This window comes from Genypterus blacodes, unplaced genomic scaffold (assembly GCF_046128005.1).
Source record: "Genypterus blacodes isolate CSIRO-AG114 ecotype Tasmania unplaced genomic scaffold, CSIRO-AGI_Gbla_v1 ptg000015l_1, whole genome shotgun sequence".
Taxonomy (NCBI): domain Eukaryota; kingdom Metazoa; phylum Chordata; class Actinopteri; order Ophidiiformes; family Ophidiidae; genus Genypterus; species Genypterus blacodes.
The window spans coordinates 5,434,371-5,502,689 of record NW_027466829.1 but is presented as its reverse complement, the minus strand read 5'-3'; the positions used below and the strand labels follow the sequence as shown (position 1 = coordinate 5,502,689).

The 68,319-nt window shown below is 45.4% G+C and overlaps 5 protein-coding genes, 2 long non-coding RNA genes and 8 other non-coding genes across 16 annotated transcripts; 12 read left to right on the top strand and 3 right to left on the bottom strand.

The window, feature by feature from the left end:
* Window positions 1-13,960: 13,960 nt before the first annotated feature.
* LOC142990818 (uncharacterized) lies at window positions 13,961-32,541 on the bottom strand. The gene is made up of 4 exons (XR_012960831.1): window positions 32,147-32,541; window positions 30,722-30,786; window positions 16,357-16,514; window positions 13,961-16,107 (listed from the first exon to the last, which is right to left on the bottom strand). It is a non-coding gene; the product is annotated as an uncharacterized LOC142990818 (long non-coding RNA).
* Window positions 32,542-32,615: 74 nt separating this feature from the next.
* On the top strand, window positions 32,616-34,491 carry snapc5 (small nuclear RNA activating complex, polypeptide 5). Its single transcript, XM_076140697.1, has 4 exons — window positions 32,616-32,754; window positions 33,373-33,500; window positions 33,584-33,664; window positions 33,859-34,491. Exons 2-4 carry the CDS (start codon window positions 33,411-33,413, stop codon window positions 34,045-34,047), a joined length of 360 nt encoding a protein of 119 aa, XP_075996812.1. The 5' UTR covers window positions 32,616-32,754; window positions 33,373-33,410; the 3' UTR covers window positions 34,048-34,491.
* A 1,417-nt stretch (window positions 34,492-35,908) lies between these two features.
* On the top strand, window positions 35,909-39,562 carry lctlb (lactase-like b). Of its 2 annotated transcripts, XM_076140693.1 has the most exons (14): window positions 35,909-36,053; window positions 36,206-36,366; window positions 36,460-36,547; window positions 36,638-36,747; window positions 36,843-36,971; window positions 37,098-37,193; window positions 37,278-37,332; window positions 37,423-37,584; window positions 37,667-37,947; window positions 38,038-38,164; window positions 38,255-38,454; window positions 38,622-38,685; window positions 39,178-39,222; window positions 39,361-39,562. In XM_076140693.1, the coding sequence occupies exons 1-14, from the start codon at window positions 35,927-35,929 to the stop codon at window positions 39,474-39,476; spliced, it is 1,761 nt and encodes a 586-aa protein (XP_075996808.1). In that variant the 5' UTR covers window positions 35,909-35,926; the 3' UTR covers window positions 39,477-39,562. The 2 variants fall into 2 exon arrangements, with proteins under 2 accessions (XP_075996808.1, XP_075996809.1); XM_076140694.1 differs by lacking the exon at window positions 39,178-39,222.
* A 146-nt stretch (window positions 39,563-39,708) lies between these two features.
* Window positions 39,709-43,634, bottom strand: zwilch (zwilch kinetochore protein). Its single transcript, XM_076138562.1, has 18 exons — window positions 43,460-43,634; window positions 43,339-43,381; window positions 43,140-43,232; window positions 42,777-42,919; window positions 42,419-42,609; window positions 42,203-42,282; window positions 41,942-42,097; window positions 41,766-41,837; window positions 41,586-41,679; window positions 41,451-41,503; window positions 41,257-41,350; window positions 41,090-41,169; window positions 40,831-40,987; window positions 40,667-40,695; window positions 40,442-40,578; window positions 40,227-40,322; window positions 40,034-40,149; window positions 39,709-39,942 (listed from the first exon to the last, which is right to left on the bottom strand). Exons 1-18 carry the CDS (start codon window positions 43,507-43,509, stop codon window positions 39,854-39,856), a joined length of 1,773 nt encoding a protein of 590 aa, XP_075994677.1. The 5' UTR covers window positions 43,510-43,634; the 3' UTR covers window positions 39,709-39,853.
* Window positions 43,635-44,052: 418 nt separating this feature from the next.
* Window positions 44,053-47,270, top strand: rpl4 (ribosomal protein L4). Its single transcript, XM_076140455.1, has 10 exons — window positions 44,053-44,144; window positions 44,760-44,931; window positions 45,039-45,145; window positions 45,390-45,528; window positions 45,811-45,935; window positions 46,045-46,174; window positions 46,303-46,459; window positions 46,656-46,739; window positions 46,923-47,043; window positions 47,128-47,270. Exons 1-10 carry the CDS (start codon window positions 44,142-44,144, stop codon window positions 47,206-47,208), a joined length of 1,119 nt encoding a protein of 372 aa, XP_075996570.1. The 5' UTR covers window positions 44,053-44,141; the 3' UTR covers window positions 47,209-47,270.
* LOC142990890 (small nucleolar RNA SNORD16) lies at window positions 45,215-45,312 on the top strand. The gene has a single exon (XR_012960850.1). It is a non-coding gene; the product is annotated as a small nucleolar RNA SNORD16 (small nucleolar RNA).
* On the top strand, window positions 45,632-45,731 carry LOC142990888 (small nucleolar RNA SNORD16). The gene has a single exon (XR_012960848.1). It is a non-coding gene; the product is annotated as a small nucleolar RNA SNORD16 (small nucleolar RNA).
* Window positions 46,514-46,584, top strand: LOC142990885 (small nucleolar RNA SNORD18). Its single transcript, XR_012960845.1, has one exon. It is a non-coding gene; the product is annotated as a small nucleolar RNA SNORD18 (small nucleolar RNA).
* On the top strand, window positions 46,782-46,849 carry LOC142990883 (small nucleolar RNA SNORD18). The gene has a single exon (XR_012960843.1). It is a non-coding gene; the product is annotated as a small nucleolar RNA SNORD18 (small nucleolar RNA).
* A 1,067-nt stretch (window positions 47,271-48,337) lies between the features above and the next one.
* On the top strand, window positions 48,338-48,408 carry LOC142990884 (small nucleolar RNA SNORD18). Its single transcript, XR_012960844.1, has one exon. It is a non-coding gene; the product is annotated as a small nucleolar RNA SNORD18 (small nucleolar RNA).
* A 199-nt stretch (window positions 48,409-48,607) lies between these two features.
* LOC142990882 (small nucleolar RNA SNORD18) lies at window positions 48,608-48,675 on the top strand. The gene has a single exon (XR_012960842.1). It is a non-coding gene; the product is annotated as a small nucleolar RNA SNORD18 (small nucleolar RNA).
* Window positions 48,676-48,766: 91 nt separating this feature from the next.
* On the top strand, window positions 48,767-49,421 carry LOC142990625 (uncharacterized). The gene is made up of 3 exons (XR_012960816.1): window positions 48,767-48,896; window positions 49,078-49,163; window positions 49,343-49,421. It is a non-coding gene; the product is annotated as an uncharacterized LOC142990625 (long non-coding RNA).
* Window positions 48,933-49,001, top strand: LOC142990886 (small nucleolar RNA SNORD18). Its single transcript, XR_012960846.1, has one exon. It is a non-coding gene; the product is annotated as a small nucleolar RNA SNORD18 (small nucleolar RNA).
* LOC142990887 (small nucleolar RNA SNORD18) lies at window positions 49,203-49,271 on the top strand. The gene has a single exon (XR_012960847.1). It is a non-coding gene; the product is annotated as a small nucleolar RNA SNORD18 (small nucleolar RNA).
* A 109-nt stretch (window positions 49,422-49,530) lies between the features above and the next one.
* On the bottom strand, window positions 49,531-55,485 carry map2k1 (mitogen-activated protein kinase kinase 1). The gene is made up of 11 exons (XM_076140447.1): window positions 55,198-55,485; window positions 52,120-52,330; window positions 51,855-52,001; window positions 51,663-51,740; window positions 51,442-51,493; window positions 51,053-51,177; window positions 50,545-50,752; window positions 50,349-50,413; window positions 50,179-50,237; window positions 50,031-50,076; window positions 49,531-49,943 (listed from the first exon to the last, which is right to left on the bottom strand). Exons 1-11 carry the CDS (start codon window positions 55,278-55,280, stop codon window positions 49,830-49,832), a joined length of 1,188 nt encoding a protein of 395 aa, XP_075996562.1. The 5' UTR covers window positions 55,281-55,485; the 3' UTR covers window positions 49,531-49,829.
* Between the last annotated feature and the right edge of the window lie 12,834 nt (window positions 55,486-68,319).

The following is a 68,319-nucleotide window of genomic DNA, read 5'->3' as shown; positions in this document are numbered from 1 at the left end:
CAGTCTGGCGCTCTCAGGCTCCCCATGTGACCTCAGCATTTAAGCTTGTTCAATGCTCACAATAGGTGGCCCAGAGTGGCCCGTGTCCCTGGTGCTTCAGAGGCTGCGGGGCTGAGAGAGAAGGGAAGGAAATCCTGGTAGAGATGGCGGCAGGAAAAGTGCGGACGTTTCTGTGTGCAGGTCTGTCCTTACAGGTCAGAGCAGAGAGCACGCACACACACACCCGCACACACACACACACACACACACACACACACACACACCGCCCCCCCAACCTACAGCGGCGTCCACTCTCTCCTCCATAAAGACATTCCTTTCTCCAGATCTAGCCTCCAAAACAATTGGACATAATCCGATAAATCTCAATGCTTCGCCATCAATGGTCATTTCTGTAGCTCCTGCTAAGACGTTTCATGCATCTACAGTGGATTTCCCCCAATAATCCCCCCCCATTACATTTGCTGTGGTGCATGCGTGTGCTGTACATAATCCCCGTCATGTCACCAGACATCAGGACATTTATTTCTTCACAGTTCATTAAAAACAATGAGCATTTGAGAATACATTTGGTCCCGTGGTACCAAGATGCCACAGTTTGTGTTTGCAGCTCAACCAAGCTGCCACACTGTGCCTGGTTGTAACAGGAGCAGGACCTCTGGGGGGACATTCAGACAGCCAGGGTAAAGTTTGGGCACAGGAAAGTGATTGATCAGCACGATACATGAGAGGGGCACACGGTCTAACACACAGTTTCCCTCTACAGTATAACACACACACTTTTCCTTCCATTCCTTTTAACTATACCTCTTACAACAGTCTGCTTGAGGCCAAAGTCCAGCCAGGATCTACCAAGTCCAGGCTGCAGGTATAAAGTCACCCAGGTCTGGTTTTTACAGATATGGGACATGGATCTGAACAGTGTGAACAACAAAAGCACATATCTTCTCATATCAGGTTAGGGCCACTTTCATGTGTGGTATGAGAATGCGATGAATATCTGATTATGACAAAGCCGCCCCAGTCTGCACCGTCAGATTGGACTTCATGATACCTTTAAGTCATTCCTACGCATTTGTCATCATTCCACGCTGTCGGGTCTTCTGAAAACAAGAGAGATGGAGGACAGCGATGATGCAGCGTTTCAGTGGAAGGACTGAGAGTGTTTGGGCCGACGCCCCCATTCAAGCAAAAGCTGAAGAGACGTATCGCAACTAGCTTGTATTTGAAGACATAGCAAACAAAATGAATGAAATGTCAATGAAAAAGTTAAAACACGCAAAGCAATATATAAAGAGAAACCAAAGACAGTAAGGGCAGGAGTGGCTGTGGCCGTATAACATGTCCTGTTTACGACCAGCTAGCTGTTTCCCTCGGTGACAAACCCAGCTGTCAGTCTCTGGAGCTGCCTGAGCGCTCCCGTGATGTCTGGGCGGGCGTGTAATGAGTGACGTAAAGTCATTCTTTGACGCAGGCGGGCCACTTTAGGAGTGTGACAGTATCACACACAGGTCACACTCAAATATCAACGTCAACAGCCTCACAAAAAAAAAAATCAGATATGAGCAATAAACAGAGTTGTGAATTGAGCACTAAAGGTTTATAGTCTGAACTTAAAGGCCCAAGGGTTTTCCCAATGTGTCACACATTTGAGGGTTATTAGTGTTTGCGTTACACTGTCTCTCTGTCCTATAAACAATGTGTCTCTTGTGACAGTGAATCAGACACGGCCTGTCAGCTAGCCACTCCAGTGTCGGGCCTGTGTGCCAGAGATTGGTTGAGGGACCGCTGCAGAGCCGTGCCATTTGTCATGCTGTATATTTACAGGCTGTGTCAGCACAGGGCGGGTGGAGCGAGACGTCTCCGCTTTGCGCCTGACTCCACGGACGCCAGACCCAGAACCTCCCCTCATTCATCTGTTTACTTTCTAAATAGGCCTCTGTTTGGACTTACATCAGTGGAGAGAGAATATCTAAGAAAAAGAGGAAGGAAATCTGTGGAAAACAAAGGAAGGGGAAAGAAACCCTCTGTGATAGAGACTGCCCCTCGCTGTTCCTGATTACGGCAGGGTTGCGGAGTGCTTGGCGCCATCAAAATCGGCCATCCAGGCAGCCGGGCAGGCCAGACAGGCGAGAGGAAGACTGGTGGTGACGCTTAAAAATACCAAGCAGAGGACTGTCAGGCAGCACTTTCAGTGTTTATGTATTTTAGATGGCTGCTTTTGATTTTGTAGAGAAGGAGAAGAAAGACGAATGCCTCCCACTCTTTCTCAACATGGTTTGAATGCAAATTTTGCCATATGATCTGTTCCCGCTGTGCTACATGCATTACATTACATTACATTACATCTTTCTCTGCACAAACGTTTCCTCATTAATCGAGCAAACAATGTGCTCATAATGAGATGAAGCATTGTTCCTCCAAACGTTCGTACAGAGTGCTCCAGATAAAAACATGATACAGCACAGACAAATGTTTATGCACTGGAAGCTACTAACAGTCACCTCAGGACTTAGAGGTGATTGTAATGCTGTTGTGCTATGTTTCCCAGGCCTAAAGTCTATAGCAGGCCTCCGATGATCATCTAACTTTGGCTTAATCATTTATCTTAATCACTATAGGATAAAAGTAACACTTAACCCTTGATCACAGTTGGGTTTGTCCCTGAGTCCCTTTCTATTCATGCGACAAGGATTTTTACATTAAATAAGAGTGTGTATGTGTGTAAGCAGGGATCCATCCGGTCTCCTTCAGTGGCCTTGCCTGTCTGGGAACCTCTAAGCAGTCAATTATGCAAATGTCCCGGCGTCAACTACAAGATGTTTATTCGTTAAGTGTAACTAAGTACAACACTTAAAAGATAAAAATGTTATAATTGTGGATCAATGCCATCTGGCTGCTCATCCTGCCAGCTTCACTCCTGCACTTTTGGATTTCACAGCGGCTCTACAGGGAGAACAGAGAGAGAGAATAGCTTGAGGTCTAAAGCAGCGCCACAGTACAGCTTTGTTTGTGATACATGCAAGATTACTTAGGAATATACACTTATGCGTCTACATGCAGATATGTAGATACTAAGATACAATGTCTTTGTATTGGCAGCGTAGGATGCTAAGGTTTGTTTGGACTCCCTCCCTGGTGTTATATGTCACGGCCATGCATTCTTCTTCTTCTTAACACAGGAAGTCACCTCTCCTCCTCTGTGCTAAAGCAAAAAGCGGACATCCAAGAAATCAGAGGTGTGGCAAAATATAGGAGAAGGAGCCGACGTGTGATAGAGGAGGAACAATTCGAAGCTATCATCTCAAATACGTAAGTTCAGGGCTAAGAGATAAAAGTGGATAAATGTTGTGCGTAGAGCTTCAGAGGAGAGTCGCAGCTCTGGTGACTCAACATTCCAATATTCATTCATAAAAAGAACAGAGAGTACCTGAAACTGAGTAACTGAGTAGTTAGGGTGATTTGAGGCTATTTCCCAATGTCATTGTGTAAATGTAATAAACATTTAGGCTGCCTCACACTGCTTCACACACAAGTTCATGGGTCAACAAAACAAGGAACAATCAGGAGGCGTCTCACTGAGTCAACACAATATTTAATACAATTAATCAGACCACTTATTCAGAAGTGACACTGAACGTAAATATTTGTATTATTCATGAAAATATGTACTTTGTTTGCCTTTCCTTTCTTAACCCTTTCCTCTCCATATTTTTTGCATCTCTGAGTATGAAGTCCATTCTTTAAGTTCTTCTTGTGTGACAGTATCAGAGACAGTGTGAGTTAAAGTGGAACATTGCTGCACATTTAATCAAGACAAATTACTACGAATCACAGAAACGATGAAGAAATGATCCGATGGCCTAAAAATAGATAAATGCTTTACCTCTCCACATTTAACGACATTCAATACCAGCTATTCTCTCTGTGTCGTTTGTTGCCACGCAACTCTATCTAATCTCCATTGAAAAGAACAAGAACACCAAAAAACAACAACAGGGCCGGCTGGGGGCCGAGGCAAGAGTGAAGAGAAAATCAGCAGTAAAGATTTGAAACAGGAAGAGTGTGGCGTCAGTACAGGCGGGAGATAAGAGCAGCGTATTCCATACACAAACACAGGGTTTCTGCGGCTCAGTGACTCCCAGCTCTCTGGGCGCCCTCACAGGGGCTGCCCCCCCCCCCCCCCCGGCTCAGGACGACAGCCCGGCCCTGCACGCTGCAGATCCGGGGTCTGATACACGCTCAAAGACTCCGGGGGTATAAAGGGATTGGTGCGAGTCCAGAGCAGAGGAGTGCCGGGGTAGAGCCTGGCCTCCTTCAACCGGCAAACTCTGGGAAAAAGCAGGATACTTTAATCCCATGCTGCATTTCAAACGGCTCCATGGGTTGTCTCGCCTAAATGTCATTACAGCTTAAACCCAAAGTAACTAATTAAGAATAAAGCCTCGGTGTTCTTTTATTATGTTTCCTCCCGTGTCCAGCTGAGAGAGGTATTTTATGAAACCAGTCACAGATGAAAAACCTCACAGACTGCTGACAGAGTGACACTGACTCAGAGCGCGCACACACACACACCTCCTCCAAGGCAGAGAAAGAGAGCCTTCAAGGCCCGTTCGCCAAGCTTCACTTAAATCTGTCAATAATTCCTTGAGATATCCTGCTAACAGATAAACTCAGAGACAAACAAAAGCGGAACTCTAACCTCCTTGGTGGAGGTACGAGGTGATTCCACACATGGTATACAGCTCCAGTCATAAAGCAAAGATCAGAGGCATCTTGGTTACAGCGGCAGGACGACAGATTTACACTGCTGTCACAAACTGCTGCTGTATTTACATACAGAAGCAGGATCACATCAAGCTTCCCCCTCCACCACAAAACCACTATCCATTGCAAGCATGCTTCAAATCCTATTATCGGAAAATCCTGAGTCAAATATCCTCCCCAGTGAATCTCACAGGGCCATCATTCAGCGAGCCTGTGTGTGTTATGACGCATTTCTAAGAGAGACATCCATCGTTAGACAGGCCTCAGTCACGGCGGCCAAGAGAAGGTAGAGAGGCAGGAAGAGAGAGAGAAAGACAAACATCAGAGGAGCTTCTGCACCGGACAGTGAGTCGACAGTGTAGCAGCACTATCTCGCAACAAACCGTCCCATTCTCTGTGAAAAGAGCTTGGCTATTTTTCTCACAGCCCTCGAGCCGCGACAGAGAGTCCCTCCGCCGCCGTGCTCCCCCCAGACGCCAACACGCCGCTAAGTTCCAAGCTCAACATGACATAGTGTTCACAAGATAGGCGGCGTGCGGATGAGAAGTGAGGAAGCATTTTTGGCCCGGGGTTTGGAGGGGCTGGGAATCCTAGCCGGGTTCATAAAAGTGGCCCGTGGGGCACTTGTTTTTCCAGGCGCTCTCTGTGATGTTTGAATGTGGATTCAAACAAGCCTTCATTATGCGGCCGCAGCTCTGGAGCCCCCGGTGCTGGGAGAGAGGCCCTGCCACCGGCGGCCGTGGCTCTCTGACGGGGCCCAGACGCCTTCCCCTCCGCCGTCTCTCTCTTTCTCTCACTTTTTCCTCACCGCAGCCGCCCCCTCCCCTGACATTTTTTTTTCCTCCACACTCTCCTTAGCCTTCATTCCCGATAATTTGCCTTCACCGCCGCCCCCTCTTTGCAATCATCCCCCTACAAAATGGATCCTCTAGGACCAGGAAGCTTTCAAATCCACCAATCTCCTTCTGTTTTACATCGATGCATTTAGTTTGACCGCATAATGAATGCTGGCGGCCATACGTTTGTTTACCTTGGAGGTATTTCGTGATTGGTGGTCCGCACAATGCTGACCGTGCATAAAATAACAGCGACTGTATTTTCACACACACACACTCATCCGTCATTGTTAGGATTACAGCAGTACATCATAATCTTAAATTGACACTTGTGAAAACAGCCATTATCGCTTAAACACACATTATCATTGGCCTGGTGTGCTGCTGCAGATGGTGTGTGTCGGGACGAGGGTTCGATCTGAAACAGCATCCTCGTCTTTTCCGACATTTTACTTATCGCGCTGCATCACAAAGCTCTTAAAGTGTTGTGTACTGTGCCTGCCTTCACTCAAAAGAGGCCAGAAAGAAAGAAATAGAGGGAAAGGTGAAAGAAAAAGGAGGACAGAGAGATGTAGAGAGCTGTAATTAGAACCATCTTTCCTCCAAGTGATTGCAGCCGAGTTGTTTCCCAAACCGGTGGTAAAAATAAGCTCTCCTCCTCTCTCTCGCCCGATGCAGAGACGCCCGCTGTGTCACTCTGGCCACATCCAGACAGAAACGATTAGGAGCAGCAGAGATATTAAACTTCTCCAAACAGGCCATAAATTAAAGTGGAACGTGGAAGAAATATCATGAGACAAAGGCCGAATTCACGTTGGATTGAAAGTCATGAGTTCTTCGCAATGTATTCTTAATCTTGACGCGGCTAATCATTCATTATGGGTTCTTAACGGTGAAACAAGTAGCTGGTATGATGACGGCCAGGATCTGACGAAAGTGCGTCACAAAAACATGTATTCTCCTTTCATACGGACGTATTTGAGCGCTACCCCAACAAGTCTCAACAATCTATTTGATAAGTATCAAAGTTAGACGTTGTGCTATGTAAAACGCATAACTGCAAGAGCGCCGGACACCGTGGCTCCTTCCCCACCGTATATCACTCTGGGCCCACAGGAGTGATATACAGCCAGACTAGTGAGAGGTCCGGTCAAATGGTAGCCGGCAGCTGGAGCCTCGAGTGCTGTGACACCTCCTGCAGCGATGAGGTTGACTGACATGGAAACACCAAACACTCTACAGGAATCCCAAACATGTGTTTCATCAAGTGGTGTTGATAAGTCAGCATATTCTGCCCCTGAAGATCCTGGGAGTATCGGTGTCTAAGAACTCCCCACCGGTGTTAGGTCCCGCATCAGGACATGGAGACGGGTCCTACCGAGTCCCCCCTTCGCTGGAGACGAGGGGCAGCTAAAATGGAGGGTGAGAACCAGACCGTCTGGGCAATGTTAAGTCAACACCGCGGGACAGTTTGTCCTGTTGAGAGGTCAGCCATCCTCACTTCCCTGTGACCTCTGACCCTGGACTTCTTCCCTCCTGCACCGTCTGGTCTCCTCATGTCTGTCAATCTGTCTGTCTACATCTAAATGTATATATATATATCATATTCTATTTCTTCATCTAGCTCACTCAGCTCATCCAGTGAAAGGTTTTAATTGTTCTGCTTTGATAACCGGGGACAGAAGCCAAGACGAGCCACAACAAACCCACTGTCCCTGACATGCTCGGAGGAGGAGGAGGTGTGTGTACTGATACTTTGCAAAAAAACAACAGCCCGCTTGTTGTTTTTTAACGAGGGCTTCAAATTGCTTTTCAGAACGTGTTTTTTTTTTCTCCAATCCCAGGGCCAGCAGGATGTCTGAAGCAACCATCAGTTCTTCATAAGGAGTGGGTGATTTCCTGGTGTGTACAGAGACGTGGCCCTGTTAGATAGCGCTGTCTGCACAGGCTGGAGTCAGGTCTCCTCAGCCCACAGATAAGACACAGACAGGGGAGAGCGAGGGAGGGCGTTAGAGATCCAGCATATCTGAGCCAGCCCTCTAAACAGGCCTCGGACGCTGGGAGTTTGTATGACTAACAGTTCCTGAGGACACGATCGGGGAACTTTGCGTTTTCCACTGAACTGGTTTGCAGTGGAGCCGAGTCTCTGTACGTGCCTGTCCACCACACACACACCACGTTTCCGTGCACTCGGTTCTCAGAGTACTTGTGGTTACTGCGAGTTCTATGGTAGAGGTTGTGAAATCAAAGGATGACGCAAGTCGGCCCATTGCAGAAACACACGTGGTGTCATCCTCTGATTAAGAGATGAATACATGCCTGAATGATTCCACTCTCAATCAAAATCACATCATGTAGGTCTAGTCCCTGGAATAAGCACACATTGAGTTGTGCTCATTTAAAGGCCAAGTAAACGCTGAATGAGCCTCCCATCAATTTGGTGGCAACTAAACATTTCTTCCAACCGACACATAAAAAGAACTGTTTGTCTAACTTTCTGCATTAACAATGGCTTGGGGGAGATTAGGGCAGAGAGCCGCCACTGTTGGGTCTGCAGCGGTGGACAGAGCTTGGACAGACACTGTCGCCTATTGATCTGTGTCCCCGCCACCTCTGTGTAGACTGTTGTTGAGAGCAGAGTCTGCCTATCCTTTCATTGCAGAGCCGGGGCAGATTTGAGTGGTGCCGCAGCCCGGCGGCTGGGATGTGCAGTGAATACAGTCTGCACGGATAAACAGTGCCTTGTTTAGCCATGTCTTTGCTGCTGCTGCTGCTGCTGCTGCTGAGCCTGCTGATAACAGCGTCGGGAGGGCAGGCGGCCCTTGGCGGCAGTGGACAAGGCCCGGGGAGGCAGACACTCTGGCAGCAAGCTCACTTCCCATAGCCCCCCCTCCCCGCTCCACCACCCCCCACCCATTTTCCCCCCACTCACACAACCTGGCTAATCTCTGCTGTTTTCTTTTCTTTCTCTGTTCACAGAGATGGGCAGTGGCAGTTAATTGCCAAGTGAGAGTGAAAACCATCACTCAGTATGATAAGCAGAGAGCGCAGGCAGGCATAGACATCCGGGTGACATTGGAACCCTTAATACCGACTAATACTTACATGGAAAGCCACACACATCTGCACGCAAACACAGACGTGCACTGTGGAGACCTTCGCCGTCTCATTTTCTACATTCTGCAAAGATTGCCGGGTAATGTCAGATTCTATTGGGTTATGATGTTCTGAAGCCAACTGATCGGAATACCAGATGGAATTACATTTGTTTTGGACACAGCAGGCCTTAATGGAGAGTTTTGGAAAAGCAAAATGAGTGTATAGATAAGCCCCGCAGACCCGCAGTTAGCTGTGAATTACACAGACGAGATGAGCGTCGAACCGATCTCCCCCTCAACACCACAAGCTGTCGTCTCATTGTCTTGGCCCGGCACCAGGCGCTGGAGTAATTGCAACAGTGTGGCATTGTGGGGAATACTTCACATTCCTACTTTCACAAGGAAGTTTTTCTTCTTTCCCTCCCTCCCTCACACTGAAACCTGCCACAGATAAAACATGTCTCAGTGTTGTTGAGACAATGTGTGTGTGTGTGTGTTAGAGTGTGTATGCCTGATGAATTCCAGCATACAATGAATGAAAGGTGGAGAAGGTGGTCTGTGTGTGTGTGGGTGGCAGCAGTGGTGCTCATGGTGGTGGGATCAAAAGAGTTAATAGTAATCAATGGAGGGAAACCATAAAGTGATGAGGTGCGGTGTGTAAAATCTGAGCCTGTAAACAGCTTTGTAACACACAAACACGCACGTACACACTCAGGCACACACCTGAGCCTTCTGACGGGACATGTGGCGGGTGGACGCACAATCACTTCATCTTCTCTACTTCGTAACTAACACCAAACAAAAAGGCGTTTTTTTTTTCTTTGCCGTTCTGGAAGCACCGCTAACAAAATGCTAGAGGACTCCAAAACGTACGCAGTGCTGGTTTAATATAAGGTTATATAAAGATTAACACATGCAATACCTTTGTGTTGTTGTGCATCCAGCTCCCCCCCTCTCTCTCTCCCCTCCCCCCCTTTTCAATTTATCATCTTAGTCACAGAACCCTGCTGATAGCCCAAACATGCCAGAGGATCAGCAATCAATAATGGGGGAATGTTTCTGCCCAGAACTCCCTTTCCCCCCCCCCCCCCACAACTTTAAGAGGCCACATCTGTTTTCAATAGTCTTGCCTCCGTGCTGCACAGTTACACAATCACGATCAAGCGTGCCTTCAGAGAGGCAGAAACAATCACAAATACAGACGAGGACTCATGCCAGTACCAACACAAACATACACCCTTTTATGGCACGCCAAAGGAATGAAGAACAAGATGTCACTGTGATCACACGACTCAGAAGACAGGATTAAAGACACGCAGTTAGGAGATCAGGATGTACCTTATGTGTACGTCAGTAATCCCGCTGAATGAGACTGCCGTGTGCTGAATCATGTTTTGGGAATGACGGCATGCAAATTTGTCATCATCATTATTGCCCTCAATCTTACAATTGAGCAATGGGTGATGCTGAAGCTTCCTGTTGCATTAGATGGGATGGAGGCAGTGGCTCAGTGGGTGGTGCTTCCGCTTGGAAACCGGAGGGTCGCCAGTTCGAGCCCCTGCCGAGGTGCCCCTGAGCAAGGCACCGAACCTTCAATTGCTCCCCCCTCTGCGAAGCTGGTAATGTAATGTAATGTAAGTCCCTTTGGATAAAAGCGTCTGCCAAATGATTGTACTGTAATGGGTTGAGAAAGTGCATCTCAGCCCAAATATGGGCTGTCAGAACATGTCATTTCTCTATTCCATCATTTTCAAAATTGCTCACTGGCCAAACATTAGAGATTAGAATCCCTGATGTTCTTTGCTATAGGAAGGGTTCTTCCACTGAGACTTCCCTGAGTTACATGGTGCAGTTAATCAGCTCCTCGTGGCATATGACAGCTGTAATGACTCCAGATAACCATAAACTCTACTTCCTGAGTGGCTGGGGGGATTCCTACACTTCTATGTGTGTGTGTGGAGAGCTTCTGTAGCTCTGCGGAGGTTCTGTAGGCTTTAAATGACCGCAACTGTAGAAGAGTTGCTGATGTCAGACTCCACAGATGCCAGCGTGTCTGTGCACCGTCTGTACGCTGCATTTCTAATTCTGAAATTGTTTGTATTGCTGACAAAATGTAATAAAACAGGCCTGGTTATTTGTTTTCTCCTTTTTGTTTCAATAACACCACAAATTAGATTTAAAAGCGAGCACAGTATGAAAGCAGCCAGATCGCCTATACATGTAACCTATAGCTACTAGCCAAGATGTAAAGAAATGGCTAAAATCACTAGTTTGCAGTTCTCGCTCTCTTCCCCGTTGAAGGACTGTGGTGACTGCGGAGAGTTTTCCTTTTCTTCCACTGGCGCCCCATCAACTCCGGTCTGCAACCACACCAGCTCAGACTCGCCTCAGCTCTGCCAATCAGCAGCACATCATTGCCGGTTTATAGCGTGCCTCCATTCAGTACCAGAATTCCACTGTAATTATCAGCCTAATTAGCTGATTCACAGTATTTTAACACAGTGCGTGAACACACTCAGACATCGCATCAGACACTTCCCCCGCAGATTATGGTTCCAGCTCTTTCTCTCCACCTCTGCATCCGTGGGAAGCGACTCCACCTAAACCTGCTCGTCCACCGCTAACATGTAGAGGCACCGGCCGTGATTCAGCCCAGAAAAAGAAAACAATGACCTGACCACGATGCTGGAGATAGAGACAGCATGTCACCAGGGGCTGGATGATAACATTGGTGACCTCTGCCCCGGGGTTAGCTTTGTGGCTGGCTGGCGCTCTGCTGGTGCCATTCTGTCGTCTGCACAGCAGCTGACTGGTTGAATGTTTCTTGTCTGTTTCTCACGGCAGATTGCAAACTGTCTAGCCATCCTTGAATATCGCTCCACCCCCCCCACCTCCATCAGTTCCACCCGTAACACCACACACGACTGCACACTGCAAATCAGAGAGCGCCCGGCGGCTATCGGCAGAGCAGACGCCAGTCTCCACACTATCATCAGGGTCTGATGAAGGCGATAGTGCTGTGAAGGCTCTCTGCACAATGCTATTGTTCACACACAGAGAGGTGCAAGAAAGGAAAAATATCACAAAGCCTGATATCTTTATTCTTCTGCATCTTTAATGTAGCTTGTGCTTCATCACCACTTGTGTGGCACCTTGGATCAAGTTTAGCTCCACAGCTAGAGAATCATTTTGCTTTTATGAGAGAGAAACAGTGGACGTGCTGAACCTTTCCTCTCCGTTTGTTCTCTATAAAATCATATGTACAGGAGGACGTGTCTCACTCCATGTGTCCCTCTTCCTGCTTTTTCTTTTCAGTTGAAAGGTGGGGGGTGATTGCAGTTCAATAGTTGAGAGCTAGTCCGCTGTGCATGTGTGCTGCCGCTTCCTGTCGACTATAAGTCTGCTGGTGGTGTGACTGGGGTCACCACACAGGCTGCTCTATTCCAAGAGGTGAACAAACAACAGAAACCTTGACCCTCCAGACCCTCCAGACCCTCCAGACCCTCCTCCTTTCCCCAGTCTCCTTACAAACCTCTGTATGTGGGTCTCACAATGACAAAGCCCACGGCTCACATTATAGCCATGGGTGTGGGTGTAGAGACTGCGGTGGGAGATAGACACTCCATTTCCACGTTAGGCTTAAATACTTGAAGGCATTTAGCCCTCATTTCCATCTTTTCATCACTCAATGTGAGGAGAAAGCAAAATAGGTTTGTGTGAAAATAAATCCTCCGCAGCCTCTCCAGTTCCCAGAGCGTTGTGTGAGTGCGGCCGTGCTGAGCGGGGTCAGTGGAGACTCCCGGTAAATGGCCGTGTCGCCAGTGCTCTCTGCTGCTGAGTCGACGGACGGAATAATGAACCGCACAAGCTTGTTTGATTTCCTCTGGAGACAGCTGAGTGGGAGTCTGATCCACACACAGCCCTGGCTCCCACTAACCCAATCTGCTTCACCCCTCTCTTTCTCTCTGTCTCTGACGGAGAGACGGCGTCTCTACGCGTGCCTTTTTCAGGGTTCGTCTATTCACTGTGATTTATCGTAAATGAAAAAGCCGGGAGCTGGGTTGCACGGCTAAAATGCCCCGTCTGACTGCCTGCTCATGCTCCACGCAGTCTGAGCAGGATTCCATTTCCTCTCATGTCCATTTTGTTGCTATTGCAGCAGACCAATAATTCACATGAAATTGTGTCTTGCCAAAGGAAAGGTTCATTTAGCTGTGCAGTCTGTGGTGTGTGTGTGTGTGTGTGTGTGTGTGTACTGATCAGGGGGAAATTAAACTGTTGGCATGTATGAATATTTCATACGCTGTAATATCATGCAGCTGCACATGTAGGCTCTGCTGTCAGGTACGGTCCTCTGGTGAAATGAGGGATGCTGGACCGACTGCACTGCATTATGGTGGAAACATAATTACAGTTCTATAATATTACATTGCAAAGAGTCAGAAGAAGTCCTAGTGGCACGGTTCAGACTGAGCTCTCCCAAACCAGGATTCTTTCTGGGAAACAAGGAGGTTGGCTAACATGCAGGCAGCCAGTGGTGATGTGTCTTGGCAGGCACAGATAGGGGCAACATAGTCATGGACCCAGTCATCATCATCTGGCCGCACATTCCTACACTATCTGTGCAGTAAACTGGATCTCCTTTTCCCTCTTATCAGCTGTCAGGAATTTTCTATCAGAGGCCCTCTTTCTCTCTCTCTATCTCTCTCTCTCTCTCCCACTCTATCTCCTTTGCTCTCTTATTCCGTCTCTCTTGTTCTTTTTTTTACTCTTCCTGTCCTTTTCCTTGAAGCCGCAGAGCTGACACAGAGCAGAAACGGTTAATGGTCATTAAGATAAGGAAGCGAAGGAGACGTCAGGCGGCTCCTAGGACAGGCTGGAACCCAAACAGCCGCGGTGCCTACTGCGTCACCGTGGTAGGAGGCTCTCCGCCCCGGGGGAACACCATTCATATACCGCAATGACACGGCCCAAAGTGACAGAGCCGCTCAATAATAGGGTTAGCATAACAAGCTACTTCTCTCTTAATGTCATTAAACAACACATTTAGCTTGTTTTTGTTAGTGTTGCCTCTTCTGAATGAAATTGAGTCTAATACCACAACATAACAGTCGGTTAGCCTGTTGCTGTGCTTTAGCAGATTAAGGAAAACACTATTAAAACACGTCTTACTCATATGTTTGATGTTTTATATTGTAAAAACATGTACTGACTTTGTTGATCATCATTACAGAGTTCAAGTTCAACCTTTTTCCGACACGTATGTCAGAATCTCATCAATCAACTCAGAGCTAAATGCTGGAGTTTATTTTGTGTCTGAGTAATTTAGTGCCGGGCCGGTTCTCTACACTCTGCTTGTCAGCGTGTGTGTTGCTTGGTAATGGCCGCGTCCATATACTGGGGGATAGTGAGACGTGATGAGAGGCAACTATTCAGCGTGTTTGAGAGCCGAAATCCAAACCAATAAGTTGAAACCAGCTAAGATCTCAGCTCTGCGGCTCTCTGACTGCCAGAATGAATTCGGTCGGACGAGAAATTTGCGCGTGCGAGTGAAAAAGTAGCATTTCTCCTTCCAGGCTCTAAGTGGTTAAGTAACTGCAAATCTTCCCTTTATATAATGATTCATCAAAAGTCCCTTACACGTTCACCACAATCTGATATCAACGTCTCATTTTACAACCTGGATCTCGTCCACACATGATTGGATTTCAGTACAAACAGCTGTAGAGACGACACACAGCAAATACAGAAGAGGCATAAATACACACACACAGAAGGATCACCTGGCACTAGTTTGCTTTTATTTATTTATGAAGATCACGACTGAATAAAAGCTTAGAGTAGAATTTCATCCTCAGGTCTCAAAATGTTCTGCAGCACTGTAAAGCTAAACGTCTGTGGCAGTGAAACGGAGTCCCTGTGAGAAGTTTACGGCTCAGTTTGAGCTCTTCGGAGCACCTCGTCACGACTGTCCGGTCCCGCAATCCAGGTTCACATCTGGCCTCCGCACACTGCAGGGTCGAAATGCGGCTACAATTCAGGCCACTGTGCTCGTAATCCTGTAGTATCAAAGTACAGGCAGAGGGGTCTCTCTTTCCTCTCTCTCCCTCCCGTTCACCCCCTCCGTGATGACAGACCCCTGAGAGGAGCCCTTTGTTGGTAATTGAGCTTACCTCATTTTCAAAATACCAGGAGCCCTGCTGGATAATAAAAATGTGCCTATATTGGGGTACATATTTCTGGCAGAAGCCAAACAGCTCCACGCACAGCAAACAGAGCTGGACTTGTTGAATTAGACCAGAACTTTGAATGAAGGAAAAGGTTTTTTTTTTCCCTCCTCTGACTTTTCTTTGCACAAACTTGACTTCCCTGCTGCCTTAACTACAGTGGGAGAGTGGCCTTGTGTGGAGTCTGCATCGCTAGGACCTTAGTAATATCCACCAGGGAGCCTGTAATTACTCAGACGGCAGCGCTGCCATCAGGCCACACCTCCAGCTCTGTGCAGGCCTGGAGGCCTGTAAACGTGTCAGTGGCAGGATGTCTCCTACACTTTCTTACACACAAGTGAAGGCTGAAGAAACTCAAAGAATACAAGACGAGACGCTGAATGTTTTCTGACTGGACCTCCATTAAAGAAGGGTAAATCAGTCAAGTTCTCACTAATCAATGAATCAAATGCATCTTCTCTCCATGTGTTGGAACCATTCTGGGTTGGTAGGTTGTTGTTGTTCCTCCATAAGCGCGTAGAGAACTGCTCCCACATGTGGTGAGTAATGGAGCTTCTCTGGCCATCTCTAATCATCACTGTGCTCTCGTTAATGTGCCCCCTATTATAGCCAAAGAAGTAAGGCAGGAATGTTTGAGATGAACTTTAGATAACGGTGCAGCGTGCACAATGGCTTCCATACTATTAGGAGAGTAAGCGACACAGAATCGCACGCGATCATACACAGGCACACAGGAATGCTTCTCTCCTCCTCCTCACTCACGCATGATCTTGAGCACTATTGGCTATCTTATCATCACAGTGGAGGCTGGCAGACACAAGTCTTTGAAATGTGATCGTTGTCCCGGCCGAGCCCTGCCTCCCTCTGCCTAATTGGATGATTATAACCAGAACAACATTATTTTAACTCCGAGTGAGATGGGGACTCCTCCAGCGCTAAGCAAATTCCTCTTGACTTGTAAAGTATTTTGCACTGATGGTTAAGAGTTACCAACTTCATGCTGTCAAATGAGTGCCAGGCTGTTTGACCGAGTTAGACAGGGACTAAACGTTTCTCCAGATTCATGTGCAATGATTGAGTCAACACTGCAGTATAAATATCAGAAGAGATGGTTGATCTGCTTGAGAAAAGTGTAGTCTGTACATGGATTGCTGTCAGATGATGTGGGAGGTTCTTAAGGTCCTGTTGAATAGGAGACAGAGTACAAGAGACACTGTTGACCTATGACCCTTTAAGTTAGAGTATGGAAAGAAGTCCAGCCTGCATTTGTGAGCATATTCACTACCACGAACAAAACAGCGACACAAAGTCTACTTTAACGGCCATAATGACACTGGGAGAATGCAGAGATATGTTTTCTATGCATTTAATCGTGGTTTAATCCAAAAGACTGAAACGTTATCCATGCAGAGTGAGAGTGCGCTCCCTTACCTCAACACCAGAAGGCTCTTTAGTGGTCTCGGGGATGTCAGATTGCAGGCTGCGTTGCTTACTTTAACGACAGCGCCGGGAACAAAGCCGGCCTTGGCTCGGCTCGGCCCTCGTCAGCTCTTCAGTTATTTCAGTCAACATCCATGTATCAAAAACTCCTAAAAACAGACAGAGTGTATGCTTAAACTTTCTTTACCCCATAATCATACAAGTAATGATATTGTGTTTACTTTGTCCAAACACAAAGGGCTCTGTTATAAACATAAAGCTACAGACGCACACATGTGCACAGGCAGGGGTGTCGGAGAAATTACAAGCTGTGTGCACAGAAAGTCATTTATAAACAGAACTAAAGGATAAATCACATAAATATAATATTCTGTTTATGCTGAAACAAACGATCAAAACATCACACACACCCTGCCTCCACTCTTATTATTGCTGGATAGCTTGAATGTTGCTACAACCCATCAAGGTGCTTCATGCAAGTCAAGTAGTAACGACACACCCCCCTGTTAATAAGGCCCGGGGATGCAAATGCATGAGTGAGTGATGATGCAGCCCTGACTGAGCTCTTTGGGAAACATTCAACGGCTTGAATAAAAAATTATGCTAAAGTTAAATCATCAAAAGCTTTGGTTATAAAAACAGCCTCTCCTCAGAAAGGAAAAGTGCAGTTACCTTGACGGTGCCAGGCGGAACGCCAGCTGCACACCAGCTCATGGAAACTGAACACATCCAACTCTAAACTGCTATTGCATTATTCCTCATTCAATATAATTTTGTTATTTACAATGATGAGAAATTCCACGGGCGTACAGTGTGTGTGTGTGTGTGTGTGTGTGTGTGTGTGTGTGTGTGTGTGAGTGTGTGTTTATGTATTTACGTGCGCACACAAACATGAGTCACCGCCTCTCTCTGGACTGAAGTGAATAAATTAGAGTGACATAAACACAGACACTAATCAAATCCTGGTGTGAGCTTCAGCGCCGTCACCTCTGGCCTTTACGCGGCATGAATAGTGTCGGGCGTGCCAGGGCATGACTGCAACAGCAATGTCAAATATGGCTATTACATGATTTTCTAAATGGAGAGCATCCTGTCATTACATTCAGTGAGCGTCAACAAGAAAACTCAAACTTGTTTCCCTGAACGCCTCGTCCAGCAGCGAGTTTAGCCTGAGCCGTGTCACATGGTCAAGGGTTCATGACAGGGGTAGGGAATGATGGCAGGAGAGTCACATGACCCGCCTCGCCGGCAACTGATGTGTGAGGTCATCGGCTGCCAGGCGCTCAGCAGGTGAACAAACACACGGCTCTTTTTTTTCTGAGCGACTCGCAGCTTCTGGGGAGTTTGTTGCTGTCATCGCCCGGCGCAGAGTTTCATGTAATGTTGCTGCTTTCTCTCATATAAAAACCTTCACAGCAGGACTGACCCTCGGCTCCGACCCGTGTTAAGATGTTGAGATCACATTTAGGTGCTACTCTGCTGCGGCATTTAGGAGTTAAACATACTGTGTGTGTTATGACATCATGACCTTCGCCTTCACCTCGACGCTCAAACGGCTTCTTCCACAGGTGAAGCACATGCATGTAAACATTCACACACTGTTTTCATCTGTTTGCTGACCGGATTAGAACATGCGCCGTGATGAGAAATGACTTTGGACAGCTCTGGGTTGGCATTTCCTGTGGATGCAGCGAACAAAAGCTAATCCAAGAAACACATGAAGGAGATGAGACATGAGGGCGTGTGTGTCTAATGAAGAAAGTGTCCGTCTCCCTGGGCCCTGGGTTTGTTTGTCTTCCGTCCCAAACTGCCTGCATTCATTAACACTCGAGGCTTTGGCATCCACCTTTGGCACGGAGGTAAGTTGGAGGATGACCACGGTGGATGGCACAGCCCGAGCCTCCACACACACACAGAGAGAGATGAGGACATGTTCTCTCCACCCTTCTGGAAGCGACCTAACCCCACCCTGCATACCTCAGACCTCCTCTGGCACGTAATCGCTCCGCTCCACCCTTTGCTCCAACGTTTTCCTGGAGCGGGCAGCAGATGTACTAAATATTTGTGTGTTTTGTTTTGACGGAGGTTAATCGTAATTGAGCAAAGCTTTGGCAAAGATTGGCCAGATGTTAGGGAGAGCAAACTGCGGCGGAGGGAATCGGTGGGAGTAGATAGCTGAGAGAAAGACCAAAGGAGGCAGCGCTAGAATGTTGTGTTTCTAGTTATTACTGCCTCGCTTTGGCCAGGTACTCCTCCCCTCCCAACACTCGCTCTCACCCACAATGCACCTGGAGCAGGGCCAGGACTGCTGTTAATTTGGCCTCATTATTAAGTTAAATGCAGCGAGGGCGGCGGTGCTGGAGCTAATTAGCGCCGCGGAGCTGGCTGCGCTGCTCCCTGCCTCCTGTCGCAGCCATTAGAAAAATTAGAGAGTGGAAAATGAGTCAAGGGCTGTGGAGGCTTTAATTGAAGTCTTGAATGAAACCGTCTCTGATGTGAGTAATAATCCCTGCTTTGACTCTAAAGGCCCCGACTCTCACCAAGAGACGGAACACTTCTTACCGGGGACAGAGTGTGTGTGATTTGCTATTAGGGTTCAGTGCATTACAGCTGATCCGATGTGAATTAAGGACAGCTTTGTCATTAATCTTCAAGCTATTGTACGTGCGTGTGTGTTTGTTTGTACTGTGTGTGTATACATGTGCGAGTAAGACCCCTTTGTTCCTGTTTATGCTAAAGATGGTATCTGAGCTGTGTGGGTGGCATGGTCTCTGCTTAGAGTGTGTGTGTGTGTGTGTGTGTGTGTGTGTGTGTGTGTGTGTGTGTGTGTGTGTGTGTGTGTGTGTGTATGTTGGGGGGGGGGGACGACTGTGGCTCAGGAGGAGGAGCTCGGGAAGCGAAAAACGCACATTGAGACAAAAACGGCACGAGCGTTCAAAAGACAAAGTTTCATTTTCGGGCTTTCTATGAGTGGAAACAATTACTGATTGGTGCAACGCAGATTGTTCAAAGCTGTCCGCCGCTCCGGAATAGTATCCTGCCCGAGTCATCTCAGAGTCTATCATTTACCCGCTCAATCATGACCGTGAGAGACTGGGAGGTTTAGCAGTCCTTGTGTTTAGATGACTTTGAGGGTTTTTCCTGTGCAGCCTCGCTAAATTGTCCAAACACGACCACACTGGCATTCACTTGCACGTCATCAGGACACAGCTTAGCCTGACCACACAGTGACAATGTTTTTTCTGAGAGATACTAAGGAGATAGCCGGCCAAAAGCTTTGAAAGCAAGTCAGCAGCTTACAGAGATCAGCGACGGGCTCTATCTCCATATTAAAAAAGAGAGAGGAAGATCCGTCCGCTGTTTGGGTTTGGCTGAACTCTGCTCAGAGAGAACAGCCCAGGCTTGCTGGAACATGGGAGGCAGATGGCCGTAATGATGGTGTGCGTGTGTGTCAGAGTGTGTGTCAGCGTGAGTTGCGTGCGTGTCTTGACTTTGACAGATCTCTCTTTGCCTGTATGTCTCACGTGTCAAAGGTCCTGCTAAATGAGCTTTATTCTAGGGCCTCATCCAGATCCACATCTCCTCTGCTTCTTTGCTCCAGCTTTGGCCGTGTGTGTGAGTGTGTGTGAGTGTGTGTGTGTGGCTGGGGACAGTGTGGAGCACATTCCTGTCACAGTATTGTCCTCCTGCAAGCCTGCCACTGATGGAGAGCACTTAGCGATGTTTATAGCTACACAGGTTCAAAGAGAGGCCAGCAGCACAATGGAGCAGGGCAAGTTGGCTGCAGCACCACTGTGTGGGAAACATCGTCACACACCAAGGAATCAAAACAAAGACACAGAAAGGAAGAAAAACTCTGCGAGAATGAAGGAAACTGTCACTTTTTCCATTTTTCTTTTTGCCACATTGACTTCTGGGTGAAAGAAAACATTTCCTCAGCCCTGATAGCCACATGTTCCCCACACACACTAATGGAGCCTAAAAATGAATACATAATATTTTGACTCACCGGTAGAGCAAAGAACCTAATGTCTGCTGTCAATCAACGGCTTCCACAAAGGCTAGAACCTCTTCCTCAGTAAGCTACAGGTGGGGTCAGAGGGCAGCGCTGTCACATGTATTATGTCATTGTGCAAGACGCTGCCGCCGCCGCCGGCTGCTTGTAACAGCTCCTCTTTTAGGTTGATTTCCTGTCAAAAGAACAGAAACCTATGCACACTGGGCGTCAGCGTAGGCGCAGCGCAGACACCAGGGCCACATGAAAAGGTTAAAACTGGAGTTTGGGGGTTTGAGTAAATGTTTGGCCACCTCAGCTTCATCACATGTCCGGCATTTAACCAAATAGCGCACTGACACTGACCGTCACATACAATAAAGGCAGCCAGTCTTCTCCAGGTGGCCTTCTCACCCCGGCCGGCCCCTGTGACCCGTCCTTCAGCCCCCGCCTTCAACGCTTTAATCCAGCTAACCTTGTCAAAACCACCGAGCCTCATTCAGAACAAGCAGATGACTCTCTGCACGCCAGTGGCCTCTATAAATAGAAATTTCATTGAGGAGCAGCAGGCTGAATGGGCGGTATTGTAAACAGCAGGTCAGTCTGAAGCCTTACATAGGGCTGAGCTGGGAAAGTGATGGAAAGTGACGCGCTGAGGCAGTGAGGCACGCGGTTCAATAAAAGACACACATCCCCGTATAGCTGCACATTATCCTTCACTTCATAATGTGACAATACAGTATATATAAGAGAATCTGAAGCTTTGGTCTCAGATAGTGAGCGGCCGTCACAAACAGGAAAGGAGAAGGATTTCCTTGTGCTACAAAAACAAAACTACACACTTCCCTGTGCTAGCATCTAGGAGTATAACATTTTAACAACACTTTGCAATTCAACAACATCTTCACCAAGTCTGTCAGTTCATCTATCAGTGTGGCGTGACGGCTGTGTTTGTCGTTGTGTCAGAGGTGAGACGGTTGGACACATCTCCTCTGTCAGTGTGGACCTCCAGAGCAGCAAGGGTCTGACTGTGACTTTGACTGATGTCTGAGGAAGAAACGCCGCTCATGAAAAGTGAGACGGCACTTCAGAGGCCAGCTTCTCCCATCTCGGCTCACTTTGTGTTCTGAAAATATTCTATACACGGACCTTCATCCTAGAAAGCCATCTACCAAGTCAAATAAAGAGAAACAGACAGAGAGAGAGGGGGAGAGAGAGAGAGAGAGAGAGAGAGAGAGAGAGAGAGAGAGAGAGAGAGAGAGAGAGAGAGAGAGAGAGAGAGAGAGAGAGAGAGAGAGAGAGAGAGAGACTGAACCATGTTTAAGCCGCCCATTTGATTCACAATTCACACGCAGATCCCAGCCAGGGGGCAGGGATTTTGCAGAGGAGAGATCAGGAGCCAGGCTTAACTTGAAAATGTCAAATGCTTTACTTTGACTTCATGGAAAACAGACAGTTCAGACGACCCGACAGACCCCATGCTACCACGAACACTTCTGCCCCGTTCTCAAGGAAGAGAAAGAAAAGAAAAAGAAGAAAAAGTTAAGAAGCAACAGGTACAGACCGGCTCTTTCACCGCCGCGGCAAAACAATGAAGCGCTTCAGCCCCGAAGGCCGCGCTGATACCTGATCATCAAACTGCCACCAATTAGAGCATTAGGAGAAGTCATTTATTTTGCCTATGTTAAAGAAGGTGCTAAACTCCATGAACCATTCCCTCATAGCCCTGCTGAAATTTCATCCAGAGCAACCCTGGCCCCACAGAGAGAAAGAGGGATATTGAGGGGCTAAGTGAGACGAGGACCCTGGAGACCAGACTCACTGGAGTTAGAGACCCTGCCAGTCGAGGAGCAGCCTGAGAAACACCAGGCATTCCCCCTCCCTCACCCAATCCTCCCCTCTTTCCCTTACTCACTTCACAGCATGGCTGGGGCAGGGGGGTGGGAGGGGGGAGGACTGGGCAGTACAAGTTTGAATGTTCACTACAGAAAATATTATCTGCATGCTGCTCCAAACCATCAGTCAGGGAGGGGCCGCCAGCGCTCACAGGGGGTTGGAGGAGGTGACTGACGCCCTCCCCCTCTTTGAGCCTATGACCTAATGCAGGTAAAGAGTGAGGGCTCGGTGTGAGACTGCTCCCCCCCCCCCGACCTCTCCTCAGCCCCGCACACACGCAAATCTCCACATTTAGATATTTGTTAAACCTCCTGCACTGAAACCGCGGCCTGCAGAGGAACAGATTGGGTGTTGGGCAGCACACAAGTTTCCATGCATGGTAGGCAATGAAAGGAGAGCTCCATAAGCCAGCTCAGCCCGCCCAATTGCACAACTATGATTACAAGAAAAGAGCGTCTCGTTTGAGCAAAACAGCAACACTGTAATACAGCGGCTTGTTGGTAAATGGAACTATATTTAGCGACAGATTGTTCCGTTAGTGGAAGAGAAATGAAATACTCTTAATGCAGAGAATGGCTGTGAGGTTTGGGTCTTGGGTCTCGTCTGTGAAGTGTTTAAGATGGCGTCCAACCGTTCAGGGTCGTCGCACAAAACTCATATGTGGCTATCCAACATGAAGAATACATCTGGACTCTACCTCAATAGATTCATTATATAACAGAGCAATATTAGGGCAGATTTTACTGGTTTTACTGGCTGCGCTTGAACAAAACAACATTGCCTTCCTTTCTGCTGATGTTTCTGAAAATAAACATTTGGTAAAGATACACAACTTCAGGTTTGTTACTTCAGTGCTGTATTATATTCTAGCCAATCCATTACAAAAGTACAGTATAGTCAATAGTTCAATCTCTTCTGATAAATAGCGCCCTCTGTTGCCCGGCCTCTGAAATAGCTTTGGGGTTCAGTCAGCCTACAGAAAAGGGAGCAGAAAGTGTTTCCTGTGGCACGGTGTTAAAATACAGCCACGTTTGGACTGAAAACGTCTTGGAAAGTGCAACACAGTTTGATTTTCAGTTAATCGCAGTTGAAAAGCAGAAAGCTCTGGAAAAGTGACCAACAGAAACACTCAGGGGGGCCCAAGTGTTCCCACAGACTCCTCACACACATCATGTACATGTTTACAGCCACAGTAGAAGCATTCACTAACAACACAGATGAACTCTTCAATTCCATTGGTCATTTCATTTAAAAGCATTGTTTACATTTGTCTGACTGGCTTTGAAGAAAACACACTTGGGCCCGAGCTGCACAATCAACAGAGGTGACCTTTTATCAATTCCACCGTAGGAGGAGAGGATATAGTGTATATGCAGCAGCAGCAGCTATGTACACGGCTCCAACAATAACACCTCCCCACTGAAAGGACATTCCTCCACCTCCTTAGCTCTAAGCTAGAACACACAGCTCTTTTAATCCTGCTCTGGTAATGAGGTCATTTCATTTCGCAATTTCATTTTCTACTCTAAAAAAAAAAAAAAAATTTGTCATAATGTCTTTCCTCTACAAAACCAGGAATGTTTAAATGATGAAAGCATTTGAGAAACTTCAGATTTGGGCTGCTCAGGTCAGAGGCCCTTGGTGAAGTGGGAGCGGAAGGAGAGGAGGTGGCAAGGCAATAATGGAGCAGAGATATTACTGAGAGCCGTGCCCTGCCAAGAGCCCCTCTGATGACGGCTCTGGATCCGTCTGAACACAGGGGCGGCCGGTCCGCTCTTAAGTGGAGGTGACAGTGTGTCTGAGAGACACATTACAAGTGAGAGGAAATTGGAGATAAACTGATAAAAGAATGCAATCTCTGCTGGAAGCAACAGGGCACAGGGGGCAGGAAATAAACCTGTATTTAAGCTGATTACCCCAGCAGAGTCCCGGCCCCTTTCAGCAGCTCCGCACAGCCCGCTCTCACCACTACCAACATTGTTAATTAGAGATTTGCTAAGGGGAAAAAGGCAGCCTTGTCAGACTTGCAGGAGTGTTAGTGATGGCTGGCTGGAGGGGGACATGCAGAGCTCTTAATTGGATCTGTATGCTGTATCTGTGGCTGGCTGGAGTGCTGGTGATGATTGCTGTGAGCAGGTGGCCGCGGTGGCAGCTCCACGCAGGCCGTCCCAGGCCAGCCTGTCTGTTCTTGTCAGGACCCGGAACACTGAGCAGACAGCTCCTGAGCCCTGCGCTCATTATGCCAAGTTGGCTACCCCGTTGCCTAGTTACACCCTCACAGCCCCTCCAAAACACTTCCTCTCCGGTCCCACAGAGTAACCCCCGTGTCCACACAGTCCCGACAACAGTGAAAGAGAGGAACACACTGTTATCTCTCAATGTTCTCTGTTAGATACAATGCAGAGTACAGTCACTACTTCAGCTGGAGCAGACCTGGGACCAGAGTCTGACAGATATCAAAGAGGGCCTGAAACAAAGACCAGAGCCCGGTGACACTGGGTCAAACAAAGGGACAGGAGGGGCGAGTTACTGTCATAGCCCAGAGTCGAGTGTGAAGTTATGTTACAGTGTGTTCTCACTCATTTGTTTTCATGCTCCGTTTGTATTTGTTATATCAAGATGAACTGAATGAGTTCATTTGATTAAGAAATCAGCTGGCAGTGTAAAAGCAGCATTTTTCCTCCTGGGCGTTATTGGTTTAAAAGAGCAATAACTGATCTGATTCTGTTGATATCAAAACATGCATCTGTTCATCGTGTGTCACAGTTGGACGATGAAGCAGCAACAACTTTTTGCCATTTATTACTCCTGCGGTGTTTTCAGCCTGCGTGTCAGCAACAGGAAAATGACATTGAAGACTTCATCAAAGACTTTCAATATCCACCGTCTTCTCCTCCCAGAGGTGAACGTCTCGCTCTTAATCAGGTAATGTCGCTGACATGCCACAGCTAGTTAGACTTGACATTTGCAATTGAGATCTGAGATCCTCCTGATAATAGAATGTCAAACACATTAACGCATGAACGCACGCGTGAAGAAGTGCAAACTTACACGTCCATACACACGTAGGAGGAGCTGGAGATCTTGTTAGCATTCTTGCTTGATCTGATGCCGTCTTTTTCTGGCACCAATCATCATCTGCACTAGACTGTAGCTGGGGGGGGGGGGGGGAGGTTGAGCACTTAATGCTGCCTGTGAGAGAACGCCAACTTAACTTAGCCTCAATGTTTATAATTTAACATTTTATCCAAATCCATGTCCAATTTCCAAAACATTCTCCAATGACAGAACTGTGGACAATTGCAGATGAGGCAAGAACACCGTCTGTTTGTGGCCAAACATCATTGTTGAAAAGTGATTTGGTTCAGGCAGAATGTCTCCAAGAATCTGCATACTGAGACTGGGGAGGAAACCAGAGACAGAGAGATGGAGAACACACACGAGAGAGAGAGAGAGAGAGAGAGAGAGAGAGAGAGAGAGAGAGAGGGAGAGAGAGAGAGAGAGAGAGAGAGAGAGAGAGAGAAGAGAGAGAGAGAGAGAGAGAGAGAGAGAGAGAGAGAGAGAGAGAGAGAGAGAGAGAGAGAGAGAGCATGCAAGAAAATAAAATGAAACAATGAAATACAAACTTAATTTAAATTTAGTCCTTATTTCATTGTGGGAACCTACTAAGTGTAAAATAACAGAACAACAGCAAATCAAACCCAGTAACACTCAGATAGCAGATAACTAGAACAGAATAAAAGCCTTCAACCTTCTCCAGAACCATCATTGAGCCGTTGTGGATCTTTATTACTAATTTGCAAACATTTGGACGGTTCAAAGGAGTAAGAACATGTCTCAAATGTTTGCTTATGTTTTCCCCCCAAAATCTCAGCAGTGAATAGGAGAACTCCACAGTTCAGCCGCTGTGGTTAGGCTCCTTCAACCAAGGTTTAATGATTCAGTGGAATTCCGCATGAATTCTGCAAAATAAATTGAAAGAGAATCAATCATGTCAGGGCTGTGACTGGACGGACTCTGGAGGAGGAGGAGGGGGGGGCATGGACCTGTGCCTAAGCCCCAAAATGACAGGAAGCAGCAGAATGACATCACTTATGGCACAGAGCGGAGCCTGTTTAATGAAATGGAGAAATCAATGGGCTTCTATAGCGCCGTTTTAAAAACACGGAGCACACCTTAAGACTCCACTCCTGAATTAAAAAAAGGACATATTTCATCCAACCGCAGAGAGAAATCGGAGTCCAGTTGGAATCAAATCAAAAGCAACATCACCCACTAATATGTAGTGACTAATCTGGCAGTAATAGATGTTATTTTCACTTCTCCCCTCTCAGAGGTTCACGGCTTGAACCTTCACTGAGACCAGCTTCATTTTCTGCTCTGCCGAGGAACTTTATTATTCAGGCTGATTTAATCCAGTCACCGGTCGGCTGAATGACACACAGTCCCCACGGCCTTGGCACCGCTATGAGCGCGGGCCGTCCCGTGTTGAAAAAGGTCAATATTAAATCATAGCCCCACCCTGGAGGCTGTCACTAATGTAATAATCTACACCGGGACTCGTCCGCATTCTGCGCTTGCCGCTCCAGTTACCGAAGCTGGACGAGGGAGAAAGCTTCAACCCTTGCCAAGAAGCCCACGGCGTGCGAGAGCTGGAGAAACCCAAAGGGCGCTCATTTGTCACGGGCGGTTCACACATCTGGAATGTCTCAGTTTGTGCTCTCGGAATATCAGACAAGATAGGTGGTGTTCCTGGAGATCAGGGCCGCTCTCGTGTCGGGCGATCAAAGCGGGCGGGACGGGCGCTACGCCGTTCACACACAGCTGCGTCTTCCCCCGGGGTTGCACTTGGGCTGCGGGTGCGAGGCCTCGCTGTGGAAATGACTGTAAATAAATGGTTTTGTCACTGTGTTCACAAATTCCTCTGACCAATGGGCTCGCTTAGGTTTATTACTGACATCATCTCAACAAACACTCCAACGGGACCTCACAAATTAATAGAGAACTCACAACAGAAAACCATTTTAGGTCTCTGCTGAAAGAAAACAGGCTCCTAAAACTAATTGCATTTTCAAACATAACTACAGAGAATAGTATGTGTGTGTGTGTGTCGGCCAATGGTCGTCTGTGGAGGCTTGAATCGGGAGAGAAGTGAGGTTGAGGTGAGCACGGTACCTGCCCTCCTGTCCTCCTGTCCTCCTGTCCTCCTGTCCTCCTGTCCTCTGGTCATTCCTTCAAGAATGCCAGGAATGCCCAAAAGCCTCCACAGTCAATATTAGCTTTAGATGAAATGATAAGAGCAGCTCAGCCTCTCTCTCGCCAACTCTAACTGGGACGGCAGCCAGGAGATTAAGCCCAGAGAAACACTTTCTGAAGTGCCACATTACCAGCCAAGCCTCTGACTCATGTTACCTTCAGAATATGACTTTACACGCCCATACCGTGTCAAATATTGATTATAGTGATCCCCGAGCTGAAACTATGTCGTGATCACAAGCCGGGGTGAGTCCTGTGGGAGTCGCTTGACCTTCTGTTGTCGTTTAACCTTTGTCCCTGGCCTCACACCTCCGTCTCCCCTCTGCTCTGTGCTGTTCTCACACATTTTAAAGCCTCTGCTGTCATTTAGAGCTGAATGATGAATCCAGTAAAGAAAGAAAGAAAACTCTCTAAATGCATCAAAACATGTCTTGCTGTATTTTTTAGTGAAGCAGATGAATATGTGAGATTAAAAACGGCAAAAGGAAAAATAGAAAAAAAGTCGGAGCCTCCAGCCTTACTAATAATGAATTATTATGAAAAGAAAAAGCAGCTATAGAAAAGGAAAACAGTGGATTTCCTCCCTGCCTGCTCCGACATTACAATGATGTTTAACTTGGGGTGCCGAGGGAGGTGAACTATGACACGAGGGGCGAGAGGGAGAGAGCGAGAGAGAGAGAGAGAGAGAGAGAGAGAGAGAGAGAGAGAGAGAGAGAGAGAGAGAGAGAGAGCGGAGTGTAATTAATCACACTGGAGTCAGTGAGCCTGGTCTGGTGGAGGTGAGCCTGAGTTCTGGCTCTGTTTGTGGGTCTCCAGAGAAAGGCCCAGTGGAACAGGAATGCTGTGTATGGGTGGTCAATTAGTTTACAAATTTCAGCTGTGACAGAGGCATTTTCCTCAGGCCCAGAGTCCCTCTCGTCTTCTCTCACCAAACCACATCATATCAGGGCCCAGACCGCGGGCTGTGATCTGAGGCATTCCCCAGGCTGGAACAGAGAGACGCTCACTCCGTTTAGCCCCACCTAAATCAACGGCTTGTTTTACTGCGGTCACGTCGGGTTCCCTTACATCCAGGGTCTGCCTCAGCTCTGAGCCCATTTTTAGTTTTCCATGCATCCATGACAGAACCAAGGACCTCTACCAGGGTGCCTATGGATCACAACCTCATGCATCTCTCCTTCAACTAGATTGGTGTCCCCCTCTTCATCACACACACACACAAAAGGCCATGTAAGCACAATCAAAATTGAACCAAAAGTGAAGTCAATACACTTTGCTGAGCTTGAGTCACGAATGAATAATCAAATGTAATCAGGTTTCCCAGTCACACAAGAGTTAATGTTTGGTTGAACTAAAGCCTCTTGGATGAAAAATGCACCACAGCTACAATGGGCACCTCACTTTCCACTTACACACACATATAACACACGCAACAACGCAAAGTGTTGATAGACAAAAGCCACACGGTGGATCATAGCACTGGGCTGTGATTAATCTGGTGATTAAGTCTAGATCAATCTTCTTCTATGATCCGGGGAAAGCGTGTCCACTGGGATTAAGCAGTTTGATTGAGTGTGAAAAGTTTGAACGTGTAATATCTAAAGCAGAAAGGTAAACTGAGCCACAGCTTCACCTTCATGCTGCTCATTTACACTCAATACATGAATTATGAACACACATTCTTTTCTTTGGGCATTGTAAACACTGTGCAAGTGTGTGAGCGGGGGAGGGTTCTATAGCATCACACTTTAACTTCCCCCCACATTAAACAATGCACTTCCAAAATATCCATCATATCATTCCAGCTCTGTGTGTGTGTGTGTACGTGCAGCCGATTACTGTGCTGATTACATTGAATGCATTCTAATATAATTGTCCAAATAAGTCTGCGTGCCAATTTGCATGAATACATGTACGTAGGGGGTCAGGGAGGAAATGTCAAGGTTGAGCTAGTTCACTGGAAACAAAGACTCCAACATCTCCACAGGAGCCCTTTCCTTTCACAGGAGCCCAGGAGCCTCTGTCCTCGTCTCTATACGGCTCAAGAGGGAACATCCTGGAGCCGCTGCCCCAACCTTCCCCTTCACTTTCTATAGATAGGCTGACCTATGGTGCATTACAGTCACGTAAAACGTTAGCTTCATGTACTGTATGTGCTGCTTAGTTACACTAAACAAGAGGGGGTGCTTTACTGCCCTGTTCCTGAACCACAGATACTCTACACCACACGCAATGCTGGTCACTATCTGCTCTTTCTCAGCTGTGACTGAAGGAAAACCTATGATTCCCCCAGTGACTCACCCACCCCCATCTACTTCAAAAACCCTTCACCGCTCTCTTACAATCTTATCTCCCTGGGCCTCCAGTTACAATCTGTATCATCATCTTTCCTCCTTCTCTCCTGCATCTTTCATCCCTGCTCTGTTTCCATACTTTACTCTCTTTACGCTCCCAATCGAAAATTGAGTCATAACTTCCTGGCTGCACTGTTCCAATGTCAATCCCCCTCCTCTCTCTGTCTTCCCACCTCCTTTCATCCTCTCCCTGTTGGGAGGCCCCTCTTCCTACACACCCAGAGCTGCATTCCACAGACGGTGGGAGCACCTTCAAACGCTGCACAAGCAGAGCAGACCCTCGCTCGCCGTGGCACACAGGGCAACTGAACCCTGGCCTCAGCTGCCACCAGGCCTCAGCTCTGGGCCCCAGCCCTGCCCCTAGGATTGGGGAGAGAACACAATGTAGAAGCGACAAAGGCTATGTGATGACAAGGAGAAAGCAACTGTGGCTTTAAAAGGAGCAGAGTAATACTGTAGCACATTAGCCCACTTCATGCAGCTGAAGCCAGCTCCAACTTAAGCCTTCCTGCAGAGGTGGGGCCACTTGTCTGTGCTGGGATGCTGGCAGCTGCAGCAGGGGGGCACAGACCTCAGAGAAGCTCTCCTCTGACCCCCACAATCCTGCAGGTCCCTCCCACACACACACACACACACACACACCATTCCACTTCCCAGGCTCCCCTGTGCTTGGCACTCAACACTCTAATGATCTTGTACACTGTCAGTCACAGACTGGCAAAGGTGCATTGGTGAAATGCTCATTCAACTGATCAGTCAACTGAGATTATTAATGAATTGTTTCTGCCACATATTAGACAGAAATTGTCACAGATACTGTATGTGAGATCAAATCTGAGACATCAACTCCCCTCACCTGTCTCTCTGTTAGCTGGGGTTGAACAGTGGCACTGTGGAACAGCGGATGGGTGTTGCTGTCACCTTAGGCACAGAAACAAAACAGAAATAGATCACACATGACCTAAAACAGGGACATTGTCCCGATAATGTCATATATAATATGCTGTCATATGTGTACATATTGTATATACAAAGAAGCAATCAGATTCAGAAGCAGGATGTTGGTTAAGGCCAACACACAAGGAAGGTGGACTTACATCCCATCCTGATTAAACAATAGTTTAAGACTATAGGTACAGTATGCATGAAATGTTTATGTTAAAATAACAAAAGAACATACTTTGGTTACAGTTTAATTACAATGAATCTATTCAGTGTTGGATGAATGGAGCATTAAAAATATCTTCAAACGTAAACAGCCCTCAATTCCATCGGCTGTTGAAATCAATGTCTTGCAAAGCAACAGAAGTCATCTGGTAATAAATGTGAGAAACCTTAATCTGAGAGCAGGTTGTGGTATGTTTCTCTCTTTGGTTGGTCGCCCTTATCCACTCATGCCTACGTGCTGCCATTATCAATGCACACATCTGGATGGACTTAGTCAAGGAATCCTATAAAGAACCTAATGGGTTCTTCTAACATTTTTGAAGACTGATTAAGGGCTGTTTGAGATCTGGTTCACATCAATGAGTTCCATCTGTGATTTATTTAACTTTTCACTGAATTTGTTATCTACTTTACTCGCTGCCTCTCAGTGTAATAGGGGTTTGGGGATTTAAGAGGATCATGCATGCTTTGCAGGTAACACATAAGGCCGCTGTTTATTTGCCTAAGGGGTCCAGTCCAGATGTGAAGACAGAAACTGCTGCAAAAGTCTCCACAAAGCAGAGGACATGTTGAACCAACCTGCTCTGTAAACTGCAAGTGATAATTTGGTCAAACCTGCCAAAAAAGTGCTTAACAACCAACAAGACCTGCTTTTCCAACAAAATTGCTCTCAAAACATATCTCACAACCCTTTGGTGTTTAGGTTTCCCTCACCTTTACTCTTGTTTACCCTAAAATCCCGCCTTAATTTGAGGTTACACCAACACCACAGTCAGGTTGACAACTTCCGTGTTAGCCTGCTGTAGAAAGCAGGGCTTATTTCGAGGTATTTCAGCCTCATGGTGCTGTGACCCGCATGTTTTACGAGGGAGACCAACACCATGAAGTACATTTGTTACAAATTAGGCTCCCCAGCGCCGTAAAGTTGACACCTGCCACTTCAAACCTTTCCTCGAATGGAAATAAGAAACAAATAGTAACATAGCTAGCAGGCTTATAAATGCAGTGACTAACTAATGGAATGTCCGCCCAGCCTTTTTTCAGCGAGGTATAAAGGCAGAGAACGTGGTGACTCAACTGACTCAAACAGCGTTTTCTTAAAAAACAAACTCACCAGAGGATAAACCGGCATGGCTCATCATTAACCACAAGATGTCGCCATCTTCATCGAGTGTGTCCTCTTAATGCTGATTCATGTGCTTCTCGCAATGTTGTACTTCTTCCTATTGTAAAAAGACTTTGGTGTGCTAACCGTAAATAAACTCAAAAGAAGATTCTTTATTTTGAACACTTTAAAATAGAAATAACAAACCTATTTAAGCAACACATAATAAAACCAAGCAATACAATTACACACTAAACAACTACAAAGTATCGCAACAAGCAATAAGACGTACGATATTTACTAGTGAGTAAATTCGTGAAATTAAGTTGAATTGTACAATTGTCATGCAATGTTACTGCTACATTACAGGTTTCGCCAACTCTGTCCCTGTAGCTCAGACATCTCGTTTGATATATACGACAACAAGAGTTACTATTTCCGACAGCATATGAATGCAGCATTAACCCGGATATGACAATTCAGCACGTGGTGAATGACGTCTACTGAACATACAACAGCTAAGCTAACAGGGCTAAAAACAAAAACTCGCAGAAGCACATCCCGCCTATCACCTAAATCAACCTTTACATGGAGCTGTAAGAAACAACAAAACTGAGGTAATGCGTCACGGTGTGTTTGCGCTCCGCATGCGTGAAAATAGTCGTTTTAGCTAACCGACACCCCTATATTAAAAAAACTATTTTCCTTAGTAGCTAATTAGTTAATGCATTGTCGTCTTTGGAAATGGTGAGTCCTTAGAAATCACATGCTATGCATTGCGGAAGCTGCACAGTGATGGTGGCAGCTACATGTTTTACAAAATAATAATAATCGTGTTCGCTGTGTTGCAGCTGGCTAACGTGGGTGTCGATAAAATATAGATAAGTTGTCAGTAGTTGATGTGTTATGGATATTTGTTATGGTTTTGTGTGAAATAAACACAATCATTGGCTAATATATGTCAATCGGATTTTTAAATCTATAGTGGTGTTGACCTAAAAAAAATCCAGTATTGTTTTGTCTGTTGTCCTTATTGCAGACAAGTTTGTTTTGGGGGTTGTGTATATATAGGAGTGGAGTTATTGTATAAACTATCTTTAATTTTAGTATAGATAATGGCCTATCATGTCCATGGTATTAGGGAAAGCACAACTATTTGGGGGAAACAGATTCTCACAGGGATATAAAGAGTGCCTTGGCATCAGAGCTGTGAGTACTGATCTCTTTATATTCAGTGTCAGGGAATGATCTGATCGCAGCAGCATCAGGAAACATGCACAGCCGTCTGCAGGAGCTGAAGAAGGAAGAGGAGACTCTCCTTAAAATAAAAGTAATGCTACAGGACCAGCTGAACAGGTTAAAGGTCAGTGGAGATTCTCTGAGTGTGTGTGGGGTTTGTGTTTGTGGCGTGTGTGGTTTATGTGTTGTGTTTATTCTCTGTTTCAGTTTGAAGAAGGGGCCCTGAAATCAATCATAAATGCTCAAACAGATGAAGGAGCATCTCAGCGCTCGTACCCAGAAACGGAGGTCAGTCACTGTGGTATTATCAAGTAACATTATGTTTTCCTGATTTAATCTCCTCTGCTCTGTACTCGTTTGGGGAATAAATTAGAAAAAACAACAACTTGTCATGGTTCAGTTTGTTTACTTCAAGAAAGAAAAAAACATTATCACGTACTGTACCGTGAAATGCTTTAATGGTTTATTTTTCATTGTTTCAGTGTCAAGTTGACCTTGATGATGAGAGTGGGATCAATCAAACCAAACTGCTGTTGAGTGCCCCTGTAGATTATGACATGGAAGAGGAGGAGGATGAGGAGGATGAGGAGGACGAAGATGAGGATGACAATGACAATGAGAATGCGCTCGACTATGGGCTTGAGGACGACGAGGAAGAAGACGATTACTAAGAATCTCAGCTGCCTTATTACCGCAGCAGGCTTTTTGCATCACAAGTGAAAAACCACATGTAAATGGACAGCAGTTTATTTCTTCATCTATTTTGTATGGTTTAGGAAATGTAATTTATTTGGATGGAGTAACATTTGTAGTGTGACTGTGTGTGGTGCTTACAGTGGTCTCTCCTTAGCCTGATTTAAGGCATCTCATAGCAATTTCGTAACACATTAGAATTGGTGTATATTTTCATGAGGAACATCTCACTTAAATGAAACAGTGTTATTAGATTGGTATAGGTTAATAGAGATATTTCACATTTGGGAGAGAGGCAAAGAAGAAGAATTCAGATGTTGAAATATTAGCATGAAACTGTATGGCTGGGCCATATAAGAAATCAGTGTCTACATTATGTACGAAGGGATACTTAAAAGCACAAAATAAAATGTTTAATAAAGGGCTGGTCTCAATGGTTTTTCCTATTTACACCTCCTGTTTGAGAAATATGGGTTCCAGTCACATTTTTAGCACATATCATTAGAGTTGATCAATGTTGACCTCATGGCGTTTGGACAGTAAAAAGGACAAATATGTTGCCCTGTCTGATACTGATTCAAGGTCGTACCTACAGTCTGTCCCATCCGTGCCCTGCCCTGTCCTGACCTGAGCAAATGAGTAATGCAGTGCAAACACTTTTCACCAGCAAACCATTCAGCATTTTCTAAACAGCTAAAACAATACAGTGAGCTTGACAATAAGGCCAGCTTTGACACTGAGAGGAGGGACAGCTGGGTGGTGCTTCAATACGCCATGTACATAGGGATTCCACCTATAGGTATATACAGCTGTTATATCATCCACTGGTCTAGTCAAGCGGCCAGGAACTCGGGCTCAGTAGACACCTTTTCTGCTAATGAATACTTCATAAGATACACAGGTAAATAGACATTTACTACTCAATGAATGAGTGATAAGGAAGGATGTGAATAGATAACTTTTGCTGTTCTAGTACTATGCGGCTGCCAATGGGGTGGTAAGATTAAATAATCAAATAACGTACTTTAATTGAGAATTGTGATAAAGTGATAAAAGTGATTAAAAAACAAAGGGAACAAATGCTTAGTAAGACTGAGTGTGTTTTGCAATATCTCCATTTGCATGCATTTAAGTTTTCCTGTTAGAAATCTGCGCCTTTAACATATTCCTGGTTAACCCAAACATTCCTCATACAATTTTCTCCAGCTTTGCTTTATTAATTCCTAAACTATGTGAAATGCTTCAGACAGACAGGACAGTATCATGCAGAAAAGTATCAGTATTATTATTAGTTGTAGTATTATTAGTAGAATTATTTAAAAAGGAAAAGCAACTTATTTACAAAGTGAATCCTAGGATGTGACTTGTGAGCAATCAAAACTTGAACATTTACCTGGACAATCCCACAGATTAGGATGTACTTGCATTAAGTCTAGCTGCATTTGGACAACATTTGTACCTATTTCTGTGTGATTGTGAAATGTGATTGTGCTCTGTAAATGTATCGTTTCTAGCTTTGCTTACAGAGGTGAAACCATTGTTTGTTTGGGATCTGTCTGCCTCAGCAAAATTATCTTGCACTCCATTGACTTTGAAAAGAGGCAGTTGGCCCCGCATTAGGGACACAGGTCCTCTCTGTATTGCACTGAATTGGGTACTTTGTAATGATTGATACTTTATTCTGACAAAAATGACAATCGGGGAAAAAAGCTATTTTCATGACCAGCACCATATCAACCTCTTTGTTCCACTGATTACACAATAACACGTGCTGTACCAGGTGATGACAAATGGTTACTGTCTTTGTGTAGAAGTCGGTCAGAGACTGGAGAAGACTGCTTGAGGCTCAGGAGTATCATGCTGCCCCGCTGTGCAGTCAGTGTGTGCCATGTGTTTGTGTTGGTGCTGTGTCTGTCTGCGGCTGAGGACTTCGACTGGACAAAGAACGACCACGGCTCCTTCTATTATGGCACTTTTCCAGCTGGTATGAGTACCGAAGATGTTTTTACACATGACTTTGACAATTCTTGACATTGATTATGATAAACACATTGTAATGAATTAGTAGCGGTTGTATTAAACTAGTGTTTTGTATCCGGGTCATCTCAATGAATTGGTTGGTTGATTGCACGTTAGGATTTTCGTGGGGTGCCGGCAGTTCAGCCTATCAGACAGAAGGAGCTTGGGACAAGGACGGAAAAGGACTGAGCATCTGGGATGTGTTCACTCACAAGAGAGGCAAAATCCAACTAAACGACACCGGTGATTCCTCTTGTGAGGGCTACTACAAAATCAAGGTATGTGGTAGGTTTTGGCAAATTCAAAAGAGAGACCATATGAAGAAGACTGGGACAAGTACAGGGCATACAATGATTTTGTTCCCTGTACAGGATGATGTGTCTTTAATAAAGGAGCTGAAGCTTAACCACTATCGCTTCTCCATCTCCTGGCCTAGACTCATTCCTACTGGAATTAAGTGTGAGTAAATGATTTTGGTTCAAGTCTTGGTTTCAATCAGACATTTGCTAAAGCTGAGGAGATTCATTTATGTCAAATCTCCTCCTGCAGCTGACCATATAAATGAAAAGGGAATCCAGTACTACAATGAGCTGATTGACCAACTCCTGGCAAACAAGATCACTCCTATTGCCACACTTTATCACTGGGATCTTCCACAGGTTGGTTTATAAAATAATGGCCACCACCAACTCCTAACTCATAATGTTTTCTAATGTTCTTCTTCGGTGCAACATATTCCTCTTTGTTCTTCCAGGTCTTACAAGACAAATATGGTGGATGGCAGAACATAAGCATTGTCAATCATTTCAATGAGTTTGCCAGCCTGTGCTTTGAGAGATTTGGCAACCGAGTGAAGAACTGGATTACCTTCAACAATCCTTGGGTACGTTCAAAATAAATGGTGTAATAGAAGGATTGAAACTTTTGGAGTTGTACAGCTGGGATAAACACAACAATACCAGTTATCGAAATGACTGTTTGCTCTTCTACTTCTGTTGAACTTAACCAGTCTGTAGCAGTTGAAGGCTATGAGACAGGCGAGCACGCTCCTGGACTGAGGCTCAGAGGAACTGGAGCCTACAGAGCAGCCCATAATATCATCAAGGTAATCAAATTGCAAATGTATTCAATAACTTGATGATGTTGTCAAACTGAAATGGAAATAATAATAATGTTTTTTCCCTCATAGGCCCATGCTAAAGTGTGGCATACATACGACACACAGTGGAGGGGGAAGCAGCAAGGTAAGCAAGACCAAAGCCATGCAAGTTAACACAAGCATCTCCTCAACAGTACAGCTTTGGTTGATCACTACTTACTGTCCAAACGTGCAGGTCTGCTCGGCATCTCTCTGTCTGGTGATTGGGGAGAGCCGGTGGATATCAGCAACCAGAAAGACATTGAAGCAGCTGAGAGATACGTCCAGTTCTATCTTGGCTGGTTTGCCACACCAATTTTCCATGGAGACTACCCACAAGTGATGAAAGATTACATTGGCGAGTTCACCTAACGACCTTGTTAAACGAATAGTGGCACTATGTACACTTGAAAAATAACAAATTGTACTTGTGTGTGCAGGAAGGAAAAGTTCCCAGCAGGGTCTGGGGACGTCCCGCCTGCCAACCTTCTCCCCCCAGGAAAAGAGCTACATCAAGGGCACCTGTGACTTCCTTGGCGTTGGTCATTTCACCACTCGCTACATCACCCAAAAGAGCCACCCATCAGAGCGTAGCAGCAGCAGCAGCTACTTCACTGACCGCGACCTGGCTGAACTGGTTGACCCACGCTGGCCTGACCCCGGTTCTGAGTGGCTCTACTCTGTTCCGTGGGGTTTCAGACGCCTGCTCAATTTCGTTAAGGTGAGTCAAGCCCTGTGGTGAGTGAGAGAATTGCAACAGACTGTCAACACAGCAACTTACTGTACCTCGTGTGTTTTGTTCCCCATTTAGTCCCAGTATGCGAACCCAATGATTTACGTGACAGAGAATGGAGTCTCTGAGAAGATGAGGTGCACCGAGCTGTGTGATGAGTGGAGAATACACTACTTTAAGGACTACATCAATGAGATGTTGAAAGGTATCTGGAGCATCATGCATACAAAGCACAAGAATATACTACACATAATATATGAGGAGTAATGAATCTGTTCTCTGTGCTGTTCCTAAGCTATCAGGGACGGTGTTAATGTGAAGGGCTACACCGCCTGGTCTCTACTGGACAAATTTGAGTGGGACGAAGGCTACTCTGAGAGGTTTGGCTTGTACTATGTGGACTTCAGGAACAAAAACAAGCCACGCTATCCTAAGGCCTCTGTGCAGTTCTACAAACGTGTCATCAGCTCCAATGGCTTTCCCAATCAGAGAGAGGTGAGAGATGGGCAGTCAGAGCAAACACCTTAGGAGTTATTATAACCCTACAGATACAGGCAGAAAGGCTTAATCTCTCATGAATAAATGCTGCTTGGATTAGCTGTTCTGCCCAGTTCATAACATTCATCAGTGCTGATGAGCGTTTGCATTGTGTATTCTCACAGGTAGAGAACTGGAGGATCAAGGCCATTGAAACCTGCTCTTCTAGCAACCAACTTCTAGCTGCAGGTCAGTCCACCCACAACATCCCCGACTTTGTTTATCAGTGGTGAACTAGCTGGGGTAAACAAATAAAGATTCTGATCCAAAAATGTCCTAATATAAGTAAAGCAAAAAAGAGATTACAGATATAATTTGACTTAGATAGATGTTGCTGTTCATTACGCCCCTCGTAAACAAATGATGGTAGAAACACAGAGTTTCTAGTATCTAAAATCTGAGACATCTTCTTTGTTTGCCCCAACAGCTAGAAGAAAATCCAAGGAACATGCAGAAATGCCAAAGGTTTGGCCAGTGCATGATGAAGTTTAGGAGCTAAGGGTACATGTTTCTTTGTTATTGTGTGGCTTTAAAACTGACTGACAGACTGGACTTCCTGCATTTTAACACTCGGCCTCTGAAACAGGCTCAGACTAACTGTAGACAGCAACAGTGCCTCCATGCAGTCCTCAAAGGGTTAAAGTGTCTTCATTCAATTACGTAATTTCTCTTTTTTATCAGAGGAACAGCGGAGCACTGCTGCCAATATTCTAAGACTTATACATGGTAAGGAATCACTCATGCTCAGTGTGTCTGACAGAAGATCCCTTAGGAAAATCATTAACCCTTTGAGTGCTGTGTTTTTTAAGCAGCGTCTCAACTACCAATCACGCTGACGAGTTTATATCCCTGTTTGCTTTGCAGACCCTCTGACCAGCCACATGGAGATGGTGACAGAGATCGTCGTCCCAACTGTGTGCACATTATCCATTTTACTCTGTGCCATCTTGCTCATGTTCCTGCTGCGGAGCCGGGACTAGAATCGGCTTCTGACTGTGTGCATGTTTACAATCACAGACATGAATTCATGTACTTAGATATTTTGTTGCGCAGGTGCACACATATACTGTAGGTGCATAACATGCATTTAATGATTCTATTTAGACTGAATTGAACTTTAAGAGTTACTAACTTCAACAATTTGATGTTGACATTTTTCCAAATAAAATAATGCTGTGGAACATTACCATCACAGATGAGCCCAGTTATTTATTTTGTGTTTATTGATTACATATGGAACATTTAAGACTTAAAAAAAACATGCTATAGAACATTGACATCTGACATTGACGTGTGTATGAAAGGACACTCCTCTTCCTGTCTTTACCAAGCAAGCTTAGTGTCTCTCTCCGTGGCTTCATGCAAAGACGACGAGGCTGCTGCAGGCCATGGTGGTGAAGAATGAAGGCTCCTCACTGTCCCCATTCACTGTTTCATTTGGATCATCTACAAAGTAAAAGTGAAGGACAGACAGAAGTTATTTGTACTTGCAGAGGTAATGGCCATCTAGAATATTTAAATGCGGTGCAGAGATTACCAGTTTCAAAGATGACGTGATCAATCAGCGGTCTGTCACTGAGCTGTAACGATGTTCTGACCTCACGAGGACCGTGACCGCTGGATACCTCAACCCCCCACATCAGTGGATGCTCTCTGTACAAGAAGGATCAATCTCAGTCACAAACAATATTCATCCTATAGGAGAAGCTGGGGAGCAAAGAATTCCTTACTTCTGGTAAAAATGGCTGATGACTGCAGGTTTGATCTGCAATTTGAATTCATGGTCCTCATCATACGGGGATGTCTTGTAGTGCTGTAAACAGGATCTACCAGAATGAGGAAGGAAATTAAATGATGTTAAATAAAAATAAGTTTTTTTAAATACTTTGTAGCAAAATGCAGTTTGCACACACAACTTTGGAAAAAAAACAAACACAAGTATTACTGTGCAAGAAGGAAGAGCCGGTCGTAAGGCAGACCCAGGAAAGTGCTGCAGGTTACGATGATTTCCAGCAGATGGTGCAGTTTCATGAGTCGGTCCACTTGTTCCTGCAGATCGGCCTCTGTGCTCAGATAGTAGCTCTGTGGAGAAACAGCTCACACTCAGAACAGGGACTTCTCTTGAGTGTCATTGAACAGTAATCGATGTGTGAAACGGTCTTGAGCTTACCAAGTGATTTAGAGTTGTCAATTCTTCACCTGAGAAAAAGCATGAATGTTGTATTATCAATATTCAGAGTTACAAGTACATCTAATATCAAGGAGAAGGTGCTCTGTGTCTGCCAAGGTTAAACATTAAAGTGAAGTTGTACACAGAGGTACTGAGGAGGTTACCAATGAGGTAGTTGATGTAATCCTTTCTCATCTTGTCCACACCCATCTCCAGCAGCATGTTGACAGGGGTGAGACCTGTGAGAGACACGGCGTCAATCTGCTGGTGGTAAGACTTCAGAATGAGCTTGCTGAGGGAGCTGCTGCTGTCTCTGTGAATCTGGGGGGTTGAAGTGACACAAAACAAAAGAAATGTATCACTCTCTTCACAAATAGATCCAGGTCTGTATTGGTACGGAGTTAGGACGCTGCGTCATCATACCCAAGGTTTGATGTCATCGTATCTTAGAGCTTCGATCACCAATTTCAGGCAGTCTCCAATGTCTTGATATGAAGTCACACCTGTAAGGAAAATGTGTGAAAAGTCATTCTCAGTGCAGGTGTGTGCAAGAAACCACAAAGGAAACAGAGACCTACACATGTACTCACTCTTTCTCATCCGAACCCACAGCTGCTCCACAAAATCCAAATCGCCTCGTTCCAAGAAGGAGTTGAAGATGGGAGTGTCTGACTCCGTCCTCAGCTTGGTCGGTAAGAAAAGATGGAGAAACCAGCAAGACGATCACATAATCTGAAGTAAACCGCACTTGTAGGGTGGCTATTTGTTTGTATTGTTATCTTACCTCGTTTGCTTTTGCTGCCTGATCCTGCACAGTCTTTGAGGTGTTCTGAAGGTCTGAAATTTAATTTTTGAAAAATTGATTCCTCTTAAATGCTTGTCAGCGTTATATAAAGCACCAATTGCATCAAACTGATACCTTTGAGGTAAGCCTTGGTCAGATTTACAGCCGAGGTGGTTTCCAGTGGTTCCATCCATTCCGTCTCACCAGTTCTCAAACCATCAGCAAGAGTCTGGCAACAACAGTGATCTGCAACATTTAGAGGCTGCTCTTTGTGTCTTAGATCAATTCTTACAGTCATTCACCTGTGGGACAGACCTTAAGAAAACTGAGCTCCCTGTACATCTCAAACATCGGGCTTCTCATGTCTCCACTGGGAACTTTGATATTCTGTGTGAGGACAAAAGACGAATGAAGGGAAGAATCACAGTTATGAGCAAAATAAATCTTCTTCTTTTGACTAAATCATTTTACTCTAGTAACCAATTGCTTACCAGGGTGGCTGTAGAAGACAGAGGTGGAGTCTCAAGGATGTTCTCCACGTGACTCCATTTGAAATCCACTGTCACGCTGCTCTGTGACTCAATCATGGTGTTTTCAACCACCGTCGAGCCAAACAAGTTGTATCTGGCACTGCCTTTTATCCCCATCTGGAATCAAAGGTAGATGTATGAGAGTTACAAACGTCACATTGAGAGTAAAGAGTGGTAGGCATGAGGAAGGAGGAGAGGAGGGGAGGGGGGACGCTGACGTACCGAGGATGGGTGATGTCTTTTCTTGTGTTCTTGTTTCAGATCATCTAAAGTCATGAGAGATGCTCTGTACACCGCTGAGCCTTCATTCAAGTTGGAATATAACAAAACCAAGCAACATCAAAATCACACAGAGTCTCAGGGTGAACAAATATTCACTGTGCTGAGAATGATAAAAGGAGATGTTGCTCAATGACGATTGAAACACTTGATCTATACCTTTGCAGGTGATGGAGTATAACTTGACACCAGATACTTTAGCGTCATTGCAGAGTGTTTCTACCCCAAACCAGGAGGTGCCAGCAGGATCAGACATGTCACATCGCACCCACAGAGGGAGGAAGACAGGCTCCGTGTCCACAGTGGAGACATTAGTATTTTGTGATATTGTGTACCAAGAGAGCAATTGCCTATAAAGTCACAGAAAAAAAACACTCACTGGTGATGGTCAAGTATAGATCTTTTCATGGCTACACAAGTAATATGATCTTAGAAATAAAATACAATGAATTGCTGGCTTTGTATAGAAGGTGGAGTATGGGTTGATGAAGTGATAAGTTAGTGTTGTGTTGGTTACCTTGCTTTTGTGATGGTAAGTGGTTGGGGTCCTAAGTCTACTGGAAGTACATCAGCTTTACCTTCATCATCATCATCATCATCATTAGTGCAGGATGATGTCTCATCTTTCTGCAGATGCTCAGGTTCATTTATTTTTGGGACCTTTTGAAATCAAGAAGTAACATGGCGGTCCAATAGTGAGGAGTAGTCAAAGAATTAAAAGTTAAGATAGCACAGACATCGAAAAGTAAGGCATAATGTAAGTAAGACATAGCATGTTTACATGGACATAAAATCATTACTTTATAGATTTTTTAAACTTTTCTCAGGCTTGCAAACACCCATAACATTGCTTTCAGGAGTCGAAATTTGAAGAACTCACATGTTTTTCGCAGATGAATACTGTCTGGTTGCCGCAGTAGTTATTAAGCACAGCACAGCTACTTCCCTTCATCTTTAGGATTTGTATGTCTTCCTGAAATCCAAGACATGGACATCATTACTGCAATATTATATACTGTTGCTCAACACGAAGATGATGAAATTACATCAACTTTTAACAACTGTGAATGTTGCGTTACCTCAAAAGTAATTGAATCTTTGCGTCCATCGTCTTGAAGAGACCTGAAACGAAGTTACAACAGCGTCCGTTTAGCTTCATAGCACTTTTAGTTAGTCACATTCGGTTAACAGAAAACTCACCGTAAAATGTTTAAAAACTCCTTAGCGCCTGCCATTACTCTTGAGCCCATTGCGGCAATAATAGGTCTGGTAGATCTTCAGACAATAAACACAGAACAGGAGAAAAAAGACAATTGTTGTGTTACACGGTCCGACATTAGCTATGTTGCTGCTTCTGTTGATGTTAATTTTGACAGTCGCGCGCTCTGCTCTGGTAGCAACGTCATGAGGTCATAGGTTATTGATTCAATTTTTAATTTTTAAATATATATAAATGTAAAAACGAAATGAGATGATTGTATTAACTATTTCACAAGAACAGACGGATACATGGCCATGTATTGGATAAGATAAAAATGAATAAGATGTTTGAGAACAAAACTACAGTAGTTAGTTTTTGGTCATGCGCCGCCATAAAAAATAGTACCGGTTAAAGCTTAGGGGATTTGGATGAGTTACTTCCATGAGTATCGTTACAATACTGTTTTTGTTTTGTTTTTAATATTACTTTGTTACAAACTCTGTCATCTATCCGCTTCGATGATAAACGAAGCCATTCTGTAAAAATATACTTGGGCGGAAGTAGTCCTTCGTCTGGGCGGATGCATATAGCTTTTGAGGTAGTCCGACAACTTCCTTTCTACTGTGGCCGCCATAGCGTGTGGAGCGTGGTTCCCGGCGAGCCGAAAACTAATCATTAAAGATGGTGAGAAAATACTTAAATTCAGATGTTGTGTCCAATACAATGCTTTAGTTGTGACTAGTACTCCACAATTGACCCGATTAAGCCGTGTTTTCTGTCTTGCGAAGTCTTAAATTCAGACTTAACGTAGCAGTGAGGCGGACGGCCCTGCTGAAGCTAACACGAGGAGCCATTTTGGTCGCGCAGTCTTAGCTGTTACACGTGTAGCTTCCACGTAATGGGACAAACGCAGTTAGCAATGTGCAAGGAGTGGACCGGCGACAATATGTCATCTCGCTGTCAATTGTTATCGGTACGCTAGAGTCCGTTGTCATTTCGGCCGATAACATCATTCAACGTAACTGATACTTGTGAGTTAGCTTAGCCACGTTAGTTCGAATAGGGCCAAGCTAAAGCCGGCCCATGGAGTTCCCCACACATACACGTGTGAAGAATATACTTCATGGTGCACAGTTGATCTAATACCAGCTCAAGTGGTCTACATTGCAGTGAAGATTTTGCGCTGTGTAATAATATCCCACACGTGATGAGATGATTCAGCACAATGTTACAACATTATGGGAACTCAAAAGAATTGGTTTGAATGTGTCACTCAAACTTGTCTTTTTGCTTTCTCAGGCTTGTGCCCGACCCCTGATCTCGGTGTATTCCGAGAAAGGCGAAACCGCAGGCAAAAATGTGGTCATGCCTGCTGTGTTCAAGGCTCCCATTCGCCCTGATGTTGTGAACTTTGTGCACACCAACATGCGCAAGAACAGCCGTCAGCCTTATGCAGTCAGTGAACTGGCAGGTGAGTGGATCGGCCGGCCTTAGACTAACTTTTACTACTGAGGATGCATCTGACGTTGCATTGTCTTGCCAAATCTGAACCGAATGAATGAATCCTCTTTGTTCCAGGCCACCAGACCAGCGCCGAGTCCTGGGGAACTGGAAGAGCTGTGGCCCGTATTCCCCGTGTGCGAGGTGGTGGTACTCACCGCTCTGGCCAGGGAGCTTTCGGGAATGTATCCCTTTGACCGAGATTGTTTTATCCCATACTGTGGTATATTGTGTTGAGGCTAATAATGCAGACCTGCTGTGATGGTGTAATTTGCGTCCGAGTCTGTGATCAGTGACAGATGCCTACTGTCATAAGCTGATGCGGATCGCTGACGAATATTGAGTCTGAGCGGATGCAGGAGTAGTAGCAGCAGCTTGTCAAGCAGCAGCAGCAGCAGCAGTAGTCTCATTTCCTTGACTGTGGTCTAGATGTGTCGTGGAGGCCGCATGTTTGCCCCCACTAAGACCTGGCGTCGCTGGCACCGCAGGATCAACACCACCCAGAAGCGTTATGCCATCTGCTCCGCCCTGGCTGCTTCTGCCATTCCTGCCCTTGTGATGGCAAAAGGTAACCTACACTGACAGTACGGTCCTAATAGAGCAGGAATACTTTGATTCAGTTCAAACCAGAACCCTTGATGTCACATATGTAATTTTTTTAACATTAGACTTGCCATGATGGTGTAATTTGCGTCTGACCCTGTGCACAGTGACGGTAGCCTGCCGTCTCTAAGCTGTCACAGGGGGTTGATGAACATAAAATTCTGAGCAAGCTTTAGTATCGCTGTGTAGTCCTCAGCAGTGCCAGTAGTTTGTATCAGCGACTAAAGTTGTGCTTTTTTCCATTTAGGACACCGCATTGAGGAAATCCCAGAGGTCCCACTGGTGGTTGAGGACAAAGTTGAGGGCTACAAGAAGACCAAGGAGGCAGTGCTTCTGTTGAAGAAGCTCAAAGCCTGGAACGACATCAAAAAGGTAATGTGAACCAGTCTGGTGCATTGCATCTGAAATGGTGGTCAAACTTGTTGTCCGATCGGCTGCATACTGGCCTCAAGTCTCTGCTAACAGTTGTTTTCTTGATCAGGTCTATGCTTCCCAGCGCATGCGTGCTGGTAAGGGTAAGATGAGGAACCGCAGACGTATCCAGCGTAAAGGGCCGTGCATCATCTTCAACCAAGACGCCGGTGTCACCAAAGCATTCAGAAATATCCCAGGTGTGTATTTGATTAATAAGTCAAAAGAATGTTTCACTGTAAAGAGTGTTACATGCATACACTCAGGTTGATGTTAAACTGTGCTACAGCTTCTCAGTCTTATCATTGGGCTGTTTCCTTTCTTCCAGGCATCACTCTGCAGAACGTCAACAAACTGAACCTCCTCAGACTTGCGCCTGGTGGTCACGTCGGCCGCTTCTGCATCTGGACCGAGAGTGCTTTCCGCAAACTGGATGAGCTGTACGGAACTTGGCGTAAACCTTCTTCCCTGAAGTCCGGCTACAAGTGAGTCTTACTAAACTCCTTACTGCAGCATCAGTGAACCTGTTATCCACTTTATAGCAGTGATGAGCTTCCACTTCAGGTCCGTGTTTTTGAATCTGTGTGAGAATAACAGAAGTTCTGAGTTTGACCAACGCATGCCTGCAGTTACCATGGCGATGCATGACACTTTTTTTAATGGCACCTGTTTTTGTTTCAGCCTGCCAATGCACAAGATGACCAACACAGACCTGAGCAGGATCCTGAAGAGTGAGGAGATCCAGAGAGCACTTAGGGCACCCAAGTACGTACAGCTGACTTCATGTTTAACATGTTTTAGTTTGTCTCATAATGATGAGGTTCCACTTCAGGTCCGTGTTTCTGAACCCTGACGTTAACGGAAGTTCTGAACAATACAGTGATCTTGTGAAGATTGCTGAATAGTCAAAGATCAGGTCGTTAAGACTTTTGTTTCGTCACATTGCAGCAAGAAGATCGACCGTAAAGTACTGAAGAAGAATCCTCTGAAGAACTTGAGGATAATGCTGAAGTTGAACCCCTATGCCAAGACAGCAAGACGCAATGCCATCCTGAAGCATGACCCAACGGTGAGAAGTCCTAACTATTGAAGCTGCTTTTTGAAACTTTTATGCTCGACTTCCATGATTGAGGAATTGTATGTTTGTTAACAGATCAAGGCAAAGATGCTGAAGCCCAAGAAGAGGCCCGGAAAGAAGGCAGGAGCTCCTAAACCTGAGGCACCCAAGGCATAAATTTGTCAGTCCAGACGGTGGGGTTTACTATTGACTAATAATAAAATTCAGTCGTTTCAAAAGCACGAGTCAGTCCAGTCTTTTAACATTTTAACTCACAAGACTGAATACCAATCTCCCATCAGCACATCATGGAGTCGGGGAAATGGGCTGAGCAGCAATCTAACACGTGGTTAAATCTTTGATGGTTACAAAATAGCTTTTCAGTTCGGCCTGCAGTGTGGCTCACCTGATTGAATAACTCGCTTTCACTTGACTTTTTGATTTTTGACTTTATATATACTGGTAATTGAACATTGTAAATATAAATGGATTCATTTCTCAGTTCATATCTGCTCAGAGGGACTTTGAGACCAGGCTGTTTCATTTTTTAAATGGCAGGCAGTTCTTTTCCTGCCACTAGGTGGCATCAAATGCACATGAAAAAGTCAGATTTTGAACAGTACAGTCATTTGAACCACATTGAGGAAAACCTAAAGTGCAACTGTTGGCTGAAAACCAATTTGAGTGCTACAAGAAGACCAAGATGGAGGTGCTGCTGAAGAGACACAAAGCCTGGGACATCTCAAAGGTAATGTAAAGCAGTGATTTGATTTCTCAAATGGTCAAATTTGAGCTTCTGCAAATGCTTGTTTTGAATTTGCCTACAGGCCTCCACTAAATCTTTCTTCTGAATCAGGAAACACGGATGAATCCAGAGTGAAGGGCCGTGCATCAACTACAACCAAGATGCTGTCGCCTCATACCCCAGGTGTGTGTGTTTAAAAGGATGACTAGTCTGGTTGAAATAGGCTTCTGTGTTATATAGCCTTCACACAATACTGCAGTGTGTGGGTTGTAACAGCTGGTGTCTTAACTAAACTAAACCATGAAAATTAGGCTGAATGCTTTGACTTGTATAAAGAATTAACTACATCTCATCAGTGTTTTCATTGTTATGCTATTTCCTTTACTCAAGGCATCACTGCAGAATGTAAACAAGCCAGACCTCTTCACGCCTCCAGTGGTGTCAGGCACGTCTCAGCAGGGCTGTACGGAACCTGGCGTCAACCTAAGATACAAGTGAGTATTGTTTCTGTTATGTTAAACTCCAGACTGCAGCATCAGTAGACCTCAGTTATTCGCTTTATAGCAGTGATGAGCTTCCACTTCAGGTCCGTGTTTTTGAATCTGTGTGAGAATAACAGAAGTTCTGAGTTTGAGCAACACATGCCTGCAGAGTTACCATGGCGATGCATGACACTTTTTTTAATGGCACCTGTTTTTGTTTCAGCCTGCCAATGCACAAGATGACCAACACAGACCTGAGCAGGACCCTGAAGAGTGAGGAGATCCAGAGAGCACTTAGGGCATTCAAGTACGTACAGCTGACTTCATGTTTAACATGTTTTAGTTTGTCTCATAATGATGAGGTTCCACTTCAGGTCCGTGTTTCTGAACCCTGACGTTAACGGAAGTTCTGAACAATACAGTGATCTTGTGAAGATTGCTGAATTGTCAAAGAGCATGTCGTTAAGACTTGTTTCTTCTCATTGCAGCAAGAAGGTCCATCCTGAAGCATGACTCAGCAGTGAGGAGTCCAAACAATTGAAGCTGCTGGTGAAACTTGTATTCCCGACTCCCATGATTGAGAAATTGAAGCTATTCTGAAGAGTGAGGAGATCCAGAGAACACTTCAGGGCACCTAAGTACGTACTGTTGACTTACTCGTGTTTTGGTTTGTCAGATGATGATGAGGTTCCACTTCAGGTCCGTGTTTCTGAACCCTGAATGTTAACGGAAGTTCTGAACAAAAAAACGGTGAACTTGCGAAGATTGCCGAATTATCAAGGATCATGTAGTTAGAACTTCTGTTTCTTCTCATTGCAGCAAGAAGATCAACCGTGGTCCCATGATTGATGAATTGAAGCGATTCTGAAGAGCGAAGAGATCCAGAGAGCATTTCAGGCGCCCAAGTACGTACTGGTGACTTCACGCTTTACATGTTTGGGTACAAACCATGATGAGGTTTCACTTCAGGTCCGTGTTTCTGAATCCTGAATGTTAAAGGAAGTTCTGAGCAATTGATGCCATCCTCAGACACGACCCTGTGTGCATCAAGCCCATGATTGATGATTCTTTATATTTTTCCTAGATCAAGGAAAAGATGCTGAAACCCAAGAGGCCTGGAAAGGAAGGGAGACGCTCCTCCACCCGAGTCCAAGGCCTGAATATGTCCCTACACACTGAAGTTTACTGTTGACTTAATAAAATGGAATTGCTCCAAAAAGCATGAGTCACTTCTGTCTTTTAAAATTTTAATTCACAAGACTGAATACCAATCATTACACAAATACTATGAAATCTGGGGTTGTAAGCTCGTGATGGTGTCAGAAATATCAAGCACAAAGGGTTGAGCAGCATTTATCACTTGAATAAATCTTTGATCAATACAAAAGATGGCTTCAGTACAGCCTGCAGTAAAGCCTGCATGATTGAATTGATTGAACTTGGCATTTTAAGTTTTCACACTTAATATGTGCACATACAACTTCACCCTATAGTAAGTATAAATGGATATATTTATCTCTGTTCTGAGGGACCTTAAGAGCCGGTGGTGTGGTGACATCATCTGAGCAGTCTCACATGCTGGTGCCATGAGTGGGAGTCATTGGCTGATTGAGTCCAATGGTGCTGCACAGCCAGCCAGCAAAGTCCACCTGCTCTGCTTCAGACTGCTTAATGAAAGCATGGACCTGAAGAGAGACAGGAGCGAGTAAGATGGTCAAGACAGGGAAACGGCAAGAAATGGGAACTTTGACAGACGGCCCAGGAACACCTACCATCAACTGTTTCAGGTCTGCTCGCTCAGCAGGATTCTTAATCAAACTGGAAAAGAAATCAAGTCTCTTATAATGATGAGCAGTTCCTTTCCTGCCTCTAGGTGGCCCCACAAACCAAACAATGTATTTTGCTGAACGGATTACTTACCATTTATTCACAAACTCTTGAAATTCAGAGCTAAATATTCCAGGCAGCTTTGGCGGGGGCTGAAAGGTAAAGAGCTCAAATCAGCACTGACTGGGTTCTGTGTGTTGGAAGGAAACTGAAGGCAGGCAAAAAGCATCAGCAAGTCGCATATACAGAACACAGAAACTCACCTCATTGACTATGTAATCAAGTAATTCAAAGATAGCCATTGGAGGTCTGCTGTCTGGCCCGCATGCTAGAGGAGGAAACAAGTGCATACCAGAGACGCATTACATCATACATGTCCTGCTCAAGTGTCAGTCAAGATGACATCACTTCCACTTCATGGAAAATAACAAGTTTGAGTCAGTGCAATCTCCCTCTTACAGTTTCCCGGTCGTCCAGGAGGTCGGGGCTTTGGCGAGGACTCGCCAGAGGCTCCTTCCCCTTCAACCGGGTAGCCAAAGATCTGCTCCAGCTCCTTGGCATCAGGTGGTGGGATGGGGAAGCGTCCAATGGCCATTTCAACCAGGGACAAGCCCATACTCCAGATGTCCGATTGAACAGAGTAATGAGTGCCTTGTAAACGCTCAGGCTGTGCAAAACACAATTATTTCATCGTTACAACTTCAATTACTGTGTTAAATGGAATAGCGGTGCACAGAATGTTGGAGATATAAATGTGAAAATTAAGAAATATATTTAGATCTGCCCCAAAGGAAAGAAGTTGTTGTGGAATTCAGTGCCTACATCTGTTCCAAACATTCCATAGCCTCTTGCTTCACCAGCCAATATTATGGCAAACGGAAAGATGTGTACCCCATTCCTAAGTGAGCGTCAAGCCCGGGCGTGTTAGGAGTTCAGGCGAAAGAGGAGCGTCTCCACAGTAACTTACAGACATGTAAGAACGCGTGCCCACAAAGGAGTTGGCCATGGAGTCGATAAGCTGTCCGCTCACTCCAAAGTCGCACAGCTTGATCTCACCGCGGGAATTCACCAGGATGTTTGAGGGCTTCACATCTGAAAAGGACATGTGCAATATTTAAGAGGTCACAGCGGGGAAGTGCTTCATACTGTACGACACCACGGAACAAAAGAGAGTTTGTAGCACAGAATTCTATATTATGTATTTATGTAACTGATATGGGGATTTACTGCAGGGTGAATATTATATATATTAACCCCCTGCCTTACAAATGACAGAAAATGACATATTAAGTAACATGTTGTGCAAAGGTCAACATTTCAATGATTTGTGACATTGTGTATAAAACAGCAATTAACCTCTGTGCATGATCTTGTGTTTCTCTCTCAGGTAGGAGAGCCCTTTAATGACCTGGAAAGAGAATTATTGCATGTCAGCATGGTACACACACTATATAGAGGTCATGTTGTACTGCAAACAGAAGGGGAAAATAATGAAGTGCATATGCATCAGTTGGAGTGCAGTACAAATATAGCTGTGGTGTGATGGATCTGGTGGGAGAGGAGCTGCTGCTACCCACAGCAATGCTGACTTTGCCCAGGATCTGCTCGGGGATCTTGCCTGCTTTCTTCAGCGACTGGTCCAAGGAGCCACCGTCCTGCAGCCAGAGAGAGAGAGAGGGGGAGAGAGAGAGGGAGAGAGAGAGAGAGAGAGAGAGCTTCTGTAAGTTGGTCCAAAGGTGAAGCAGTGAGCTCATATTTAGGAGCCGTACCATATTCTCCATGCAGATACTGATCTCTCCGTCGCTGTAGAAAGCCCCGTAGAAGCCCACGATGTAGGGGGAGTTACACTCGTGGAGCACCTGCAGTTCTCTTATGATCTGGTTCCTGATGGCAGGTTTGATCTCCAGGTGGATCAACTGGAACACGAGGAGACGTCAGGTCAGAAACCCCAACAAACCCACACAAACACCAGGCTTGTCACAACAAGTTTCAAAATTTGATACTAGTCTCTCCAGTGTTTTGTCTCAGCTTTACCTTCCTGGCCATGATGAGACCCGAGGGTCTGTGGGAGACCTTGAAGACCACTCCCCCGTTGCCGGCGCCCAGCTCGCAGATCTTCTCGAAGTCGTCGTCCTTCAGCTCGCCCACTTTCTGCTTCTGTGTCAAGAAGGCCTCCAGCCGCTTCCGCTGCTGCTCATCCAACTCCAGCTCCTCCAGTTTCTTCTGCAGCGCCTCCAAGTTTGTTCTTACAAAGAGGCAGACAAAGCGATAGGCGAGCAATTCATTTATTATTAATGCAGAACTCCCTAAATAATCCCTCTGCATTTTGGTGAGAATCTAACTGTCCCTTCAGACTGAAATTACGCAGATGTTCTTTCTCTGAAATCTTGCACCACAGTACCGGCTGTCCCCTCTGTTGGATCCAGTGTGCCAGGATTTACTGTGTGTGTAATACCTGCAAAGCCCAAAGCAAACACACAGCCATTACCGCCTCTGCCCTTGGGAACAATGGCAACCGACCAAAGAAGGCCGGCCGGCCGACAGACAGACAGTTCAGCAGGGCAGCGGTGTGATTCCACCTTCATCCCCACAACACACAGCCAGGAAACTCAGAGTTCCTCTCAGGGCCGTCAGTGCTCCCTTGGTGCTGTTGTCATGGCAATGGATTTCCTTCAGAAGACACCTGCAGAATAGACTCACCTGCCCCCCCTCCCCCTTTCTCTTTGACCTTTCTTTCACTTCATATCACAGGCGACACTTTACAATGCTCGTATTGTCACTTAACAACCACCAAGGCTGCAAACAAGCATCAGGTTTCTATCATTTGTGCTAGAAATTATGCAAACACAAGCAATATTAGTATTAAGTAACATGCTTGCTGTGTTTTGTCTTTAGTTTCTGTGGCATTTGTCCGTATTTGTTATGATGAGACAGCAGCGATTATGCTTTCTGTGTTTTTCTTTTACTTCACTCTGACTCAGTGGAGTGCAGCTCGAGCAGGGTGCTGTTGCCTGCCTCGCTCGGCAAAGCGAGGGTTAAGCGGTGTTCTTTTCGAAAAGCAGGCCTGCATATCCATGGAGACGAGGCGCCGGAGGGCCGTGGGTGGCGTGGGCGTTCTGTCGACAAAAAGCTGGAGGCTGGAGAGGCTGGAGAGGCTGGAGAACCTGAGGAGAGGAGCAGCCGGAGGTACTCCACACAATGTGAGTGAGCGATTTCAATGGCTTCACTTTCAGCCCCCGTAAAGGTGCACAAGGAAAAGAGCCCAACACAACACACTGGCCCTTTTGTGTTCCATTCATTCAGTCCAAGGACATCCAGCGCACCTGAATGCAACATTCAGCTTGATGTTAAAGTTCATCTCCGTCATCACACATTGGTGCTGTTCAGCCACACACATTGTAAGTCTTCTAAGAATTAGAAGCAGAATGTGTGGGGTTTTATGTGAATGCTGTTTCTTCTGCAGATAGAAGATTTTCTGTACAAAACGGCAACATTTCAGATTGTAGGATTAACGAGAGGTTGTAAACTGTAATTCAGATTTCTATCCATCAAACCTGCTGTGTATCAAACTGATCACAGCTGCATCAGAACTGTAAAACACAAAATCCATCGTTCTGTCTCACTGGATGAAATGTAATTTGATCACACATCAGCTTTCATCTCTCGGCTCAGTGCAACGATTAAATAAAGAAATATTCAAATATTGGTTAAGAGCTTTGGGGAGACACGAAATGGAGCTTAGCTGGACATATTCCTTTTCATCTAAACTTTATAAAGTTGGCTTATTTGATAAATGTAGATTCTGAATGTATAATAAATGTACATACACTTTGTAGCACTATCACACTACTAAATTGGGTGTTGACAATAATGCTACCTTGACTGTGTGGCTCACTGCTACGGTACCACAACGGTGTGCAGTGCAGAGAGCTAACACACACACACACACACACACACACACACACACACACACACACACACTCACACACACACACACACACACACACACACACACACACACACACACACACACACACACACACACACACACACACACACACACACACACACACACACACATTCACACAGGTTCCGGGTTTCTGCTGTAGTCGTGACATGATGGGATTTAATCTCTGCAGTACAAACTTCCAAATCACTGAATCAGAGTTTCTGGTTTTTGCCTGACGCTGCTCTGCCCGGCAACAGCAGGATTGTGCCTTTTTGTTTTCCCACTTTTAAAATGAAAATATTTGTTTCATCTTGCTACGATTAAGGCGTTTCTACCCAATATGAACCCTTTTCAACCTGTGTCTGCCACTGAAGTTAGACTGAAATGTTAATTTGATAATAAAGCAGGACTGGATTTCAATACATTCCAGTTAATATACATTATCAAACCAACCTAATTGCACGGTACAGCATGTTATTTAGTTGGTGTGCTGGCCGGGGCCATTCGCTGTGGACTCAGAGCGAGAACATTGTCACAACATTTTAATATCACCATTATTGTGTTTTGTCAAGTGGAGGTGGGAGGACTCGGAAACAAGGCCAGGGCTCTGACTAATTAATACACAGTGGGGCTGTGGGAGGGCGAGAAACCATGAAGAGATGACCTGAAGGACGTCAGGCTGCACTTCACTTACACCCCCCTCTATCTATCTATCCATCCATCCATCTATCTATTGTGTGCAGTGTTTGGTTTAAAGACGATCCATCCATCCATCCACTCTCACCTACCTGCTTATCCTCTGGTAGGTAGTTTAGTGAGGGAACCACTATTTAAATAAGCTCTTCGTTCCCTTTGTGCATTTGGGCCACTTAAAAGCAATATCTGCAGTTGGAAACAGCAGCAGCACACACACACACTCACACACACACTTGATTTAGCTGATGCAGAGCCTAATCCATGAGTCCAATTTAAAATTCAAACCAATTTACAGTAACACTACACACACACACACACACACACACACACACACACACACACACAGACACGTCCTGAGTACAGTGTCAGATTACAGGTGAAGCATTTGAGCATATTGAACATGAATGTGTCACACTAAACAGCAAGCGAAGAAGAAGAAAAAGAAGAAGAAGAATACTGCCACTCACTCTGAGGCCCCGGTGCCGTTGATAGTGTTCCCATCGGGAATTGGATTGAGTTGGATCGGCTCAGGCTTCCTCCTCTTTTGCATGTTGAACACAAGAAATAAACTGGCGTAAAACCACAAACGCTCACAAACACACACAAACTCTCTCGCTCTGTCTCGCACACACACACACAAACACACACACACACACACAGCAGTGAGGAGGAAAAACGCTACAAAAGAAGCGCGCTCAGGTCACAGCGGAGGAGACGCAGTTGTGAGCTGTCAGCGCCACTGACATGATTGTGAACGTGTGGACGTGAATGTGCCTGGAGATGAAACGTCACAACAATATTTACGCTCGTCTTCCGCACGGCGTGGCTGGATGCTTGGGAAAGCGCGGCCTCTGCTGGCGATAGGTTGTATTACAAAATACCACAGACTCCTGCCTCGGAGCTCTAATCGGGCCGCACAAGACAGCGTTAGAAAGCGTAGAAGCTCTACTATTGGAGGAAACCGGCGTCAATCAATCCGGAGTCCACATGAAGACTTTTCAGTTCCTGCAGACTGGTGGGGATTCCCAGGTTTTAACCTCTGTTGAGTCGTCGTCAGGGTCGCTGATACTCCTAATGAGTCATAATCAGGCTGGGTGACGCTCCTGATGAGTCCTCCTGGTTGTGATGATCGTTGTGAGAGTGATTGGAGTACCATGTGGCCAGGTGTGGATAATGATGACAGTGGTGGTTGGGGTTCTCCCTTCTGCTGTCACTTTGTTCATTAGAGGCTGAATGATTGTTTAGTCTGGTGTGGTAGACTTCCTCGCGTGTTCAGAGTTGGTTTCTCTTGTCATTCAAGTCAAGGTGAACTGCTGAGTCTCGTCCTGAAGAGCTGCCCCTCCTTTGTTGAGCCATGTGTTTGTTTAATGGTTCCTCACTGCATTGGACAAAAATAGGGCCAAGCTGTTGTTCTTGACATCCTCCCTCTTCCTGTCCACTGAGTCCATGTGTTCCACGAAGGCTTGTTCTTCCTGGGTTTTGAGTTTGACAGTTCATGTATCTGAACAAGTGGCTCTGTGTCGTTCCTCTGAAACTATTTAAGACTCTGCTTTCCCGTTCTTCCATGTGGAGGCTGGCCACAATGGGAGAGACTGTTGGGCAGAGCAACACCCTCATCAACAGAACCAACCTAATAACAATAATAATAATAATACATTTCATTTGTAGAGCACTTTTCATAGTTAGAAACAATCCCAAAGTGCTACAGAGTACAGCAAAATTAAAACAGGTTTAAACCCAGACCTACCTCCAATACAACGGGGGACTACAGGCAGAAACATGGACGTGCCATGGGGTACAAGAGCAGGTACAAACACAATTTTTTTTTTTTATTTCAACCTTCCCCATGTGTGTATTGTATCCTGTTAGCCTGACCCACATCCACCACTATATAATATTGATTTAAAATAAATATAACTCCCATTTCCCATCAAGGAATTAAACTTGTGTCGCCCTCAAAATTAAACTAAAATGTCTATTGAGTTATTGTAAATGAACCTGCGCCCAACTGCAGTACCTTCTCTTTACACCAGGGGGCCGCAGCCCACACTTTGGGAAACACTGGTGTAACGTAAACGTGAGTCTGTGTTGTGTGTATGTGTGTGTGCGTGTGCGTGTGCGCACGGGTTTGGAGGGGGTGCAACATCAGCATCAGCGCGCATGACGTCAACAGAGTTTAAAGTGGGCCGCGCTTGATCCAGTGAAGAAGAAGAGGAGCGAGGAAAGGAGGAGGAGCACACAGCGCTCGAGCCTCTCACAGCACCTGAGTTCGGACGGTCGCTGTGTGCGCGCGCGCGCGTGTGTGTCTCTCTCTCTCTCTCTGTGTGTGTGTTTATTGAACTGACTGAACATATATAAACTCTGTGGCTTCACGATTTACTCAAAGTTGGGAAAGCTCCTCGCGCTCTGGATCCGCTCAATCCTGATTTTTTAAGGGCGATAACTTTAGATTTCAACTCTTCTACCGGTGAGTTCATACGCATTTCCCTTAAAAATTAAAAAGCTACAACTTAATATAAATGTATAGACGCTGCTAATGCTGCTTATGCTGCTGCTGCCTGGTGTAAGAGCGGAAATGTTAAATATCCCAGTCAGTGTTGGTGTCCGCAGTAAGTTGGACGGAGCTTCTGTGGGCTCGTTGATGTGACAAATGGAGCTTTCTATTTAATTAGCCCGTTGGCGAGTGTCTCACGTAGAAACGCGCCTGCTGTGCCAAACGGGAGAGGCTGCATCACCCCGGCGGCTCCTGTCCTCTCATGCGGCCGCGGGTTCGTCCCCACTCAGACACTTTGGGGATCATTTGTGCGCCAGTTGGAACGCAGTGAACGCAACACGCCGGTGGCTGTGAGGTGCGCGGTCTGAGTCACGGCTTTGATGAACGTGATTAGTGGCTGGAATTAAAGTTTTATGACGGATTTTGTTTGATTATCCATCTTCATTTTAATCTTGCTTCCCTGGAAAATGTACATTGTGTGAGACAAAACGTCGCTTTTAGGAAATTCCTTCAGTAATGAATCCCTCCTGTGACGAATGAAGGATTATTTATGAGCCATTTAAAGTCAATGCAGGCGGAAGAACGCCAGCAGCGGTGATAAACATTGTAGAATTGTGTAGAATTACGCAAAGTGTGTTGTGTCAATTGTCCGCCGCTAGATGACAACAGAGCGCAACACACGAGACGAGCATCAATCTGTGAGCCGATGAGCAGACGGAGGGGTTGATAATGAAACCATGACGGGTGGTTGTTAAGAAACTTAGAATAAACAAATGAATAAAAATCAACCATTAAAATAAAAGCATTCGCTGTTGGAGGATCTTATCTGAAACCACAGGAGCCTCGTCTACTGCTGCTCAGCCCCGCTGGAAGCTGCGTACACATGGACACACACACACACACACATGTACACACACACACTCTGCATCACTGCCATTTGTCATAAAGTCATTTATCACAAACGCACCTCAGCAATGCAGGCTTTGTTTGCATGGATCTTAATGTTACTGTTTTGAAAAAGGCTCATTTATTCACGAGTCTTTATGTTTATGTTAAGGTTTTGTTGTTGAGAGAAATAAGAAATGGATAAATGGATACAAGCGCAGCGTTCAATGACCTCTCATTGTTTAACCCTCTTATCTCCTCCATTCCCACCATGCAAATTCATCTTCAAAATTAGAATGAGCTGTTTATGCTTTCATGACATTAATCAATTCAGAGGCTATTTTGCACTTTTTTTCACATCTGGGCTTGGATGGATTATCAGATTTGAGTTTCTTGTGTGTTTATGTTTTAGTAAGACATGCTTCCTACAAAATTGAACAAAAACTTAATATAACTTTCATTAAAACAATAACATGCTGTTTATTTTCAAGATGGTGTTTATTTACGTGGTCAGTTGTGGCTTTTGTTTTGTTTTGCCCTAATAATTGAACCTCCTTAGGGGGGTAAATAAGATTCTGGGTTTTTAGGTTAAAGCAGAGTGTTTATGAGAGCGTGTGATCTCAGGTTGTTCTTCTACCTGCACCATCTGTGGTTGCTCCAGTTCTAGGCGGTTCAAGCTGTGATGTGAAACGTTTTTAGTGATGAGCGATGCTGCCAGAGAACAGACGCCTGAATTCACAAGCAAGTGACAACATGTAGGTAGAGACGCCGATGTCACATTTCTGAGTTTGTACTTTACGAGGGCATACCGATGATTTGTACATTTGTTATTTTGTTGTGTGTATGCGTGTGTGTGTGTGTGTGTGTGTGTGTGTGCTTTATCGTCCAGTGAAAACCTTTCAGCTGGAAATCCTGATGTTCAGCTTCAATCAATACATTTAATTACTGCCGATGAATGAGAGAGTGCCTGTGGAAAGTCAACAGCTTTTTCTGTTCCCAAGGACACTTTTTGTTGGCAAACAGAGAGAATGCGACTCGTGTCACGTCTGGATTTGTAAGACTTTCGATTTTATGTTTTTAACAAATGAACCATTTACAAATGATAGCATACGTGAGATACTGTAAGGTGTTCTTTGGACTGTGGAAGGAAACCCACATGGGGAGACGTCCACACAGAAAGAGAGATTCAAACCCAGGACCTTCATGATATAGAAGACCGGGCCACCACAGGGCCCCCGTGTCAACCATTGGCCACCATTTCAGATATTTACAGGTAACACCTAGTCGGCCATTGGCTTAGAGCCAATAATCACTTGCATAATGTCTAAATGACACAACATGACATCTATTAAAAGACTCCAACTCACATCTAGGTGCTCAGTACATAAACAGATTGAGGTAATTACAAAATAATGAAGATCAGCCCCCTGTTTGACATCATGAGCGTGTAATTGATTGTCAGCTCCACACATGAACACCTTCACACGAGTATTACAATGTTTCACAGCGAGTTTGTTGTTTTGAATTTCCTCTCAGAAGTAGCAGCTCCAATGACCTTTATTCTGCAAATGAAGCTGTTTTTGCTCTGAGCTGACTGATAGATCTTATTATTTCAGCAAAAGTGCATTGAACATTGAGCAAATACCCCCGAGCCACAGCAAGTGCATTAGCAAAAGTTAATGAAAAATATGGAGGCAGGACCTGGACTTTTTCTTCCTTTTACTATTGAAAGCTGTGGCATTTACATTTTGCACGTCTGTGAAAGGGAAATGAAAACAAATTTCATAACATACACCAACTGCCTCTCACTTGCTTGACAGTGCCAACATATTTATATTCTGACCTAGGTTTTTTTTTCACAATAAGAGCAGGCAAGGTAAAGAAATATGTGTTTTAAAAAGTTGAATACATGAAACTTTGCTGTTAAAACAGAATAATCTCTACTGGATATAAAAATGAAATCTGCAATGTAGATTCAGCTTCAATTCTATGCGTACCGTCCCAAAGGTCTTCCCATGTCTGCATCTGATTATACTTGCATGCATTTAATTAATAATTGGAGGATACACAGCATTGATGTTGGCCAGCCAGTCCTCTGCAGGGGCATGGATTGCATGAGCCTGATATTTAGCCTCAGCCTCTCAGTGAGGAGTAGAAACGATGAGCTCAGGCAGATTGTAGATACAGGAGCTCCAGACTGGAGCTGTGTTAATCCCCCCTCCCTCAGGTGAAAGAGGCGCTCTGCACATTCTTGGGGATGAACACGGTGGACTCCGGCTGACCACCGGTGCTCGGCCCTGCTCTGATTAATGCACTCATCAGTTCTTTTCCCGTTTGTTTTGATGACAAGCGCATCCCTTGTGGGTCTCCTGGTGACTTTTTGCAAATACTGCTGATGCATCTGCTTACACCTGCCACTTTCTCTCCCCCCGTCCTGAGAGGAGACCACAAAGCTCCGGCCTTCTGACGTGACAAAGCTGTCTGTTTCAGCACAGGGAACCAAATTAGACATTTGTCGCCCGAAGAGATACATGAAATACTGGAGCAGAGAATATGAGCGTTGATAAGATCTCAGTGTGTTTGGACGTGGCTGCGTTGTAGATAAGTGTGTTATTCATCATTTTTCATTAGACAGCAAAAATCCAATCTCCAGCTCATGTGATTGAATGCGTTTTTTTTTTTTTTTTTTTACATAGAAATGATTTTGTGCGCTGCATTTGCAGATGAGTTGTACATTCTGCTTTTATTACTAATTACCGCAGTGAGTAAAAATGATTTAATTGTGTGTTTAATCTACTGAGGAAAGAGAAGATAGTCACTGAGCATCTTGGGCGGATGTGACTCGTTTATAAAAATGACAGAATTGTTATTCAGAGGAAATACAAAGGTGATTTCAGATAGAGAAATAAATGAAAGCAGCTATTTTTGTCCAGCAAAGCCAGAGTTCATGTAAGTCTAATGATTATTGTTCATTCTGTGATCTGAACTTTGCTCAAGTCCTACATTAGTGCAAACTTCTTCTGTACAGTTGCCTCATTAACAAACTGTACAAAACTCCACAGATGAGCTGAGGGGAAGGTTTGTGTGTGTGTGTGTGTGTGTGAGAGAGAGCTTGTAAAGGTAAAAATTAATTTGGTTCGTCTCAGTGGGCTAACTGACATGATAATTATCATTCACCTCTCCTTCCATGCAGCGCTTCTACAGCATGATCGATGTTGGATGGTCGTCACCCTGACAAATGCAAACAGCCACGCTGTATTTAGTTGCTTGCATTTGATTGATGATTAAAGCAGACAAATGACTCACTGTGCTCAACTGTCCATTAACAGTGTGCTGCTTATTAGAGTGTGATTCCTCGCCTCTGGCACCTACCAGAGAGGGACCTCATAGTGTTTCAGAGTGTGTGTGTGTGCGTGTACTTCCAGAGTGTGTGTGAATGTAATCAAGAGTGGTGCTAACTTCTGTGGATACTTTCATGCACTGGGCTCCATTTCCCGCATTACAAAGATCACTGATACGAACGCATTACGGACACGACCCACCGTCTCCTCTCACACCGGCGCCCCCGGGATCAGGTTGTGGCTCATAGCCGGTATCTTGGCGATAGATCTTTGCGTTATCAGTTAAGTTGCTTTGAGCCCTGTAATGTGAAGCTTATTCAGCACCCAGGTGCCTTACACGTGCTCCTTGGCCAGCAGTCAAGGCAGCCAACGGAGCTCAGCTTCAATCACATCTGGGATTTGAATGCTGAATAACTGCCCACTCCATAGGCGTGGCTCATGAATGATGCAGCAGCCGTTCACTGTCCCAACTCCTTTGGCCCTTTCGCAAGCAAATTCCCGCCCAGGGAGCGTAAGGTCAGGGCAGGGAGGCTTGGCACCGCTGGCACATCAGGGAGGTCTTCCTGCCACCGGCATGGGAGAGTGAGGAGAATAAGAAGGAGCTCAAACTCAAACGCAAATGAGATTGTGCAGGGAGGAAGTGCTGAATCCTCTGCAATGTTGAGTCTGACGCAGTGAGAGAAGAGGATTCTCACACAAAGCAGAGGAGCAGAGGAGCTGTCGTTATTATTATTATTATTATTCTTAGTAGTACAGTTAAGAGTTTGCTTGCTCCTAAACCTGTGTTAAATTACATTTTAATGCTCGTACTTGTTTTGTTTGTTATAATAATTTTTACAAGCGTATTCCCACTGGTTGTTCCGGCTCGCTCTGGCTTTGTGTGCGTTTGAGGTTTTCATCAGCTTCACTGTGGCTCCACTGGAGTCTAACGGGATAGAAAGGGATCGTTCCTCATGTATTCATCAGCCTGGCTAAATGGAGACACATCCTCTCCTTCTTTTTTGTCCATCTTTTTTTAATACATTCAATCCCAGCAGGCGTACTTCTGCCCATGTGGTTTCAAGGGCGTTCAAAAGGTCGTCAGGGGGCAGAAGAATTGGGCATACATCTTTAATGGAAACAGGCTTGATGGAGGTCTCATTTTGCCGAGTGGAGATCACCTGGTTGCATGATGGCTCAGGCGTATTGTCAGATTTAATAATCACCCATTCGCACTGTACCTCACTCAGTCATTGACTAGTGATCCTGAAGGTTAATGTGTTCCACCAGCGGAGAGAATTAAGCACTTATGTCGACCGGGATGTGGGAAATGTAGCTTTTAGCCCAGCACAAAGAGTTAATATTCAGCTTTAAGTGGTTACTTTTAGAGACATGCGGGCCACTTAAACGTACACAGATGTCCCGCAGTGAAAGGTCTTCCTGCCTGAAATGACAGTGGAGCTTGGCCTTTGTGCAACTAATACACTTAATTGGTCATTAAAATACCCAAACTACACACGGTGATCAGTGTGTAATTACGCGTTGATATGTCGCTTGGTGTAAGACTAATGAAGTTCAGCACCCTCACATATCCAACACACACACACACACACACACCCATGAGTTTGCAAGGGATCGTCTGCAGAGAAAGTAAGGCGCATCCACACTCAGACAATACTCAGACCCCCCCCCCCGCCTTCCATCCTCGCCGCCGCCACCGCCGCCGTTCCCCCTCCACATCCCCGTCGCCTGCTTCACACTCGGCTTACCCGGCGACATTTAGGACAAGTTTCTCACTGCTTGGCTTCTCACATCTTGGACACTGACACAAAATAAATGAAGACACAAAAAAGACACAAGGTTCAGAGTTGGGGAAGGGTGGAGGCTGAGGTGGGAAACTATCGGGGTGTAAAATTGCCCTGGTAGCCGCACTGTTGTTTCAGCATTTCATGGAGAGCTGCTCAGCTTGTGTCTCCCCCCCCTCCTCCCCTCTTCCTCCCCCCTCCCCCTGCTTGCCTTGCTCACTGCCTCCTCTTCCCCACCTTTTTTTTCATTTGATTTTCTCTTCACGCCGTCTCCTCCGCTGACTTCTCGGTGCCCGGCCTGCAAGCTGGGACTTTATATCCTTGCAGCAATAACTACCCGAGCTGCTCGGCGTAGCTGCATGATTGCGTTGTTGTCTTGACCAGAGCTGCGAGAGTTAGAATATTAATGCACTAATTTGTTTCTAAGACGTCCCACTGTTTCTCCACCTCCTCCCCATCACTTGCAATCAGTCACTGGGTGGCTAATTGTCTCTCGAAAAGGAGAGAGGGGTCTAAATGGCGCTTTCTGCCTCTTGTCCCGGCCTGCAGTGAACACGGAGAGAGGACAGACGTAGCGTGGAGGGCGATATTACAAATTTGGCTTCCGATTGCTGCCTGGGGTTTGTCATTACACGCCCGGAGTGAAGCGTAGTGACGGTTCTAAGCAGCAGGCACGACTCTGTGACATCAGACACGTTATTGTTTTGTTCATTAGGCGTCACTGTTGTGTAGTTAATTAGTTTTCTAACATACAGTCAAATGTAGGCCGTAGAGGTGATAATGGGTGTCATGTCTATGATTTTTGATAGTGTCTTTCTGTTTGGATAAGGACTGAAACCCAATTAGAAATATAATAATTATTGGAGGAGAGTGTTAAAGGGGGAGAAAAAGGAGGGCAGATTTGGAATACAGTACCACTCTGTGCTGTTATGTATATTTGATGATGATGTTTGCTCAAATAAGGTTCAAATTCACTCCTCTGTCTTTGAAGAGGTTTCTGAACAGATGGCTGAGCCGCCGCAGCTGCTTTGTGCGTCTCTGATTCTACATTCATGAAGCCAATGTTAGACTAGATTAGTTCATCTGAGATCCAGGAAGACATGTCTTATTATTATTGCTTGTAGTTGTGAGGCACGCACGCCCGTGGCCTCGGGAGCAGGCGGGACACTGTTTGTCTGGGCTGCAGAAATTGTTTGTGCCCCGAGTGAAAGAAATAAAAGTATGAGGAGAGCTTCCCCCTCCAGTGGGCTGTGTCTGGTGTTGGCCTGCCCTGCGGTAAGGCAAGGTTATTCAGATGAAAGATGGTGTTGAGATTAGTGAGCCCTGCCTGAGCGCGTGGACGTCCAGCATGCCGCACTGCGTGATTTATGAGAGTCGTGATATCAGCGGTCGCCACATGAATAAACCATGTGGCCAGAATTAAGCTCCTGTTAAACGACGCGCAGCATTTCCCCAGGTGCCTCAGCCTCCGAGCGGGAAGTTGTATTGTTCCAGTTGTGTGTCTTGTTGTCGTTGCTGTTGTTGTCGCTTGTTTGACGGTGCGGCAGCCGTGGAGCTACAAGTGTGAAATCATCTGAGTCTTTTACTAATCGCCAATTATCCTCGTCACTTCATCCATGCTGTCAGCTGAAGGTTGAAGGCTATAAAAAGTCAGAGGAGAGATTTGAATTGTTGACACAGAAGGGTTTGGACTGATGCAGAGGCTTTGCAGACTTTTGGAAATGAAGAAAAATACGTAATCTTAATATTTTGCAGAAATGAACTAAAGTGATTTTTTGTAAGTCTCAGAACAGAAAGTAAACTAAGCAGGGAAAAATGAAAAATAGCAAAAAAGTTAGTTTTCTGTATTAGCATGCAGTATATCAGCAGGGGTGTGTTATAATAGCACATAGTGAGGCGGCGTGGCGGTTGTGTGCACTCCTACTTTCTCCTGGGAAGCTGTAAGGAGCAAACATTTGTATTTTTTGTGTATGCTAAAGAGTTTTACAGATCTGACTCGTATTTGTCCAGCACCCATATATAACAATAAAGAATCCCAGGCCTGTCCTGACAAATAAGTTGCCAACAATTCACCCACTGCAGTGTCTGAGAGTTTAATCCTCCGCTGGAACACGTCGAGCTGGCACTCTTCATCATTTAAGTGTAATAAAAGGTAAAGTACCCATGGGTGCTTTCTTTGGAGATCAGGGGTGTGACATCGCTGCTGTGGCTGTAGCTCTCTGTCAGCATTACTGAAATAGCCATAAATCCACAACAAACACTCCTGGGTATAATGACTTCAGTGCATCTGTGTGGTGAGAACAAAGTCTCCTCAATGTAAAATGTTCATTTAAAGAGAAGAAGACAACAAGAGCACAAACTATCTTACAGCTCAGACTAAGCAGTGCGTCGTGGGAATGATCATCACAGGACAAAACATTTACCTCCAAAGGGCTGCAAGGAGTTTTAAAGTACAATCTGCATGGTTTCGGCATAAATCCTGATGGGTTGTTGCTCCGCTCGTCAGAACCCAGCGCACTCCCCCTCCCCCCCCACGTGTTCTAGCACTCACCTTCTGGCCTGGTACACACACCAGTCATAAAGGTGTGTGGCTGAGGCCAGAGGAAGCGATGTCCATGATGCAACACACCATGGCCTCTCTAATGAGGCCTGACTCCTAATGACTCACCGCCCCCTGTAGCAGACAGCCATGGCCAGCGGTGGGGCTTATCTCATTGGCACTCAGTGTGCTGCATGGTTACACCAGTAACCTTTAGATCACTCCAAATTAGGCAGCCCTGGGATTCCTTCAGTGATGGTTACAAAACAGATTTAGTCGTTGGAAGCATTCTCATGAAATTATAATGGGAGCCCTCTATTTGAATTTAGAGGCTGATATCAGATTTGTGCAAAGGCGTGTTTGCGATCCAAAAGCTTCCTCTCTGATGCTCCGATGAAGTTCGCAACTGTTGTCTCTGTTGAACGGCTTCCATTATGTAAATGTAAATTAGCAGGAGCGAGATGAAACAGAACCTGGTGATAAATGAGCACAGGGCTCCACTGTGATGAGCCTGAGAAGCAGCCGGTAACCAAACGCAGAGTAAAGGTGAGTGTCTGACTCTTGCCAGTTAGTCTTGCCTGCTGAGCATCATTCATGGGAGAGAGCAGGTGCTGGTCACCCAGGGGACGAGGTGGTTAATTGCATTGCACTTTAATAAGTCACGCGCTGAAGACACATGGCCTTAATCACGCTGATGCCACTGCTGATAGGGGGTAAGAGGGACGTCGGTGCTTCTGTCTCATCACTGTCAATGCAGACAGGTGCCCAGTATTAACCATATGCTTATTTTCTCCTTATACACCTTAATTCCCGTAGCCTGCCTTGTACACTTATTACTTTGCATTTGTATCTCCATCAGTAGCCAGGAAAGATGTTGCTACAGCAGCAGTTTGACAGCAGGATCAGATAGAGGAGCAGAGTGACGGAGGAGGCTCTACAGTCTTAGGCATCAAAGTGGGGAAAATGGGAGAGAAAGTACGAACAGAGTTGTTTCTGTAGATGTTACTAGATAAAGGGAAAGCCAGAAAAAAAAAGTGTTTAAAGTGTCAGTGTATTCAACCAACCCGTGTGTCTTATAGAAAGTATTCTTTGTTCGGTGCTGCTTGCTGAATTAACAATGAACAAAAGCCCATTTCGCCCGGCTGAACCTATAAAGCAAAGTGGATTTCCTTTTGTATTTTTTTTTCTTCAACACTCAAATGTCAAAACCCATATTAAAGGAAATGGCGGGGATCTGTTCAGGCTTTAAATATCAGGCTGCTTTCTTGTCCTTGACTGCTTCGAGTTTTTTTGAGTGAACCTGTTAAGTTATGCTGCGCTGCACACGACTGCACATCTGTGGCAGGAGATAATACTTCATTCTGGCGACAGGTTTGAGCATTAAAGTTCACACCTGAGCTCAAACATTTGATTTTAAAAAGTTGAAAACGTTTTAGAAAATTGTCTAAATGCATTGTAGTAATTCAAAAGTTATTGTCAGTGTCTTGATTGAATCGGTGACACATTTCATCAAACTGTAGTATTTTTGTTCCTGTGTGACGTTTCTGTCAGGTTACGTTTGATTTAATTCTTGTTTGCCGTAAATCCACAGCACACAGAAGAGTAAGACATCTCTGCAGTGACACTAGTTATGATGAGTCGACTTGCAATTAGGTCTTCATCCCTCTTCGCCGCAGCACGGCAGCAACGCTTTTACTTGCAAAGGAAACATGTTGAATTATTTATTTAGCCAAGAACAAAAACATCCTCATTTTTGTTGTGCTTGTGCTTACATCTCAATTCAGATCCCACAGCAAATGAATCACAAACGTGCCCTCTGACCACCTAGAGAAGTCATTAAGAGCAAAGAGACACACACACCCACGCACACACACACTGTGCATCACTGTTCTTTTCCCTGCCTGCATTAGCATTACCATGCCACTTGTGTAAGCTTTGTTAATGAGTGCATATAATGTGATCCTGGTTCACTGTGGATAATTCACTTGTAGGGTTTGAAGTGTGAACACAGTTCATTGTGTCGGCCCCTCTTCAGTTAATGTAGGCATTTATTCATGTGGGTACCATAGTGGATCTCTGGGTAGTGGGTAGGAGGGACCATCGAACACCTAATGAAAACTGTGTGGTCGGATGTGAAAGCCACACAGAGCAAATTGGCCTTTCAAGAGGAGCTTTTGTGCACTATAACCCTGCTGAGATTCGCCATCCCATAAGAAATTTATGAGCTTGTGAGCACGCATGCGTACCGGAGCCAACCAGCGAGCATGTGTCTTCTGTGTATCATCATAAGCTCATTATTTTTCTTCTCTCCCACAGATCTGTGACCTGTCATCACCTCGCTCAGCTAGTGTGTGTGTCTGAGCACAGCGGTACTCCTGTCACTTTGTGCTATCAGAGGCCCTCAAAATCCACAAAAAAACACCCAGGGACCGCTGACTGTAAGATTAGGTGAGCTTAAGGCCGCATGCCTCTGGCTATTTGATCTGTCACTGTCTCCTTCTTCAACGCTCCACTTACTTTACAGCCAACGCCACCGTGACTTAAAG

Excerpts from the sequence above, each read along its gene's own strand:
- map2k1 (XM_076140447.1), bottom strand. The coding sequence starts at position 55,280 with ATGCAAAAGAGGAGGAAGCCTGAGCCGATCCAACTCAATCCAATTCCC. Across the intron at positions 50,077-50,178 it reads CAAGAGTTTGTGAATAAATG|TTTGATTAAGAATCCTGCTG; the intron begins GTAAGTAATCCG and ends TTTCTTTTCCAG. Across the intron at positions 49,944-50,030 it reads CAGACCTGAAACAGTTGATG|GTCCATGCTTTCATTAAGCA; the intron begins GTAGGTGTTCCT and ends GTCTCTCTTCAG.
- snapc5 (XM_076140697.1), top strand. The coding sequence starts at position 33,411 with ATGCACAGCCGTCTGCAGGAGCTGAAGAAGGAAGAGGAGACTCTCCTT. Across the intron at positions 33,501-33,583 it reads ACCAGCTGAACAGGTTAAAG|TTTGAAGAAGGGGCCCTGAA; the intron begins GTCAGTGGAGAT and ends TCTCTGTTTCAG. Across the intron at positions 33,665-33,858 it reads GCTCGTACCCAGAAACGGAG|TGTCAAGTTGACCTTGATGA; the intron begins GTCAGTCACTGT and ends TCATTGTTTCAG.
- lctlb (XM_076140693.1), top strand. The coding sequence starts at position 35,927 with ATGCTGCCCCGCTGTGCAGTCAGTGTGTGCCATGTGTTTGTGTTGGTG. Across the intron at positions 37,333-37,422 it reads GTGGAGGGGGAAGCAGCAAG|GTCTGCTCGGCATCTCTCTG; the intron begins GTAAGCAAGACC and ends CCAAACGTGCAG. Across the intron at positions 39,223-39,360 it reads TATTCTAAGACTTATACATG|ACCCTCTGACCAGCCACATG; the intron begins GTAAGGAATCAC and ends TTTGCTTTGCAG.
- rpl4 (XM_076140455.1), top strand. Across the intron at positions 46,175-46,302 it reads AGCATTCAGAAATATCCCAG|GCATCACTCTGCAGAACGTC; the intron begins GTGTGTATTTGA and ends CCTTTCTTCCAG. Across the intron at positions 47,044-47,127 it reads TCCTGAAGCATGACCCAACG|ATCAAGGCAAAGATGCTGAA; the intron begins GTGAGAAGTCCT and ends GTTTGTTAACAG.
- zwilch (XM_076138562.1), bottom strand. The coding sequence starts at position 43,509 with ATGGGCTCAAGAGTAATGGCAGGCGCTAAGGAGTTTTTAAACATTTTA. Across the intron at positions 42,920-43,139 it reads TATTCATCTGCGAAAAACAT|GTCCCAAAAATAAATGAACC; the intron begins GTGAGTTCTTCA and ends TGATTTCAAAAG. Across the intron at positions 42,098-42,202 it reads AAAGACATCACCCATCCTCG|ATGGGGATAAAAGGCAGTGC; the intron begins GTACGTCAGCGT and ends CTTTGATTCCAG.